Source organism: Electrona antarctica, assembly GCF_951216825.1.
Source record: "Electrona antarctica genome assembly, chromosome: 15".
NCBI lineage: Eukaryota > Metazoa > Chordata > Actinopteri > Myctophiformes > Myctophidae > Electrona > Electrona antarctica.
Genome location: NC_136796.1, coordinates 26,975,366 through 27,047,152, shown reverse-complemented (window position 1 = coordinate 27,047,152; position 71,787 = coordinate 26,975,366). Strand labels below are relative to the sequence as shown.

Here is a 71,787-nt window from a genome sequence, read left to right as displayed (position 1 = left end):
GCTACTAGTCCTACATACTTACACCTAGAAACCCCATTCAAGCCTAGTTTGGTTCATCTTACGGTGGACATGTTTGCCTGAAAAGGAATCTTTGAAATGTTTCATTGTTTTAGAAATATAGTGCTTTTAAATTTGAGAAATTCAGAATGGGGGTCAATGGCAGATTTTGGCAAGTAAAGATTTGAGTGGGGTTTGAAGCCACAATCTCCAGATCATGCAGCCAGTGTGCTTGAGTGGGGTTTGAACCCACAATCTCCAGATCATGCAGCCAGTGTGCTAAGTCACTGATCTACTTGCTACCTGCCACAACACAGTCTGCTGTTCCCTTTGAGTACAACATTGATACAAAAATAAAATACAAAAAATAAAATAACAGGAGATTTGTCTATTGTTTCTTTTGCTGTTGTTTATCTCTAGACGTTCGAATGTTTATGAACCACAATGGAAACAAGTCTCTGGCTCTTCTGTCATTATCTATTCGGCCTTTTGACAAACAGCATGCACAGTGGGTCACTGGGTACAGAGCCTGCCTGGGAATCAGGAGGCTGCAGGTTCAAGTCCTGGCTCTGACATAGTGTCCCAAAATCATGAAAATATGACAAAATATATTATGCCGTCCCAAACCATGGACTATAGTATGTCGTTTTTTCATGATTTTCATCTTTTTTTCAAATCCTCCAAAATCATGAAAAACGACATGCTATAGTATGCCATCCGAAGCCATGAACTATAGTATGTCGTTTTTTCATGATTTTCATCTTTTTTTCAAATAGTCCAAAATCACGAAAAACGACATGCTATAGTATGCCGTCCGAAAAAAATTATAACTTTGGCATGCTACTAGTCCTACATACTTACACCTAGAATCCCCATTCAAACCTATTTAGGTTCATCTTACGGTGGACATGTTTGCCTGAAAAGGAATCTTTGAAATGTTTCATAGTTTTAGAAATATAGTCCTTTCAAATTTGAGAAATTTACAATGGGGCTCAATGGCAGACATTGGCACGTCAATAAATCATTCACCTAGAAACTCCATTCACACTTTTTATAATTCAGCTTTCTGTGGAGACACATGCTGGAACCTTTTACTTTGAAATGTTTTGTAGTTTCTGAGTTATTTAGGTTAAACGCCCAATGCATTCCCAATGGCAATAGCACAAACTTTGGCATGCTACTAGTCCTACATACTTACACCTAGAAACCCCATTCAAACCTATTTAGGTTCATCTTACGGTGGACATGTTTGCCTGAAAAGGAATCTTTGAAATGTTTCATCGTTTTAGAAATATAGTGCTTTTAAATTTGAGACATTTACAATGGGGCTCAATGGCAGACATTGGCACGTCAAAAAAGCACTTTCACCTAGAAACTCCATTCACACTTTTTACTATTCAGCTTACTGTGGAGACACATGCTGGAACTTTTTACTTTGAAATGTTTTGTAGTTTCTGAGTTATTTAACTTAAACGCCCAATGCATTCTCTATGGCAATAGCACAAACTTTGGCATGCTACTAGTCCTACATACTTACACCTAGCAACCCCATTCTAGCCTACTTAGGTTCATCTTACGGTGGACATGTTTGCCTGAAAAGGAATCTTTGAAATGTTTCATAGTTTTAGAAATATAGTCCTTTCAAATTTGAGAAATTTACAATGGGGCTCAATGGCAGACATTGGCACGTCAAAAAAGAACTTTCACCTAGAAACTCCATTCACACTTTTTATTATTCAGCTTACTGTGGAGACACATGCTGGAACTTTTTACTTTGAAATGTTTTGTAGTTTCTGAGTTATTTAACTTAAACGCCCAATGCATTCTCTATGGCAATAGCACAAACTTTGGCATGCTACTAGTCCTACATACTTACACCTAGCAACCCCATTCTAGCCTACTTAGGTTCATCTTACGGTGGACATGTTTGCCTGAAAAGGAATCTTTGAAATGTTTCATAGTTTTAGAAATATAGTCCTTTCAAATTTGAGAAATGTACAATGGGGCTCAATGGCAGACATTGGCACGTCAAAAAAGCACTTTCACCTAGAAACTCCATTCACACTTTTTATTATTCAGCTTACTGTGGAGACACATGCTGGAACTTTTTACTTTTAAATGTTTTGTAGTTTCTGAGTTATTAAACTTAAACGCCCAATGCATTCTCTATGGCAATAGCACAAACTTTGGCATGCTACTAGTCCTACATACTTACACCTAGCAACCCCATTCTAGCTTACTTAGGTTCATCTTACAATGGACATGTTTGCCTGAAAAGGAATCTTTGAAATGTTTCATCGTTTTAGAAATATAGTGCTTTTAAATTTGAGAAATTCAGAATGGGGGTCAATGGCAGATTTTGGCAAGTAAAGATTTGAGTGGGGTTTGAAGCCACAATCTCCAGATCATGCAGCCAGTGTGCTTGAGTGGGGTTTGAACCCACAATCTCCAGATCATGCAGCCAGTGTGCTAAGTCACTGATCTACTTGCTACCTGCCACAACACAGTCTGCTGTTCCCTTTGAGTACAACATTGATACAAAAATAAAATACAAAAAATAAAATAACAGGAGATTTGTCTATTGTTTCTTTTGCTGTTGTTTATCTCTAGACGTTCGAATGTTTATGAACCACAATTGAAACAAGTCTCTGGCTCTTCTGTCATTGTCTATTCGGCCTTTTAAGAACAGCATGCACAGTGGCTCACTGGGTACAGAGCCTGCCTGGGAATCAGGAGGCTGCAGGTTCAAGTCCTGGCTCTGACATAGTGTCCCAAAATCATGAAAATATGACAAAATATATTATGCCGTCCCAAACCATGGACTATAGTATGTCGTTTTTTCATGATTTTCATCTTTTTTTCAAATCCTCCAAAATCATGAAAAACGACATGCTATAGTATGCCATCCGAAGCCATGAACTATAGTATGTCGTTTTTTCATGATTTTCATCTTTTTTTCAAATAGTCCAAAATCAAGAAAAACGACATGCTATAGTATGCCGTCCGAAAAAAATTATAACTTTGGCATGCTACTAGTCCTACATACTTACACCTAGAATCCCCATTCAAACCTATTTAGGTTCATCTTACGGTGGACATGTTTGCCTGAAAAGGAATCTTCTAAATGTTTCATAGTTTTAGAAATATAGTGCTTTTAAATTTGAGACATGTACAATGGGGCTCAATGGCAGACATTGGCACGTCAAAAAAGAACTTTCACCTAGAAACTCCATTCACACTTTTTACTATTCAGCTTACTGTGGAGACACATGCTGGAACTTTTTACTTTGAAATGTTTTGTAGTTTCTGAGTTATTTAACTTAAACGCCCAATGCATTCTCAATGGCAATAGCACAAACTTTGGCATGCTACTAGTCCTACATACTTACACCTAGCAACCCCATTCTAGCCTACTTAGGTTCATCTTACGGTGGACATGTTTGCCTGAAAAGGAATCTTTGAAATGTTTCATAGTTTTAGAAATATAGTCCTTTTAAATTTGAGACATTTACAATGGGGCTCAATGGCAGACATTGGCACGTCAAAAAAACACTTTCACCTAGAAACTCCATTCACACTTTTTACTATTCAGCTTACTGTGGAGACACATGCTGGAACTTTTTACTTTGAAATGTTTTGTAGTTTCTGAGTTATTTAACTTAAACGCCCAATGCATTCTCTATGGCAATAGCACAAACTTTGGCATGCTACTAGTCCTACATACTTACACCTAGCAACCCCATTCTAGCCTACTTAGGTTCATCTTACGGTGGACATGTTTGCCTGAAAAGGAATCTTTGAAATGTTTCATCGTTTTAGAAATATAGTGCTTTTAAATTTGAGACATTTACAATGGGGCTCAATGGCAGACATTGGCACGTCAAAAAAGCACTTTCACCTAGAAACTCCATTCACACTTTTTACTATTCAGCTTACTGTGGAGACACATACTGGAACTTTTTACTTTGAAATGTTTTGTAGTTTCTGAGTTATTTAACTTAAACGCCCAATGCATTCTCTATGGCAATAGCACAAACTTTGGCATGCTACTAGTCCTACATACTTACACCTAGCAACCCCATTCTAGCCTACTTAGGTTCATCTTACGGTGGACATGTTTGCCTGAAAAGGAATCTTTGAAATGTTTCGTAGTTTTAGAAATATAGTCCTTTCAAATTTGAGGAATTTACAATGGGGCTCAATGGCAGACATTGGCACGTCAAAAAAGAACTTTCACCTAGAAACTCCATTCACACTTTTTATTATTCAGCTTACTGTGGAGACACATGCTGGAACTTTTTACTTTGAAATGTTTTGTAGTTTCTGAGTTATTTAACTTAAACGCCCAATGCATTCTCAATGGCAATAGCACAAACTTTGGCATGCTACTAGTCCTACATACTTACACCTAGCAACCCCATTCTAGCCTACTTAGGTTCATCTTACGGTGGACATGTTTGCCTGAAAAGGAATCTTTGAAATGTTTCATAGTTTTAGAAATATAGTCCTTTCAAATTTGAGAAATTTACAATGGGGCTCAATGGCAGACATTGGCACGTCAAAAAAGAACTTTCACCTAGAAACTCCATTCACACTTTTTACTATTCAGCTTACTGTGGAGACACATGCTGGAACTTTTTACTTTGAAATGTTTTGTAGTTTCTGAGTTATTTAACTTAAACGCCCAATGCATTCTCAATGGCAATAGCACAAACTTTGGCATGCTACTAGTCCTACATACTTACACCTAGCAACCCCATTCTAGCCTACTTAGGTTCATCTTACGGTGGACATGTTTGCCTGAAAAGGAATCTTTGAAATGTTTCATAGTTTTAGAAATATAGTCCTTTTAAATTTGAGACATTTACAATGGGGCTCAATGGCAGACATTGGCACGTCAAAAAAACACTTTCACCTAGAAACTCCATTCACACTTTTTACTATTCAGCTTACTGTGGAGACACATGCTGGAACTTTTTACTTTGAAATGTTTTGTAGTTTCTGAGTTATTTAACTTAAACGCCCAATGCATTCTCTATGGCAATAGCACAAACTTTGGCATGCTACTAGTCCTACATACTTACACCTAGCAACCCCATTCTAGCCTACTTAGGTTCATCTTACGGTGGACATGTTTGCCTGAAAAGGAATCTTTGAAATGTTTCATCGTTTTAGAAATATAGTGCTTTTAAATTTGAGACATTTACAATGGGGCTCAATGGCAGACATTGGCACGTCAAAAAAGCACTTTCACCTAGAAACTCCATTCACACTTTTTACTATTCAGCTTACTGTGGAGACACATACTGGAACTTTTTACTTTGAAATGTTTTGTAGTTTCTGAGTTATTTAACTTAAACGCCCAATGCATTCTCTATGGCAATAGCACAAACTTTGGCATGCTACTAGTCCTACATACTTACACCTAGCAACCCCATTCTAGCCTACTTAGGTTCATCTTACGGTGGACATGTTTGCCTGAAAAGGAATCTTTGAAATGTTTCGTAGTTTTAGAAATATAGTCCTTTCAAATTTGAGGAATTTACAATGGGGCTCAATGGCAGACATTGGCACGTCAAAAAAGAACTTTCACCTAGAAACTCCATTCACACTTTTTATTATTCAGCTTACTGTGGAGACACATGCTGGAACTTTTTACTTTGAAATGTTTTGTAGTTTCTGAGTTATTTAACTTAAACGCCCAATGCATTCTCAATGGCAATAGCACAAACTTTGGCATGCTACTAGTCCTACATACTTACACCTAGCAACCCCATTCTAGCCTACTTAGGTTCATCTTACGGTGGACATGTTTGCCTGAAAAGGAATCTTTGAAATGTTTCATAGTTTTAGAAATATAGTCCTTTCAAATTTGAGAAATTTACAATGGGGCTCAATGGCAGACATTGGCACGTCAAAAAAGCACTTTCACCTAGAAACTCCATTCACACTTTTTATTATTCAGCTTACTGTGGAGACACATGCTGGAACTTTTTACTTTGAAATGTTTTGTAGTTTCTGAGTTATTTAACTTAAACGCCCAATGCATTCTCAATGGCAATAGCACAAACTTTGGCATGCTACTAGTCCTACAAACTTACACCTAGAAACCCCATTCAAGCCTAGTTTGGTTCATCTTACGGTGGACATGTTTGCCTGAAAAGGAATCTTTGAAATGTTTCATCGTTTTAGAAATATAGTGCTTTTACATTTGAGAAATTCAGAATGGGGGTCAATGGCAGATTTTGGCAAGTAAAGATTTGAGTGGGGTTTGAACCCACAATCTCCAGATCATGCAGCCAGTGTGCTAAGTCACTGATCTACTTGCTACCTGCCACAACACAGTCTGCTGTTCCCTTTGAGTACAACATTGATACAAAAATAAAATACAAAAAATAAAATAACAGGAGATTTGTCTATTGTTTCTTTTGCTGTTGTTTATCTCTAGACGTTCGAATGTTTATGAACCACAATGGAAACAAGTCTCTGGCTCTTCTGTCATTATCTATTCGGCCTTTTAAGAACAGCATGCACAGTGGCTCACTGGGTACAGAGCCTGCCTGGGAATCAGGAGGCTGCAGGTTCAAGTCCTGGCTCTGACATAGTGTCCCAAAATCATGAAAATATGACAAAATATATTATGCCGTCCCAAACCATGGACTATAGTATGTTGTTTTTTCATGATTTTCATCTTTTTTTCAAATCCTCCAAAATCACGAAAAACGACATGCTATAGTATGCCGTCCGAAAAAAATTATAACTTTGGCATGCTACTAGTCCTACATACTTACACCTAGAATCCCCATTCAAACCTATTTAGGTTCATCTTACGGTGGACATGTTTGCCTGAAAAGGAATCTTTGAAATGTTTCATAGTTTTAGAAATATAGTGCTTTAAATTTGAGAAATTTATAATGGCAGATAGTGGCACGTCAAAAAATCATTCACCTAGAAACTCCATTCACACTTTTTATAATTCAGCTTTCTGTGGAGACACATGCTGGAACGTTTTACTTTGAAATGTTTTGTAGTTTCTGAGTTATTTAAGTTAAACGCCCAATGCATTCCCAATGGCAATAGCACAAACTTTGGCATGCTACTAGTCCTACATACTTACACCTAGAAACCCCATTCAAACCTATTTAGGTTCATCTTACGGTGGACATGTTTGCCTGAAAAGGAATCTTTGAAATGTTTCATCGTTTTAGAAATATAGTGCTTTTAAATTTGAGACATTTACAATGGGGCTCAATGGCAGACATTGGCACGTCAAAAAAGCACTTTCACCTAGAAACTCCATTCACACTTTTTATTATTCAGCTTACTGTGGAGACACATGCTGGAACTTTTTACTTTGAAATGTTTTTTAGTTTCTGAGTTATTTAACTTAAACGCCCAATGCATTCTCTATGGCAATATCACAAACTTTGGCATGCTACTAGTCCTACATACTTACACCTAGCAACCCCATTCTAGCCTACTTAGGTTCATCTTACGGTGGACATGTTTGCCTGAAAAGGAATCTTTGAAATGTTTCATCGTTTTAGAAATATAGTGCTTTTAAATTTGAGACATTTACAATGGGGCTCAATGGCAGACATTGGCACGTCAAAAAAGAACTTTCACCTAGAAACTCCATTCACACTTTTTATTATTCAGCTTACTGTGGAGACACATGCTGGAACTTTTTACTTTGAAATGTTTTGTAGTTTCTGAGTTATTTAACTTAAACGCCCAATGCATTCTCAATGGAAATAGCACAAACTTTGGCATGCTACTAGTCCTACATACTTACACCTAGAAACCCCATTCAAGCCTAGTTTGGTTCATCTTACGGTGGACATGTTTGCCTGAAAAGGAATCTTTGAAATGTTTCATTGTTTTAGAAATATAGTGCTTTTAAATTTGAGAAATTCAGAATGGGGGTCAATGGCAGATTTTGGCAAGTAAAGATTTGAGTGGGGTTTGAAGCCACAATCTCCAGATCATGCAGCCAGTGTGCTTGAGTGGGGTTTGAACCCACAATCTCCAGATCATGCAGCCAGTGTGCTAAGTCACTGATCTACTTGCTACCTGCCACAACACAGTCTGCTGTTCCCTTTGAGTACAACATTGATACAAAAATAAAATACAAAAAATAAAATAACAGGAGATTTGTCTATTGTTTCTTTTGCTGTTGTTTATCTCTAGACGTTCGAATGTTTATGAACCACAATGGAAACAAGTCTCTGGCTCTTCTGTCATTATCTATTCGGCCTTTTAAAAACAGCATGCACAGTGGCTCACTGGGTACAGAGCCTGCCTTGGAATCAGGAGGCTGCAGGTTCAAGTCCTGGCTCTGACATAGTATCCCAAAATCATGAAAATATGACAAAATATATTATGCCGTCCCAAACCATGGACTATAGTATGTCGTTTTTTCATGATTTTCATCTTTTTTTCAAATCCTCCAAAATCATGAAAAACGACATGCTATAGTATGCCATCCGAAGCCATGAACTATAGTATGTCGTTTTTTCATGATTTTCATCTTTTTTTCAAATAGTCCAAAATCACGAAAAACGACATGCTATAGTATGCCGTCCGAAAAAAATTATAACTTTGGCATGCTACTAGTCCTACATACTTACACCTAGAATCCCCATTCAAACCTATTTAGGTTCATCTTACGGTGGACATGTTTGCCTGAAAAGGAATCTTTGAAATGTTTCATAGTTTTAGAAATATAGTCCTTTCAAATTTGAGAAATTTACAATGGGGCTCAATGGCAGACATTGGCACGTCAAAAAATCATTCACCTAGAAACTCCATTCACACTTTTTATAATTCAGCTTTCTGTGGAGACACATGCTGGAACCTTTTACTTTGAAATGTTTTGTAGTTTCTGAGTTATTTAAGTTAAACGCCCAATGCATTCCCAATGGCAATAGCACAAACTTTGGCATGCTACTAGTCCTACATACTTACACCTAGAAACCCCATTCAAACCTATTTAGGTTCATCTTACGGTGGACATGTTTGCCTGAAAAGGAATCTTTGAAATGTTTCATCGTTTTAGAAATATAGTGCTTTTAAATTTGAGACATTTACAATGGGGCTCAATGGCAGACATTGGCACGTCAAAAAGCACTTTCACCTAGAAACTCCATTCACACTTTTTATTATTCAGCTTACTGTGGAGACACATGCTGGAACTTTTTACTTTGAAATGTTTTGTAGTTTCTGAGTTATTTAACTTAAACGCCCAATGCATTCTCAATGGCAATAGCACAAACTTTGGCATGCTACTAGTCCTACATACTTACACCTAGCAACCCCATTCTAGCCTACTTAGGTTCATCTTACGGTGGACATGTTTGCCTGAAAAGGAATCTTTGAAATGTTTCATAGTTTTAGAAATATAGTCCTTTCAAATTTGAGAAATTTACAATGGGGCTCAATGGCAGACATTGGCACGTCAAAAAAGCACTTTCACCTAGAAACTCCATTCACACTTTTTATTATTCAGCTTACTGTGGAGACACATGCTGGAACTTTTTACTTTGAAATGTTTTGTAGTTTCTGAGTTATTTAACTTAAACGCCCAATGCATTCTCAATGGCAATAGCACAAACTTTGGCATGCTACTAGTCCTACAAACTTACACCTAGAAACCCCATTCAAGCCTAGTTTGGTTCATCTTACGGTGGACATGTTTGCCTGAAAAGGAATCTTTGAAATGTTTCATTGTTTTAGAAATATAGTGCTTTTAAATTTGAGAAATTCAGAATGGGGGTCAATGGCAGATTTTGGCAAGTAAAGATTTGAGTGGGGTTTGAAGCCACAATCTCCAGATCATGCAGCCAGTGTGCTTGAGTGGGGTTTGAACCCACAATCTCCAGATCATGCAGCCAGTGTGCTAAGTCACTGATCTACTTGCTACCTGCCACAACACAGTCTGCTGTTTCCTTTGAGTACAACATTGATACAAAAATAAAATACAAAAAATAAAATAACAGGAGATTTGTCTATTGTTTCTTTTGCTGTTGTTTATCTCTAGACGTTCGAATGTTTATGAACCACAATGGAAACAAGTCTCTGGCTCTTCTGTCATTATCTATTCGGCCTTTTGACAAACAGCATGCACAGTGGGTCACTGGGTACAGAGCCTGCCTGGGAATCAGGAGGCTGCAGGTTCAAGTCCTGGCTCTGACATAGTTTCCCAAAATCATGAAAATATGACAAAATATATTATGCCGTCCCAAACCATGGACTATAGTATGTCGTTTTTTCATGATTTTCATCTTTTTTTCAAATCCTCCAAAATCATGAAAAACGACATGCTATAGTATGCCATCCGAAGCCATGAACTATAGTATGTCGTTTTTTCATGATTTTCATCTTTTTTTCAAATAGTCCAAAATCACGAAAAACGACATGCTTTAGTATGCCGTCCGAAAAAAATTATAACTTTGGCATGCTACTAGTCCTACATACTGAATCCCCATTCAAACCTATTTAGGTTCATCTTACGGTGGACATGTTTGCCTGAAAAGGAATCTTTGAAATGTTTCATAGTTTTAGAAATATAGTCCTTTCAAATTTGAGAAATTTACAATGGGGCTCAATGGCAGACATTGGCACGTCAATAAATCATTCACCTAGAAACTCCATTCACACTTTTTATAATTCAGCTTTCTGTGGAGACACATGCTGGAACCTTTTACTTTGAAATGTTTTGTAGTTTCTGAGTTATTTAGGTTAAACGCCCAATGCATTCCCAATGGCAATAGCACAAACTTTGGCATGCTACTAGTCCTACATACTTACACCTAGAAACCCCATTCAAACCTATTTAGGTTCATCTTACGGTGGACATGTTTGCCTGAAAAGGAATCTTTGAAATGTTTCATCGTTTTAGAAATATAGTGCTTTTAAATTTGAGACATTTACAATGGGGCTCAATGGCAGACATTGGCACGTCAAAAAAGCACTTTCACCTAGAAACTCCATTCACACTTTTTACTATTCAGCTTACTGTGGAGACACATGCTGGAACTTTTTACTTTGAAATGTTTTGTAGTTTCTGAGTTATTTAACTTAAACGCCCAATGCATTCTCTATGGCAATAGCACAAACTTTGGCCTTTTAAGAAGACCATGCACAGTGGCTCACTGGGTACAGAGCCTGCCTGGGAATCAGGAGGCTGCAGGTTCAAGTCCTGGCTCTGACATAGTGTCCCAAAATCATGAAAATATGACAAAATACGCCGTCCCAAACCATGGACTATAGTATGTCGTTTTTTCATGATTTTCATCTTTTTTTTCAAATCCTCCAAAATCATGAAAAACGACATGCTATAGTATGCCGTCCGAAGCCATGAACTATAGTATGTCGTTTTTTCATGATTTTCATCTTTTTTTCAAATAGTCCAAAATCACGAAAAACGACATGCTATAGTATGCCGTCCGAAAAAAATTATAACTTTGGCATGCTACTGGTCAGGGGACCTTAGTATAATTGCCTTATTTGAATCTGAATCCAACATATAAAAAACATATTTGTGATTTTTGTTCGTTTAATTTGCTAGTTTTTCCTTTTTTTTGTTCAGAATTGAAAAATGGGAAAACGCTAAACGAAAAATCACAAAAACTGGTCAAGGGACCTTAGTATAAGTATGTTTGTTCAATTTAATCCAGCAAAAAGAAAATTGCTATTTTTTTCCTTTTTTTGTTCAGAATTGAAAAATGGGAAAGCACTAAACGAAAAATCGCAAAAATGGTGGTGCCTTAGTATAATTCTGTTTGAGTCCAGCAAACAGAAATTTGCAATTTTTTTCCTTTTTTTGTTCAGATTTGAAAAATGTGAAAACTCGAAACCAAAAGTCAAAGTCAAAGTTGAGTTTTCAGGAGAAAAAAAGCACGCAAAAAAAGCTGTTCATTCCAAGCTTCAAAACGATACATAGAGATAACATGGGAGCACGAAGCAAGAAGCTGCTTCTAGCTTCCTTGGTGTTAACGCGGCATAAGTCTGATTATGCCTTTGGTTTTTTTGCACTACTGATTGTTACCCGTTTCCTTTCTTGTCAGATAAAATTATCATTCATCATCACTTCCATCTTGTCCATCACCTAACCCTAACCCTAACCCTAACCCTAACCCTAGTTGTCTGGTACCAGATTGGTTACCATATAGTACCAGAACCAAACAAACAAGAAAGCAGTGTGAATTGTCTGGAACCAGTGGCGCAGTTTGTTAGAACGCTGCCACATGATAGGGAGATGGTGAGTTCAAACCCCACTCAAAACTTTACTTTCAAGACCGATTTCAGAAGAAGAAAACCAACGACCTATCAACCAACACATTCAAAGGCATATCAATCCCATTAATCCGTTTTCTTATCAAGTTGAAGGCATCCCGGATTTTGTTGAGGGTGGGTTGGGTGTTTCACGGTTTCTCATCAACTCCATGTTAAATCACCCAATTACCCCCCAACGGACACTAGCCATAACCCTAACCCTAACCCTAACCCTAGTTGTCTGGTACCAGATTGGTTACCATATAGTACCAGAACAAAACAAACAAGAAAGCAGTGTGAATTGTCTGGAACCAGTGGCGCAGTGTGTTGGAACGCTGCCACATGATCGGGAGATGGTGAGTTCAAACACCACTCAAGTCTTTACTTTCAAGACCGATTTCAGAAGAAGAAAACCAACAAAAAAGCAGTGTGAATTGTCTGGAACCAGTTGCGCAGTGTGCTAGAACACTGCCAGATGATCGGGAGATGGTGAGTTCAAACCCCACTCAAGTCTTTACTTTCAAGTCCATGTTAAATCACCCAATTACCCCCCAACGGACACTAGCCATAACCCTAACCCTAACCCTAACCCTAGTTGTCTGGTACCAGATTGGTTACCATATAGTACCAGAACAAAACAAACAAGAAAGCAGAGTGAATTGTCTGGAACCAGTGGCGCAGTGTGTTAGAACGCTGCCACATGATCGGTAGATGGTGAGTTCAAACACCACTCAAGTCTTTACTTTCAAGACCGATTTCAGAAGAAGAAAACCAACATAAAAGCAGTGTGAATTGTCTGGAACCAGTGGCGCAGTGTGATAGAACGCTCCCACATGATCGAGAGATGGTGAGTTCAAACCCCACTCAAGTCTTTACTTTCATGACCGATTTCAGAAGAAGAAAACCAACAAAAAAGCAATGTGAATTGTCTGGAACCAGTGGCGCAGTGTGTTAGGACACTGCCACATGATCAGGAGATGGTGAGTTCAAACCCCACTCAAGTCTTTACTTTCAAGACCGATTTCAGAAGAAGAAAACCAACGACCTATCAAACAACACATTCAAAGGCATATCAATCCCATTAATCCATTTTCTTATCAAGTTGAAGGCATCCCGGATTTTGTTGAGGGTGGGTTGGGTGTTTCACGGTTTCTCATCAACTCCATGTTAAATCACCCAATTACCCCCCAACGGACACTAGCCATAACCCTAACCCTAACCCTAACCCTAACCCTAACCCTAACCCTAACCCTAACCCTAACCATAGTTGTCTGTTACCAGATTGGTTACCATATGGTACCAGAACAAAACAAACAAGAAAGCAGTGTAAATTGTCTGGAACCAGTGGTGCAGTGTGTTAGAACGCTGCCACATGATCGGGAGATGGTGAGTTCAAACCCCACTCAAGTCTTTACTTTATAGGCCGATTTCAGAAGAAGAAAACCAACAAAAAAGCAGTGTGAATTGTCTGGAACCAGTGGCGCAGTGTGTTAGAACGCTCCCACATGACCTGGAGATGGTGAGTTCAAACCCCACTCAAGTCTTTACTTTCAAGACCGATTTCAGAAGAAGAAAACCAACCAAAAAGCAGTTGAATTGTCTGGAACCAGTGGCGCAGTGTGTTAGGACGCTGCCACATGATCGGGAGATGGTGAGTTCAAACCCCACTCAAGTCTTTATTTTCAAGACCGATTTCAGAAGAAGAAAACCAACATAAAAGCAGTGTATATTGTCTGGAACCTGTGGCGCAGTGTGATAGAAAGCTCCCACATGATTGAGAGATGGTGAGTTCAAACCCCACTCAAGTCTTTACTTTCAAGACCGATTTCAGAAGAAGAAAACCAACCAAAAAGCAGTTGAATTGTCTGGAACCAGTGGCGCAGTGTGTTAGGACGCTGCCACATGATCGGGAGATGGTGAGTTCAAACCCCACTCAAGTCTTTATTTTCAAGACCGATTTCAGAAGAAGAAAACCAACATAAAAGCAGTGTATATTGTCTGGAACCTGTGGCGCAGTGTGATAGAACGCTCCCACATGATCGAGAGATGGTGAGTTCAAACCCCACTCAAGTCTTTACTTTCAAGACCGATTTCAGAAGAAGAAAACCAACCAAAAAGCAGTTGAATTTTCTGGAACCAGTGGCGCAGTGTGTTAGGACGCTGCCACATGATCGGGAGATGGTGAGTTCAAACCCCACTCAAGTCTTTATTTTCAAGACCGATTTCAGAAGAAGAAAACCAACATAAAAGCATTGTATATTGTCTGGAACCTGTGGCGCAGTGTGATAGAACGCTCCCACATGATCGAGAGATGGTGAGTTCAAACCCCACTCAAGTCTTTACTTTCAAGACCGATTTCAGAAGAAGAAAACCAACAAAAAAGCAGTGCTAATTGTCTGGACCCAGTGGCTCAGTGTGTTAGGACGCTGCCACATGATCGGGAGATGGTGAGTTCAAACCCCACTCAAGTCTTTATTTTCAAGACCGATTTCAGAAGAAGAAAACCAACATAAAAGCAGTGTATATTGTCTGGAACCTGTGGCGCAGTGTGATAGAACGCTCCCACATGATCGAGAGATGGTGAGTTCAAACCCCACTCAAGTCTTTACTTTCAAGACCGATTTCAGAAGAAGAAAACCAACAAAAAAGCAGTGCTAATTGTCTGGACCCAGTGGCTCAGTGTGTTAGGACGCTGCCACATGATCAGGAGATGTTGGGTTCAAACCCCACTCAAGTTCAAACAAAAAAATTAAGTTCCAGGGTGCAATCCCACCCCAGTATTTACTGTGACACTTTGCTTTCCACACTGACATCAAGTAGCACAGAAAAGCTGTGTTGTAGTAACCATCAGTTAGCTCAGTGTGATGAGAGGCTGTCCTTGGGAGCCACAGGTCCAGGGTTCAAATCCCACATTAGTCATAATCTTGACACTTTGCTTTGCACACTGATTTCCAGAAGGACAACTTTAAAGCAGCCCAGAAATTCACCATGATTGTGTGCCGTTAAGTGGCCCAACGGATAAGTCAGATGATATCCGTAGTATACCTAGTAGAAGTGTGCCGGTTCAAACCCGACGTACTCCTAGTAGGCAGTGATGGTTCAAATCACTGACACCTAGAGTAGGAGTGGCCCAGTGGATAAATCAGATGATATCCGTGGAATACCTAGTAGAAGTATGCCGGCCGACATACTCCTAGTAGGATGGTTCTAGTTCAACACTTACAGTAAGTAGGAGTGTGTGCAGTTAAGTGGCCTTGTGGACAAATCAGATAATATCCATAGAATACATAGTAGAAGTCTGCCGGTTCAAACCCGACATAGGATGGTGCTGGTTCAAATCACCATCACCTAGTAGGTAGTACCGTGTGCCGTTAATTCGCCCGGTGGATAAATCAGATAATATCCGTAGAATACCTTGTGGGATGGTGCTGGTTCAAATCACCATCACCTAGAGTAGGTAGGACCGTGTGCCGTTAATTGGCCCGGTGGATAAATCAGATAATATCCGTAGAATACCTAGTGCTGGTTCAAATCACCATCACCTAGAGTAGGTAGGACCGTGTGCCGTTAATTGGCCCGGTGGATAAGTCAGATAATAGCTGTAGAATACTTAGTAGGTATGTAGTCAGGTAAGAGTATGTAGGGGCAGAGTAGGTTGAGGTGTAGATAGGGGGAGAGTAGGCGAGGGTTGGTCAGTTAGGGGGAGGAGTAGGTGAGGGGGGTAAGGTAGGGGGAGATTAGGCGAGGGGAGGTGGAGAGAAGGCGAGGGGGGTGCCAGGCAGGGGAAGAGTAGGTGAGGGGGTGGCAGGCAGGGGGAGAGTAGGCGAGGGGGGCCAGGCAGGGGGAGAGTAGGAGAAGAGGGAGGCCAGGCAAGGGGGAGTGTAGGCGAGGGGGAGGCCAGGCAGGGGGAGTGTAGGTGAGGGGGAGGCCAGGCAGGGGGAGAGTAGGTGAGGGGTGCCAGGCAGGGGGAGAGTAGGAGAGGGGAAGGCCAGGGAGGGGGAGAGGAGGGAGGCCAGGCAGGGGAAGAGTAGGCGAGGGGGTGGCAGGCAGGGGGAGAGTAGGGGAGTCCAGGGGAGAGTAGGAGAGGAGGGAGGCCAGGCAGGGGGGCTCTCCCTATTTTTTTTTTTTTTTTTTTTTTTATAATTTTAGAAAAAATAAAAAATATATAATACAATATTTATAATATTTTTAATAAAAAAGATTTTTTTTAACTTATTTACTAATTATTTAAAAAAAGTCAAGAAGACCCCTGCCTGGCTTCCCTCCTACTCTCCCCCTGCCTGGCCTTCCCCTCTCCTACTCTCCCCCTGCCTGGCCTCCCTCCTCTCCTACTCTCCCCCTGCCTGGCCTCCCCCTCGCCTACTCTCCCCCTGCCTGGCCTCCCCCTCGCCTACTCTCCCCCTTGCCTGGCCTCCCTCTTCTCCTACTCTCCCCCTGCCTGGCCCCCCTCGCCTACTCTCCCCCTGCCTGCCACCCCCTCACCTACTCTTCCCCTGCCTGGCCCCCCCCTCGCCTACTCTCCACCTCCCCTGCCCCCCCCTCGCCTAATCTCCCCCTCCCCTGCCCCCCCCCTCGCCTAATCTCCCTCTCCCCTGCCCCCCCCCTCGCCTAATCTCCCCCTACCTTACCCCCCTCACCTACTCCTCCCCCTAACTGACCAACCCTCGCCTACTCTCCCCCTATCTACACCTCAACCTGCTCTGCCCCTACATACTCTTACCTGACCACCTACCTACTAAGTATTCTACAGCTATTATCTGACTTATCCACCGGGCCAATTAACGGCACACGGTCCTACCTACTCTAGGTGATGGTGATTTGAACCAGCACTAGGTATTCTACAGATATTATCTGATTTATCCACCGGGCCAATTAACGGCACACGGTCCTACCTACTCTAGGTGATGGTGATTTGAACCAGCACCATCCCACAAGGTATTCTACGGATATTATCTGATTTATCCACCGGGCGAATTAACGGCACACGGTACTACCTACTAGGTGATGGTGATTTGAACCAGCACCATCCTATGTCGGGTTTGAACCGGCAGACTTCTACTATGTATTCTATGGATATTATCTGATTTATCCACAAGGCCACTTAACTGCACACACTCCTACTTACTGTAAGTGTTGGTGATTTGAACTAGAACCATCCTACTAGGAGTATGTCGGCCGGCATACTTCTACTAGGTATTCCACGGATATCATCTGATTTATCCACTGGGCCACTCCTACTCTAGGTGTCAGTGATTTGAACCATCACTGCCTACTAGGAGTATGTCGGGTTTGAACCGGCACACTTCTACTAGGTATACTACGGATATCATCTGACTTATCCGCTGGGCCACTTAACGGCACACAATCATGGTGAATTTCTGGGCTGCTTTAAAGTTGTCCTTCTGGAAATCAGTGTGCAAAGCAAAGTGTCAAGATTATGACTAATGTGGGATTTGAACCCTGGACCTGTGGCTCCCAAGGACAGCCTCTCATCACACTGAGCTAACTGATGGTTACTACAACACAGCTTTTCTGTGCTACTTGATGTCAGTGTGGAAAGCAAAGTGGCACAGTAAATACTGGGGTGGGATTGCACCCTGGATCTTAACTTTTTTTGTTTGAACTTGAGTGGGGTTTGAACCCAACATCTCCTGATCATGTGGCAGCGTCCTAACACACTGAGCCACTGGGTCCAGACAATTAGCACTGCTTTTTTGTTGGTTTTCTTCTTCTGAAATCGGTCTTGAAAGTAAAGACTTGAGTGGGGTTTGAACTCACCATCTCTCGATCATGTGGGAGCGTTCTATCACACTGCGCCACTGGTTCCAGACAATATACACTGCTTTTATGTTGGTTTTCTTCTTCTGAAATCGGTCTTGAAAGTAAAGACTTGAGTGGGGTTTGAACTCACCATCTCCCGATCATGTGGCAGCGTCCTAACACACTGCGCCACTGGTTCCAGACAATTCAACTGCTTTTTTGTTGGTTTTCTTCTTCTGAAATCGGTCTTGAAAGTAAAGACTTGAGTGGGGTTTGAACTCACCATCTCCAGGTCATGTGGGAGCGTTCTAACACACTGCGCCACTGGTTCCAGACAATTCACACTGCTTTTTTGTTGGTTTTCTTCTTCTGAAATCGGCCTATAAAGTAAAGACTTGAGTGGGGTTTGAACTCACCATCTCCCGATCATGTGGCAGCATTCTAACACACTGCGCCACTGGTTCCAGACAATTCACACTGCTTTCTTGTTTGTTTTGTTCTGGTACCATATGGTAACCAATCTGGTAACAGACAACTATGGTTAGGGTTAGGGTTAGGATTAGGGTTAGGGTTAGGGTTAGGGTTAGGGTTAGGGCTAGTGTCCGTTGGGGGGTAATTGTGTGATTTAACATGGAGTTGATGAGAAACCGTGAAACACCCAACCCACCCTCAACAAAATCCGGGATGCCTTCAACTTGATAAGAAAAGGGATTAATGGGATTGATATGCCTTTGAATGTGTTGTTTGATAGGTCGTTGGTTTTCTTCTTCTGAAATCGGTCTTGAAAGTAAAGACTTGAGTGGGGTTTGAACTCACCATCTCCCGATCATGTGGCAGCGTTCTAACACACTGCGCCACTGGTTCCAGACAATTCACATTGCTTTTTTGTTGGTTTTCTTCTTCTGAAATCGGTCTTGAAAGTAAAGACTTGAGTGGGGTTTGAACTCACCATCTCCAGGTCATGTGGGAGCGTTCTAACACACTGCGCCACTGGTTCCAGACAATTCACACTGCTTTTTTGTTGGTTTTCTTCTTCTGAAATCGGCCTCTAAAGTAAAGACTTGAGTGGGGTTTGAACTCACCATCTCCCGATCATGTGGCAGCGTTCTAACACACTGCGCCACTGGTTCCAGACAATTCACACTGCTTTCTTGTTTGTTTTGTTCTGGTACCATATGGTAACCAATCTGGTAACAGACAACTAGGGTTAGGGTTAGGGTTAGGGTTAGGGCTAGTGTCCGTTGGGGGGTAATTGTGTGATTTAACATGGAGTTGATGAGAAACCGTGAAACACCCAACCCACCCTCAACAAAATCCGGGATGCCTTCAACTTGATAAGAAAATGGATTAATGGGATTGATATGCCTTTGAATGTGTTGTTTGATAGGTTGTTGGTTTTCTTCTTCTGAAATCGGTCTTGAAAGTAAAGACTTGAGTGGGGTTTGAACTCACCATCTCCCGATAATGTGGCAGCGTTCTAACACACTGCGCCACTGGTTCCAGACAATTCACATCGCTTTTTTGTTGGTTTTCTTCTTCTGAAATCGGTCTTGAAAGTACAGACTTGAGTGGGGTTTGAACACACCATCTCCAGGTCATGTGGGAGCGTTCTAACACACTGCGCCACTGGTTCCAGACAATTCACACTGCTTTTTTGTTGGTTTTCTTCTTCTGAAATCGGCCTCTAAAGTAAAGACTTGAGTGGGGTTTGAACTCACCATCTCCCTATCATGTGGCAGCGTTCTAACACACTGCGTTATGGTTCCAGACAATTCACAGTGCTTTCTTGTTTGTTTTGTTCTGGTACCATATGGTAACCAATCTGGTAGACAACTAGGGTTAGGGTTAGGGTTAGGGTTAGGGTTAGGGTTAGGGTTAGGGCTAGTGTCCGTTGGGGGGTAATTGTGTGATTTAACATGGAGTTGATGAGAAACCGTGAAACACCCAACCCACCCTCAACAAAATCCGGGATGCCTTCAACTTGATAAGAAAATGGATTAATGGGATTGATATGCCTTTGAATGTGTTGGTTGATAGGTCGTTGGTTTTCTTCTTCTGAAATCGGTCTTGAAAGTAAAGACTTGAGCGGGGTTTGAACTCACCATCTCCTGATCATGTGGCAGCGTCATAACACACTGCGCCACTGGTTCCAGACAACTCAACTGCTTTTGTGTTGGTTTTCTTCTTCTGAAATCGGTCTTGAAAGTAAAAACTTGAGTGGGGTTCGAACTCACCATCTCCCAATCATGTGGCAGTGTCCTAACACACTGCACCACTGGTTCCAGGCAATTCAACTGCTTTTTTGTTGGTTTTCTTCTTCTGAAATCGGTCTTGAAATTAAGGACTTGAGTGGGATTTGAACTCACCATCTCCCGATCATGTGGGAGCGTTCTAACACACTGCACCACTGGTTCCAGACAATTCACACTGCTTTCTTGTTTGTTTTGTTCTGGTACCATATGGTAAACAATCTGGTAACAGACAACTAGGGTTAGGGTTAGGGCTAGTGTCCGTTGGCGGGTAATTGGGTGATTTAACATGGAGTTGATGAGAAACCGTGAAACACCCAACCCACCCTCAACAAAATCTGGGATGCCTTCAACTTGATAAGAAAACGGATAAATGGGATTGATATGCCTTTAAATGTGTTGGTTGATAGGTCGTTGGTTTTCTTCTTCTGAAATCGGTCTTGATAGTAATGACTTGAGTGGGGTTTGAACTCACCATCTCCCGATCATGTGGCAGCGTTCTAACACACTGAGCCACTGGTTCCAGACAATTCACACTGCTTTTTTGTTGGGTTTGTTCTGGTACCATATGGTAACCAATCTGGTACCAGACAACTAGGGTTAGGGTTAGGTTTAGGGTTAGGGTTAGAGTTAGGGTTAGGTGATGGACAAGATGGAAGTGATGATGAATGATAATTTTAACTGACAAGAAAGGAAACGGGTAACAATCAGTAGTGCAAAAAAACCAAAGGCATAATCAAGCAGCTTCTTGCTTCGTGTTCCCATGTTATCTCTATGTATACCAGCTTTTTCGTTTTGAAGCTTGGAATGAACAGCTTTTTTTTTTCTCCTGAAAACTCAACTTTGAGGCAGCTTTTAAAAGCTGGGTTTTGGCTTTGAGTTTTCACATTTTTCAAATCTGAACAAAAAAAGGAAAAAAATAGCAAATTTCTGTTTGCTGGACTCAAACAGAATTATACTAAGGCACCACCATTTTTGTGATTTTTCGGTTAGTGTTTTCCCATTTTTCAATTCTGAACAAAAAAAGGAAAAAAATAGCAATTTTCTTTTTGCTGGATTAAATTGAACAAACATACTTATACTAAGGTCCCTTGAACAGTTTTTGTGATTTTTCGTTTAGCGTTTTCCCATTTTTCAATTCTGAACAAAAAAAAGGAAAAACTAGCAAATTAAACGAACAAAAATCACAAATATGTTTTTTATATGTTGGATTCAGATTCAAATAAGGCAATTATACTAAGGTCCCCTGACGAGCCTGCCTGGGAATCAGGAGGCTGCAGGTTCAAGTCCTGGCTCTGACATGAAAATATGACAAAATATATTATGCCGTCCCAAACCATGGACTATAGTATGTCGTTTTTTCATGATTTTCATCTTTTTTTCAAATCCTCCACAATCATGAAAAACGACATGCTATAGTATGCCATCCGAAGCCATGAACTATAGTATGTCGTTTTTTCATGATTTTCATCTTTTTTTCAAATCCTCCAAAATCACGAAAAACGACATGCTATAGTATGCCGTCCGAAAAAGATTATAACTTTGGCATGCTACTAGTCCTACATACTTACACCTAGAATCCCCATTCAAACCTATTTAGGTTCATCTTACGGTGGACATGTTTGCCTGAAAAGGAATCTTTGAAATGTTTCATAGTTTTAGAAATATAGTGCTTTAAATTTGAGAAATGTATAATGGCAGATAGTGGCACGTCAAAAAAATCCTTCACCTAGAAACTCCATTCACACTTTTTATAATTCAGCTTTCTGTGGAGACACATGCTGGAACTTTTTACTTTGAAATGTTTTGTAGTTTCTGAGTTATTTAAGTTAAACGCCCAATGCATTCCCAATGGCAATAGCACAAACTTTGGCATGCTACTAGTCCTAGTACTGCCATTGACCCCCAAATTCAGAATGGGGGTCAATGGCAGATTTTGGCAAGTAAAGATTTGAGTGGGGTTTGAACCCACAATCTCCAGATCATGCAGCCAGTGTGCTAAGTCACTGATCTACTTGCTACCTGCCACAACACAGTCTGCTGTTCCCTTTGAGTACAACATTGATACAAAAATAAAATACAAAAAATAAAATAACAGGAGATTTGTCTATTGTTTCTTTTGCTGTTGTTTGTTCGAATGTTTATGAACCACAATGAAAACAAGACTCTGGCTCTTCTGTCATTATCTATTCGGCCTTTTAAGAACAGCATGCACAGTGGCTCACTGGGTACAGAGCCTGCCTGGGAATCAGGAGGCTGCAGGTTCAAGTCCTGGCTCTCACATAGTGTCCCAAAATCATGAAAATATGACAAAATATATTATGCCGTCCCAAACCATAGACTATAGTATGTCGTTTTTTCATGATTTTCATCTTTTTTTCAAATCCTCCAAAATCATGAAAAACGACATGCTATAGTATCCCATCCGAAGCCATGAACTATAGTATGTCGTTTTTTCATGATTTTCATCTTTTTTTCAAATAGTCCAAAATCACGAAAAACGACATGCTATAGTATGCCGTCCGAAAAAAAATATAACTTTGGCATGCTACTAGTCCTGCATACTTACACCTAGAATCCCCATTCAAACCTATTTAGGTTCATCTTACGGTGGACATGTTTGCCTGAAAAGGAATCTTTGAAATGTTTCATAGTTTTAGAAATATAGTGCTTTAAATTTGAGAAATTTATAATGGCAGATAGTGGCACGTCAAAAAATCATTCACCTAGAAACTCCATTCACACTTTTTATAATTCAGCTTTCTGTGGAGACACATGCTGGAACCTTTTACTTTGAAATGTTTTGTAGTTTCTGAGTTATTTAAGTTAAACGCCCAATGCATTCCCAATGGCAATAGCACAAACTTTGGCATGCTACTAGTCCTACATACTTACACCTAGAAACCCCATTCAAACCTATTTAGGTTCATCTTACGGTGGACATGTTTGCCTGAAAAGGAATCTTTGAAATGTTTCATCGTTTTAGAAATATAGTGCTTTTAAATTTGAGACATTTACAATGGGGCTCAATGGCAGACATTAGCACGTCAAAAAAGCACTTTCACCTAGAAACTCCATTCACACTTTTTATTATTCAGCTTACTGTGGAGACACATGCTGGAACTTTTTACTTTGACATTTTTTGTAGTTTCTGAGTTATTTAGCTTAAACGCCCAATGCATTCTCTATGGCAATAGCACAAACTTTGGCATGCTACTAGTCCTACATACTTACACCTAGCAACCCCATTCTAGCCTACTTAGGTTCATCTTACGGTGGACATGTTTGCCTGAAAAGGAATCTTTGAAATGTTTCATAGTTTTAGAAAAATATAGTCCTTTCAAATTTGAGAAATTTACAACGGGGCTCAATGGCAGACATTGGCACGTCAAAAAAGCACTTTCACCTAGAAACTCCATTCACACTTTTTATTATTCAGCTTACTGTGGAGACACATGCTGGAACTTTTTACTTTGAAATGTTTTGTAGTTTCTGAGTTATTTAACTTAAACGCCCAATGCATTCTCTATGGCAATAGCACAAACTTTGGCATGCTACTAGTCCTACATACTTACACCTAGAAACCCCATTCTAGCCTATTTAGGTTCATCTTACAATGGACATGTTTGCCTGAAAAGGAATCTTCGAAATGTTTCATAGTTTTAGAAATATAGTGCTTTCAAATTTGAGAAATTTACAATGGGGCTCAATGGCAGACATTGGCACTTCAAAAAAGCACTTTCACCTAGAAACTCCATTCACACTTTTTATTATTCAGCTTACTGTGGAGACACATGCTGGAACTTTTTACTTTGAAATGTTTTGTAGTTTCTGAGTTATTTAACTTAAACGCCCAATGCATTCTCAATGGCAATAGCACAAACTTTGGCATGCTACTAGTCCTACATACTTACACCTAGAAACCCCATTCAAGCCTAGTTTGGTTCATCTTACGGTGGACATGTTTGCCTGAAAAGGAATCTTTGAAATGTTTCATCGTTTTAGAAATATGTTGCTTTTAAATTTGAGAAATTAAGAATGGGGGTCAATGGCAGACATTGGCACGTCAAAAAAGCACTTTCACCTAGAAACTCCATTCACACTTTTTATTATTCAGCTTACTGTGGAGACACATGCTGGAACTTTTTACTTTTAAATGTTTTGTAGTTTCTGAGTTATTTAACTTAAACGCCCAAAGCATTCTCTATGGCAATAGCACAAACTTTGGCATGCTACTAGTCCTACATACTTACACCTAGCAACCCCATTCTAGCTTACTTAGTTTCATCTTACGGTGGACAGGTTTGCCTGAAAAGGAATCTTTGAAATGTTTCATAGTTTTAGAAATATAGTGCTTTCAAATTTGAGACATTTACAATGGGGCTCAATGGCAGACATTGGCACATCAAAAAAGCACTTTCACCTAGAAACTCCATTCACACTTTGTATTATTCAGCTTACTGTGGAGACACATGCTGGAACTTTTTACTTTGAAATGTTTTGTAGTTTCTGAGTTATTTAACTTAAACGCCCAATGCATTCTCTATGGCAATAGCACACACTTTGGCATGCTACTAGTCCTACATACTTACACCTAGCAACCCCATTCTAGCCTACTTAGGTTCATCTTACGGTGGACATGTTTGCCTGAAAAGGAATCTTTTAAATGTTTCATAGTTTTAGAAATATAGTGCTTTCAAATTTGAGACATTTACAATGGGGCTCAATGGCAGACATTGGCACTTCAAAAAAGCACTTTCACCTAGAAACTCCATTCACACTTTGTATTATTCAGCTTACTGTGGAGACACATGCTGGAACTTTTTACTTTGAAATGTTTTATAGGGGGGCACGGTGCCACAGTTGGTAGTGCTGTCGCCTCACAGCTAAAAGGTCCTGGGTTGGATTCCCGCTCGGGACGCTGTGGGTGCTGGCGGCGTGTTTCCTCCTCCGTGTCATCAGTGTTGCCATCAACTGCCATCAATTCAAACTGATTCAAGAAAAATCACACCCATGTGAAATGAGAGGCTCTCTTATCATGATGTAACATCAACAACAACATTTGCTCGTCCACATATGATGTACATTCTCCATTCATTGTCAATGAGAATTTAAAGGGATATTTCATTGTCTACTCAGGCTTATGTGTACACCCCAGACAGTTTTTAAGTTGCTTGATTCAGTATTTATTTAGATATTATTATTTGATATTAATTTTAACCTAACCCTCAACCTTTGGATTGGAAGGCCTCTCCTTTACACCTGCACCACTAGGCTTTTCACACTAATGGAATGTTCTTTTCAAAAGTAATTACTTGCGCAAGCAGAGCGCGCAAGTAATAGTTTTCGTCTAGGACGATGTTTGATGTGCATGCGCCGTTCCAGCACATGACGTAATGACTACTTGTGCCTGATATGGCAGTGGTGCCAGATTACATACATGTATAGATAGGGGCCTTACCTTTACCCGACACTAAAACATATCGTCATTACGTCACCATCGAAAACCAATTACACCCTGGCATTGGGTCCTTTAATCAACATCTTTATTACGTCATCATTGAGAGCTAGTTATACCAGTTATACCCTGACGTCATATGCTGGCACGATACATACGCATCAAACGGGGCGCAAAGTAACCGCTAATCAATTTACAAATTATATATACATATACATAGAGGCATTTCCTTTAATCCACCCGACACTGATCGACATATACGTCACCATCGAAAGCCGTCACTCATGCGTATGAGTAATGACTACTTGTGCTTGATATGGCAGTGGTGCCAGATTACATACATGTATACATAGGGGCATTACCTTTAATCCTCCCGACACTAAAACATATCGTCATTACGTCACCATCGAAAACCAATTACACCCTGGCATTGGGTCCTTTAATCTACATCTTTATTACGTCATCATTGAGAGCTAGTTATACCAGTTATACCCTGACGTCATATGCTGGCATGATACATACGCATCAAACGGGGCGCAAAGTAACCACAGTATAACGCTAATCAACTTACAAATTACATATACATAGAGGCATTTCCTTTAATCCACCCGACACTGATCGACATATACGTCACCATCGAAAGCCGTCTCTTACCATACTTAACAATACTACTTTTTTACCTCCAAAAACTAGGTATGTAGCAAATAGCTAAACCTAATAATTCAATATTTCAAACGTTCTTTCACAGAGAAGCTGAGATTTGACAGTTTGTAGCGGTCGACAGTAGGCCTACTTGCGTGCTCTGCTTGCGCACTAGTAGGCCGTGCAACAAGCAAGTAGGCACTCGACAGAGTGCAGTTCTAGTTATAATTGTAATGTTTAAATATGTGTAAATCTGTGTAAAATGTTTTTTATCAAGCACATTTTCTGTTCTCATTTTACAAATTACGACTATAAAGTTGTCAACTAGTTTATCAGTTTATTTGATTAGCTGAATTTACATTCAGAATATCTATCAAATCAATAATCAATTATAAGCTTAGCCTCATACCTGTGAACTGCATTGTGTTTTGTTTTGAGGTACTCTAGTGGATGGATAATAAATTACGTAAATAGAATCCAACCACATCCATTTTATGTATTTATTGCAACAACCACCAATCAAGAATAAAACACTTGATTTCATTTTTTTCTTGACAGTATCATGATTCAGTATCATATTTTTCCTATAGGTTGTGTCAATGTAGGACGTGAATGAATAACAAGCTAAACTTGCTTTTTTATATGTTGACAGGATTTTTTTACAAACAATTAGATACATAATGAAGGTATAACTGAAGGTGAATTCCCAGTATTGATACAATTCCACTGAGCATTTACTAATCAAGTAAATGGTCTAAACAGTATTTATACGATTGTTGTTTGTTCTAGTGGCTTCATTTAACAGTATGCACCAGCACCATTAACCAAGTAAATCATTCTCAAGACTATTAATCCTGTCCCCCATTCTCATAATCGTATAACTGTTTGAATCCGTGGTGAGATCATGCAATGCTGGTCATTTAGTGACAACTCAGTGCCAGTACCAATATACTTCTTAATCAGTTTTGTTACTATTTGGAACTTGTTGGAAGTTGTTAATATCATTGTAGATATGGATCAGAGCACTCAAGTAGCATCTCATTGTCATTTTGTTTACATGCGAATGATAACATTGCTCGGACAAAAGCACACTTGTTAGATTAGAAATGTGTTGTTTTTAAATAAAACAAAAATGGAAACAGGTGACCCCATACCGTCTCTGAGGGGGGCACAAATTGAGCGGGTCTCATTTTACAAGTACCTAGGGATCTGGCTAGATGAGGATTTTTCTTTCAAAACACACGTAGCAAATCTATCAAAGAAAATTAAACCTAAAATTGGATCCTCTACCATAATAGATCATGCTTTTCTAAAGAAAATAGAAAGAGGATAATTCAAGCAACACTCATGCCAATATATATTGATTATGGAGATATTTTGTATATGCATGCTACTGACAGCATTTTAAAACCCCTGGATGCAATCTATCACAGTGCACTTCGCTTTATCACAGGAGCAAGTTACAGAACCCATCACTGCACGCTATACACATCAGTAGAATGGTCTTCACTGGCACTTAGAAGGAAACAACATGCTACCCTGTTCACTTACAAAGCACTACTTGGCAAACTACCCCTGTATTTGACAAAGCTGCTAGAACCCAATACCTCAAGTTATGGTACCAGATCTCAAGATAGGCTTCTGTTGAAGGTACCAAAAACCTCTTCTAAACTGGGAGATAATGCCTTCAGGGTGCATGCTCCACGTCTATGGAAAACTGACCTCACGGCGTATGCACCTGCTTTTTGTAATATGTGTTTTCTGTTTCTGTTTTCTGGTGTATGTGTTTTTGTATTATATGTTTTTGTGTGTTTATCATGCATGTAAAATTGCTGTAATTGTTCTTTGTTTGTATACAGGGCGCCATTGAAAAAGAGACCTTGGTCTCATTTGGATTCCCCTGAAATAAAGGTTTCAATCAAAAAAAAGCCTTACTGTAGCTCTGTGTTGAGCTTGAGGTGCCAGTATATAAGTAAACTACTCTCCTTTAATGTGCACAGGCACACCATCTCAGCCATGTCATAAAGCGCATTACATAGTCCATAACCTGAGTATGAAAGGGCAAGCCCTACTCAATGAGCCAGCTAGTTTGAACTGCTGACTGGGTTAGTGGGTTTGCAGACTTTGGCGGTACTGCTTTGAAAATTGGCCACTCACACCATGGGGATGGAACACATCCTTAAGAAATGTCAGATCAGAAACCAACTGGTCAGGGAGTGCCTGGCTGAATGCCTTGGTGTCTACATCTTAATTGTGAGTACTTTCTGATATAAGTTGTATATATATTTTTTAAAGGAACTAAAGGAGAGGTGATAATGTGGCTGGTAGATGTCTTTGATCATACGAGTCAGCAGTTTCATCACACAAGTGCGTGTGTGTGTGTGTGTGTGTGTGTGTGTGTGTGTGTGTGTGTGTGTGTGTGTGTGTGTGTGTGTGTGTGTGTGTGTGTGTGGGGTGAACCCGGGTGATATGTTATCTTGTTATCTTGTCAGATTGTCAAAGGAATCAGTGGAAGAGATGTGTTGTCATGTTGATGCCGTTCAACATCTCTTCCACTGATTCCTTAGAATTCCAGTGCTCTGCGATTATCATTTGATTTCAGAGTAAACTTCAATGTTATTCATCCTTAGCGAATTTCTATATAGTTTAGCGTTGTTCGTCATGTAGTGAAATATGTGTCATGTAGTGAAATATTTCTATGATTCTTTCTGAATTGAACGTATACAAACATACACCGCCTCACTGTCTTGTTTTGGCACAATTAGTGGATATTCACAATAGCTAACCAAGGACTTTGATCCCAAACAGCAAGAAATATGGAGACACACAATGAGGGAAGGAGAGTGAATAGGTTAATCATGATCATAATTGAGATAGTCAAATTTCTTTCTTTTCCTTTAGCAATTGTTTTGTCTTTATTGACAATGGAACCTTTAGATTGCTTCCTGGGGCCATTACATAAAGAGTGAATGTATGGTTGGTGCTTTGAGATGTTAGATACAGTATCTTCTTTTCTACTGATGCATCTATTGTCATTGTTCTTTACAATTGTAGCTGTTTGGATGTGGCGCCGTTGCTCAGGTGACAACAAGTCAGGAGAAGAATGGGCAGTACCTGTCAATCAATCTAGGCTTCGCTCTCGGAGTAACATTTGGAATCTTTGTGTCCCGGGGGGTGTCGGGTAAGAAGTAATGTGTTGTAAACAGACCTTTACAAGGGGAGGGGCTATGACATGTGTGTGTGTGTGGGGGGGGGGGGGGGGGGGGGGGTCATTCTATGAGGTCATTCAGTACAGCATGCAGCTGCCAACTTTCAAGTTTCGATATCTTTGTATTTGGGTCCAACAGACAAACATGCAGGGCTGAAATAGGCACCAAGTGGCACCTATGACATCAGTACTATCACAGTACTGTGATGTCAGGCTCCATATTTTGGTAAAGTTTCAGTGCAAGATTCCTTTCCCTTAACTTCCAGTATTGAAATTAATGTTTTAAAGAAGTTAGATATTAAAGTATAAAACATTTCAGAAAGGTGCCTGTGACCTTCCTCGGATCACAACACATAGCTATGGAAAGTTGGCCGATTGAGCGTGGTTAATCACCCGACAAATAGTCAGATATAGACATTAGATTTTAAATAGATATCTATAAGTATATAACAAGGTGCCCATGACCTCAGATAACATTATAGATATAATCAGATAGATCATAACACACAACTATGACCAGTTCCAGCTCATTTTGACCTGTGGTGTTGGCTGGGCGTGATAAAAGATAAGATATAGATTTCAACCAGATTATACCTGCATACTAAAATCTGTCCAGGCTCGACCTATTACCTAAACTGTAATAAAAACGCCTCATCAGACATGACATTTAATTAGTAATTTAACAGTATGATAGTATGAGAATGTAGTATGAGAATGTACAGAATATAATCTAAGAATAATTTAGCAACCATGATATTATACAGAATATACAGTAAGCCTATATACACAATATCTACAATGTAATGGTCAACATTTTCTGCATGTGCTAATACGTTTTTCCATTCTCCTGTCTAGCTTGTTCTTGATCAAGTCTTTGTTAGTTGATTTTTATAATCTTGTGAGATTGTACACCTGAAATGGTTGGTATCTGCATGATTATTTAATCATACAGAAACTGTTATTGTGGGCTGTATTATATACTTTGTAAAAGCAGGTGTTTTTTTAATTCTCTCCAAGGCGCTCATCTGAACCCTGCCGTATCTCTGAGCCTCTGCGTTTTGGGCAGACATCCATGGATAAAGCTGCCCTTCTATGTCTTTTTCCAAATCCTTGGAGCCTTCCTGGCTGCAGCCACCATCGGCCTGCAATACTATGGTGAGCTATCAGGAATGAATAGTTTACCATCTATCTATAAACAGGAATACACCTGGAGAAATAAGACACCAAGTCTGTTGTAGATGTGTACCTCTACATAAAATATACATTTTACTTGACCTTAGTCAAGTAAAACTATATCAGAACCCCGGCCCTCTAACAACACCAGTTTGCATTGTGGACCATAGAGTCCCAACCCAGTGGTTATGTCTGTGCATCATGGGCTTGTGTTTTTGCTTTAACAGATGCCATCCAGTCATACAGTGGCGGTGAGCTGACTGTGAGCGGTCCCAAATCAACAGCTGGCATTTTCTGCACCTACCCTGCTGACTACCTCAGTGTATGGGGAGGCATCATGGACCAGGTCCGAGTGCCTTAATATTATTCCCTTGTCCATTCCGCTTTATAGTTTTTATTTTTTTAACTTTACAATTTAGGCATTTAGCAGACGCTCTAAATCCAGAGCGACTTACTTTAAGCAAGAACAAAAACATGGCGATACGTCATATACATAAAGACAAGTTATCATGAATCATACGTAAGCTAAGAACATAACAGTGGAATATTTCTATATAATTAAACTATGCATATATACTATATAGTGCTATGTCTACATAAAATGCTATCTAAGTTACATAAGTTGGCTTTGCATTCGCCTGTAAGGTCGTTGGGATAGGGCGAGTGCTACAGCAAGTGCTACAGGCCAAGATGGTCTGAAGAGGTGGGTTTTCAGACTACGGTGGAAGATTGGGAGTGAGTCTGCAGTTCTGATTGTAATGGGAAGTGCATTCCATAGTTTTGGAGCCAGAAGGGAGAAGAGTTTGGGACGTGTGGAGCGTTGTCCCGGCATTTTTAGTGAAGATACTTCCAGCTTTAGTGAGAAAGTCAATAATGGAAGGCTGGTTGGGAGACAATGCAAGAGAAACACAGGACATACAACTTTCAAATCCAGGCCAGCAGGGGGCATACGTGGGTCAGAAGTCTCTAGCTTCCCAGCCTCAATGCCTTCTACAGGTAGTGTCTTCTGCATGGATGCTATTCTCTTTTATTAAATACCAGAGGTTAGTCTTAGCCTAGTAGGGGCCAATTTTTACACTCAGTTAAATTAACACAGGATTTTATTGTCTCCACCAGGCCGAAGGCATGGGGAGAGAGTATGTTTTGCCCTCCGTCCGTGTGTCCGTCCGTCCGTCCGTCCTTCCGTCCGTCCGTCCGTTACCAGCTAATCTCCGGCACCGTTAACCCGGTCGATGCCAAACTTTGCACACACACTCCTTGGATGCCAACGATGAACCTCTGCCCCACATTTTCCTGAACGGCCTGTTATAGCGCCACCATGAGGCAGCTTTTCACATTTTTGACCTAAAACTGCACCGATCTGCGTGAAACGTTGCATGCACACTCCCTAGAGGCCAAGGACAAACCTTTGACCTGCATTTTCCGCATCTGCCTTTTATAGCGCCACCAGGAGGCCGACTTTTGTAAAACACATTTTTTTATATTACTCCTCCAGATTCTGTCCAAAAATCTCACAAATTGTTACACAGTATCTCTATGGTCATGTGCTCAAGTCGGATCTGTCCGATATTTCATATTCCATCCTAATTGGCTATAAGCTTTCACAGTTTGCAAGATTGCCCCGTTTTGAACAAAAGCCTCAAATCATGAACGCAGCATGCAATTTACGTGAAATATTTCACACATTTTCTTACTAGGCTGAGGAATATATCCCACCCTTTTCACATTGGCCTGTTATAGCGCCACCAACAGGTTGATTTTTGCAAAACACATTTTTGGAACGATGCTATGATTGATCTGGCTCTGCATTTCCTCAACAAAATGAAGAAAATTGTTGCAAAAAACAAATAAACAACATGTATATATTACTCCTAAACATTTTGCCAAACATCTCACACAGTCCTATCCTCCTGGTGGAGACCTGTGCCCAGAAGGGCACTTTTTCTAGTTGTGTATGTTCTGGTCAGTTTGAACTGGAGAAATATTCAGGATAAATAGAATTGTCTATAACAACATCGCATAGATGCACCTGGGACGTATCCTCAGTGATGTATCCCAAGGTCATCAGGGTTTCGGGTCTCTCAAACATCCTATCTCTCACTCAGGCGACCCAGGTGATCAAGTCTCGACTTATCAGTCCCATTAAGACCAAGGCCACACAATCCGTTGGAACCACTGCAGAACTACTCTGCCGGGGCTGGGAGGTACGCTTCTGGCGCATTGAAGAACTAGGCTCTGTGGGTTGACTCCTGTCCGGGCCCCTCCTAAGTCTCACCAGGTCCACTCCTGCTCTCACCAGACCCAGAACCTGTCTATACCAGTCTATATTCCTCCTAAAACATACTTTTACACAAGTCCTATACAGTAAATGCAGTATATTGGGTAAGTGACTAAATAGGATGGGCAAACATGAAATTTGGATTCAATTTCAAACCCCAATCTCCTCAGTGGTAGGTAGCCTACTTCACCCCTGTGCCACACAGGACTGATTGCTAAGTAGTAATAAGATGTGAACTGTAATTTTCATGCAGGTCATAGGTACCGCTGTTCTGCTGGTGTGTCTCCTGGCTCTGGGGGACCACAACAACTCCCCGTGTCCTCCTGGTCTAGAGCCGGTCCTGGTGGGAGCACTGGTTTTGGCCATCGGGGTCTCTATGGGATCCAACAGTGGCTACGCCATCAACCCTGCCAGGGACCTCGGGCCTCGTGTGTTCACATACATCGCTGGCTGGGGAGTTGACGTGTTTCGGTTAGTGATTATTCTCTTCAATAGTAACACCCTTTGCTTTGACCATGGTGTTGGATAATAGAACCATGGATGACTATGGTTATTGCCAACTAGAAATGCATTTTCAAATTGCAATGTCACAAGACTTGCATTTTGTCCGTCTATTTAACCAATGATTGTAATTTTCATGTATAGTAATAGACTATTCTCTTGCTTTACGTTCAAGATATTGACCCTTTCAATTAAATGTCACTATTACAAAGTGCCCAAAGTATTTAGCCATTAACATGATAAATCCTTCTCATTGTCTTTCGTTCTCTAATCCCAGGAATTAATGACTTTAAAGAATGTAATTTAATTTCTGACCTCACCCGGTCTCAACACCATTTCCAGGGCTGGTGATGGGTGGTGGTGGGTGCCCATTGTGGCCACCTGTATCGGAGCCCTGCTGGGATCACTGGTCTATGAGCTACTGATTGAAGTCCACCATCCACTGAGTTGCTCTGAGCTCCAACCCAGAGTTCAGGAGGCTGTCGAGTGCAAGGAGGTGGCGCTTGAAGGTGCCATTGGACACCGATTTTGAAGAAAACCCAGGGAGACGCAGAAGAACACCATGCAAAACTAGTATTTATAATCTTACTGTATTCCCTAAGGAAATAATGTTGATTGATAGTAAACACTGGGACTATAGAATAACATGGTTTTTGATTGCTGTGAACGCACCACCTCACCTTTTATGTAAACACATTGAGACTGACAAAATAGAACCGGTTTCCTTCTTACTTTCACACCTGTAAACAGGAAAGATCTGAATATTTCTTCCATCAAAATTACCAAATTTCACAGATATTTCCCCTAAGCAAACTGGAAAAGGTTGACTCAAGCACTAGTCTGTTCTTTCACACATTTATTTTGAAACGGCACAAAAGTGTATGGCATTTCAGCAAGCAGACCACAACCATGGAGAAAGAAAATGACATGATCTTCCACTATTTTTGCTATATAAATATGATATTGTGACATATAAAAAGATACAAACGGGAAAAGAAGAAATTCCATCCACAGATCTCCTTCACATGTGGTTATGAAAGTTGTTTGGAATCATACAAAAGAAAAGTGAGTATGGCGAGCGTGATTGTGTTTCTGTAGTTAAAAAAGAACAAATTTATAGAGATAATCGTTCGTATTATTACACATTGTTAAAGACGAAATAACTCCTCCCCCTCACACATACACTCTCCTATCTGCTTTTTAATTACAATGTATAGCTACCTCTGGGGGGGGATGTTTTTTTTTTAATTTTTTTTAGCTTCAAATCATTTTGAGAAAAAAAAGCAGGGGAAACGGTACAAGTACAAATACTATACGTATTCACATTTTCATAGCAAGTAACTAAAACAGTTTTATTCTCCATATTTTTTTAGTGTAATTATATGTATTTACATTGTGACACCCAGTACATTACTACCAGAAGGGAGGCCTTTCCTCTCTCAATCTAGCTTAAATGTTTAACATGGCACGCCATTTACAAAAACACAGGTTACAGTAACAGGAGTAACCTTGTCGTCTCCAGCTGAAATGCCTTCACGTCACGTGTCATCTCTCGTCTACGACCATGTCTATGGGTCTATGGGGCACATTGTCTATGGGACTTATACCTAGTTGTGAGCTGGTGTCACACTGCGTGCGACATTTGCACACAACTACGCATAACTCAGGCTTGAGGAAACCGATGCAAAATTGACTTGCATGAATACAAACAGCAGTAATGTGGTTTGTATAAATAAATATTACAATATCATTAAGAAACCCAAATGTCTTTCAAGACTCCCTTTTTTTCTCTCTATACCTACATATCAGCTTTCTCTTGGGGGTGGAGGCGGAGTAGTACATAATTTAGATGCTGGCTTGAAAACAGTAGAGATCAGCCTTCATACAGAGACACAGGACCAGGTTGATAATACTGAGCCAGCCATGGAGTGCTTCTTCATACAATGGGGGCGGTAGAGGGAGCCAGGACAGTTTGGGACGAGGACTGAACTGTAAGGTACAAATATAGCGACATGGCGGGCATTAAGAGTACAGTAGGAAATGCATTGGAGGAAGTAACATGTTACGTGGGAGCGACAGGCGGGCAGCTAGTTTTTGGGAAGTGAGAGAGTAGTCATGTTAATGTGGGGAGGGTCAAAGACATTATTGTCAACATTAATCGGTTTTCTCCAGGGAGTTGGGTGTTGTTCGTCTTACCGTCAGTGTGTCAGGTTAGACGTGCAGTGATCGATCATCGAACATGCAAACACAAGAGAAGTGTTATAAAGACCAAGCTTATGGTGGCATTAAAATACAAAAAACCAACTAAACTGCAGAAAAGAGCAGCTCTCTGTTGACATTCATCATTCTGAGTGACTCAAGTGTAGAAGAACCCTGACTGTCCCATCTGTCTCCCATAATCCCCCCGCCTCCCCTTTACTCTACTGTGGTTTGTCCGTCTTGTGGGCTGTGATGAAGGCCATGCCATGGGTTCTGAAGTGAGTGTTAAGGTCCGAGGCCTTGTCGAAGCGCCGGCCACACACCTTGCAGTTCAGGTTGCCCTCCCCGTCCTCGCCCCCCTGGGTGGCAGGGGAGGCAGGCGAGCTACCGGGGGAGGTGGGGTTCCCTCCGCCACCACGATCAGCACCGTCGCCCTGGGTGTCGCGCACGCGGTGTGTGATGAAACGGTGGCGGCCGAGCGAGCCAGCTGAAGCGAAGCACACACCGCACTGCAGGCACTGGAAGGAGGCGGTGTCGGCGCGGTGCTGCGGGATGTGCCGCTGGAACTCTGCGCCGTCCTCTGTGGCAAAACCGCATGGCACGCAGCGGAAAGTGTTGTCCTCCTCGTCTGGCTCCGTGGGTGCCGGTGGCGCCAGGGCACCGCGGGTTCTCTTGGCAGGGCCACCACCACCACCACCACCACCACCACCGTCCTCCCCACCGTCCTCCCCGCCGTGCTCCTCTTCCTCTCCACCCGCCCGGCTTCCGGGTGGGCCAGCCTCACCATCATGTTCTGACGAGCTGCCTGGACCATCGCCTCCCGGGGCAGAGCGCTTTCTAGTCTGGGGAGGACCCTGAGGGAGGCAAATAAGGGGCAGGGGCAAATAAGAGGCACACCAAGTCAAAAAGTTTAAAATTTAAAACTGGTATTTTAAGTGAGATGAAAACCAGAATGAGTATAGTTTTAGCTGTGGTTCACGTGCTTTTCAATCTAGAGGACAGTCAACAGACATATAATCTCAGCCTGGGACATTAGCAGTTTATGGCACAACCCAGAACCCACATACCTTCAACATACCAATCAATATTATATTTAATTGATTATCAACAAATTAAATAAATTAGGTTTGCGGGACAATCCAGAAGAAAAATCTGAGTTGCTATTATCATTGAGTAAAAGGAAGGCCCTTTCAGCTGCTCCTGCTTTTATTGACACAAGCGGCAAGTAAAGCTGAAGATTCAATGAGAAACAAGAATTGATGACATCATTTAACACCCCAAACACCCGGGGGTATTTAGGACCATTAAATCAGAGTGTCCAGCAATTTGCAGCTACGGAGCACATTTCAAGATGCACCAGGCGCCATCTTGGATGTAGCTGAAGTAGCTAGATGTAGCCAAAACACCCCCGAGGCGATCGACAACAACGGGAGGTATGATTTGGATGACGTCCCAACCGGAAATGACATCGAATGTTGCCCAACAGGCGCTCCCAGTCTGTGGAGCGATGCGCTCGGTTATGATATCAATAAAGTTCCGTCCTGTGATTAATCTCCATCCTGAGCATCGAGCATTACTATTTGATAGGACGGAGACCTCCGTTTATGCCACTCAGGGTGTTGATTACCAGCTGCTGCCTTATATCTGCAGAATTGTGCTATGAAATGTAAATAACTGTCTATTTGTGTGTGTGTGGAAACAACAACAGGATCTGTCCAGGTGACCAACTGTGAGTGCGCACATGTTTGCTGTCCCATGGCTGAGAGGTCGGCTAGAGGCAAAAAGTGTGTGGTTGCCTAGAGACGAGGCAGCCCATCAGGACGATAGGTTGTCAGTACAGCCAATGAGAAACATAGGTCTCATTGAGAGAACATTGACCAGCTGTGCTTAGTGCTTACAGAGCAGCTGGTAAAAAAGCTACTAGGATAATCAATGATTAAAATATTGTTTGAAAAAAATAAGTTACTATCAAGATTACAACATTACTCTCATTACAATTGTAATCACATCTTGACAGTAACTTTTTCAATCAATATTTATTATTCTAGTACCTTTTTTCTCATGAAATCTTCAGCTTTACTTGCCACTTGTATCAATGAAAGCAGGAGCAGCTGAAAGGGCCTTCCTTTTACTCGTTGGACTCACATTGAGTTACCTTTGCAAACCAACTAAAGTGTATTGTCACACATTACAGTGTATGTTGAAGGCATCCAACTTTTTGTGGTGTTAAAGTAAACAAAGACCTTTTTTGACCCAGACCACAGACAACAGAGTTGTTATTGTTATACACATACAGTACTACATAACTAATCTAAACAACAGAGACCAGCGTCCTCTGCCATTCATTCCAGACAGCTACAATAAAAGCCAGCTGCTGCAAGTTACCAGTTGAGAACCACTGGTTTATATCATAAGATACTTTAACTGACCTGTCCGTCAGTGGTTCTATGATGGAGTCGAATGTGTTTGTCCAATAGGAATCGACTGCTGAAGGTCCGCTTGCCCTCTGTGCAATATCTGTAAAATTACAAAAATATCTGTTAAGCTTGATTGTTAATCACAGGTAGAGTCCTGTACAGGCCCAAAATATGGGCCCTGGCCCAGGTCTGTGGAGTTAAGCCCAGGCCCGGCCCAGCCCGTTTATGCTCAACGATGTGCTGCCTCGCGGATATTAGTCTCCTCCCTCTCAGTATTACATTTATTTGTGTCTGTCAGCAGCATTCTGCTCTTGCGTGCATGATAAAACCAAACCCACAATAAGTCAAGAACACTTACATTTCCTCCACTGTACAAAACCAACTGGCTTGTTTAATTTGGTAATTGTTTCTCCTGCAGTATTTGATCTCCGACTGGTCGGGTCCTGACGGGCTTACAGGGTTCTAATCACAGGTGCCAATAACGTAACGCGTTTATGCAGTAAACAACTATACATAAATCTATGGTTTCTCAGATTTCATGAAGTTTAATGGTAATTAAAGCCCGACTTTTCGAATAAATCCATGCTTTCAACATCATTAAAATGCAATAAGATAAAGTTTATTGTGTTTTACCCATTTCACACACATTTCAAGTCTCAAGTTAAAATGCAAAACACTGGTATGATCCTTTAAAGTTATTTTGATTTGTTGGTACAAATCCATCCATCAATGTTTTTTGATGGATGGTACGACAATTGTTACAACATAGTATATAGCATAATTTACTCTGACAATAGAAAGTTGTGAAGGATTTTTAAGTTGTAAAGAATGTCACTGAGTTTCAGTGTTAAGCTTGATTGTTAATCACAGGTATAATAAGGCACAGGCCATTTATGAGGATATTTCTCACAGAATGGTAGAGATTAGAGAATGGCTACACACGGTCCTATCTGCAATGTCAGATTGTTGTTGGTTACCACGGTAGCCAAAGCAGATATGTAGATGCAGGGCGGCTTTGCGTTGAGTTGTTAAAATCAGTCTGAATGCACAGATCGAATCTGGTCACTTGCAAACGGTAGTGTGAATGACCAAAAGCCAAAAGATCGGATTTGAATCGGATTTGACTTGATGTGACTGCAGTCTAAAACAGGCCTTAGATATGTTGGTATTGAAAAGGTGAATAAGACCCCTAGAGGAGGCAATCAGGAGCGCCGCTTTTGCAAAGAGAAATGTTTTACATACATTATCTCAACACAATGGCTCATCATGGGTTCAACAAGGAATTCGACCTGAAATCATTCTTGTTAACACCTTGAGGGGCCGGGGGACCGGAAGTTGTTGTGAATGTCTGTGTAGCAGCTAACAATAGCCACACCACTCTAGAGTCGATCGACAACAACGGGAGGTAAGAATAAATCTATCGCGACTAGCGACTGGACCGCGGAGCGCCGTCTAACACAGGATATTTTTTCATAATTAGACGGGATGATTTAGATCGCGAGTTATGAACGTTTTAAGATTTTCGTTTTCGTCCGCTAAACAGGCAGGGAACATTTTCAATGACGTGTCACTGTTGTGCAACACCGAGGATTGGGCAACAAGTGCTCCTAGGCTGTGGAGCGATGCGACCGGTTTTGATATCATTAATCTCCGTCCTATTTATCAATCTCCGTCTCGGGCAACTGACCATGAACTTGAACTTGACGGTGATCTCCGTCTGGGGCCTTAAACTGTTAACATGTCTTTATGGCATTTTATTTTATTATTTTTTAATTCATATACTGTATATGTGACTGTGTCTTCTCTATTATGTGACTGGCATTTTGTATGGACAATTTATTTATTTTATATAATAAATGATTTTCATGATGTTTGCTCATGAAAATCATGATTGTTGCTTTTATTTGTCCGCTCCATTATTACTTTGGGAGCTTTTAAAATGGTCTCCTCTTTCCTTTCTCACCTATTTAACCATGGTCGTTGAGAGAAATGCAAAACAAGACAGCAGTCAGACTTGAACCCAGGTCCTCACACTATGAGTCTTTCTGACAATAAACTATGGAACACATAATTCAGTCAATGCCATTTTGACTCACTGGCAATGGAAGACTCTCTTGTTGCCTTCGTGAATGACACGCTCGTGGCGCCTCAGGCTGGACGAAGTGCTGAAGGTACCTCCACAAATACGACATGGGAACTGGATGGTAAAAGCACAAACACAATGGAGAAGAGATACAAAATGTAATGTTATGTATCAAAGGCTTGGACTATAATTAGGATGAGGGATGAACACCAGCCAAATATAACTTGTGACTGTGGTGTGGCATTTTCTATTTATAATTTTGTGTGTGAACATTATCTATATGTGTCTGTGAAGAGTGAAGAACCATGCGACACCTTGCCATGCTCCATCTTGACGTGGCTGAGATAGTCGTCGTTGTCAGTGAAGGTGGTCTGACACTGGGGGCAGGTCCACTCGGAGGCCTTGCTGAGGTGAGTGCTGCCCTCTGCTGAGGCTGGGGCCACATTTCCTGGAGCCTCGTAGTCCTCGTCCGCGTCATCGTCTTCCTCCTCTTCCTCATCGTCGTCGTCTTCATCCTCCTCCTCCTGGTCTCGCCCCCAGTCCTCACCGTCAGAGTTGTCCGTCTTCCCGGTGGGTTTGGACTTGGCCGGGGTGGATGGAGTGGACGGGTTGGCAGGGGTGGGCGCAGAGGCATCCTGCGGAACCTCTGGTTTGAGCGACAGGCCCCTGTGTGCAGTCTGAGCATACGGAGAAATGTGATTTTTATATAAAGATACAGCAGAGCTGCTCAATTTATTGTAGTACGAGCATAATTTGCATGGGCACAAACTAAAGGTCAAGGACAATGAAAAATTGCACAAAAGCAACACATAGGTGGGTGAATGTCATGTCTTGTCAATTGTGTAATAACCATTACATTATGTAAATTCCCTTTATTGAATAAAACATACATTTATGTTCAACTAAATAAAGTATATAGATCAGGTCAGACAGACAACATTGTGTCACAGTATGTATTCTCCAACGTAGAACTCCAAAGACACCTAGTGATAAATAAGGAGCATGGTACCACTATGAAAACACCACAACTACTAGAGACCATAAATGCTAATACCGGTAGTCACTAAAACAATGACATTAACTAATTATTAGCTGTTAATACTCGGTAAGTAACTACCTCGTGAAATCTGCCCTGCCCACAAGCGCAACACAGTAATTAAAATGTAATTTAATTTAATGCCCATCTACAAAATGTTGCGAAATGTTTGTAATGTATGTAGGCATAAACCTTTTTCATACCAACGGTCTGCTCAAGCTTGTGTGCCTGCAGTCTGAACAAAGCCTAATTGTGCCAGTTCTTTATATATAAAAAAAACTAACGTTTTTCAAACAAAACATAAATACGATCACTAGTTATCATCATATACATTTAAAATGTTAAATGTTCACTTTTACATGCTACAGTAATAGCACCAGCTGAAGAAAAAAAAGTTTAGACTTACACCACATAATGACTAATATTGAATACTAAAAGTAGCCTTTAATGATTTTGTCAGTCATGGTGAGTGTTCATTAGAACGACAGTAGCACTTCTGAAGAATCTAAATTGCAACAAAAGATGAACATGACTATTTTGCCTACAAAACCGATGAACTTGACTACTTATTTTTGCTACAAAAACATTTACATCTAACTGGCACTCCATGTAAGCATTTTTAATAATTCCCAGGACCTGTGCAAACTGTTGTTTTTTTACAAACCTTAATGTGCTCCATCATGGAACCTTTCTGAGCATAGAGCTTGGTGCAATCAGGACACTTGAAGACATGAACTTTCTGCTTAGCCAGGTGAGTGTCAAAGTGCATGTACAGCAATGGTTTCTGGGTAAAAACTGTATCACACATAACGCACTTGTAGATCATTCTGCAAAAAGAATACAAGAGTAAATTACCATTTGATAGATTCATTCCATCATGGCCACAATTCTGGATAAATTAACAATTGAGAAGTTTCACTGCGACTTCAATTCAATAAATATATTGTGAAGTGCATCCAAACTACACACAGTACTATAAGAATTCAGGGAAAGCATGTCTATTTGGCCACCAGATATTTACATACTTGGCCTGTCCACCGGTTAGGGTGGGGTGTTGGGTGCTGATGTGGCCTTGGGCACTGGGGGCAGATTTGAAGGCCATGGGGCAGCTGGGGCACTTATGGAAGACCTCACAGTGGGCTGTCTGGATGTGGGATTTGATAGAATTCAGCCCTCCGAACACAACCTGGCAGCTCGAGCATCTGGACAGAGTGCATTAGGAAACGTTTAGTCAAAATACAAACTCCTCTTGGAATCTGACTTCACAAAGCTATACATTCAATGGAATAATACTTTATTGAAAAGAGGATAAACGATCACGTGCACTTTATACCACTTGGCAACAACATGGGCATTATATGACAAGAACAATTGTAGCAACAGCAACACTACATAATATCAATCTGGCACAACTTGAAGCAGAGTGCCAATCTAGCCAGGGTATAATACAATATATCACCACCGCATCACCTGTATTATGCTGCTAGTAGTGATTAGGAACACCTTTAACCACAAATATTATGTTGCTTATCAACATCATACAAGAGAGAATGTCAATGTGTTCCCATGGGGAGTTTAAGTTAAACTGTATATAATAATAATAATAATAATAATAATAATAATAATAATAAATAGATAGATAGATATATAGAAATAATACCACATTTAGTGGCTGCGCAAACCTGTAACCGATGCGGCGGGCAAAGTGCAAACAGGCTTCCTCTAAGTGCGTCTGGAAGCTGGCTTGCCGGGCAATGCCCCCACACTCTGGACAGACATGGGGTGCCCGGTGCTTGTGGATCCTCTGGTGGGCTGACACAGCACATGAGTTTGGCAGCATCATGGGTGGAGAGCACTGAGTACATGTCTGGAATTAAAACAGTAAAAGGTCAAACCACACAAAATGTACAGTGTGGTTAATTTGATGCCTATATTATTGTGCATTAAAAGAGTTTACTCTTACTGTGCTCTTATGATACACATCTACAGAATATGGATTATAACTACACTAGTACTACTGATTTAATTGTCTCCACCAGGCCGAAGGCATGGGGAGAGAGTATGTCTCATCTATGTCTGTCCGATTTGCACTCCGTCCGTGTGTGTGTGTATCCGTCCGTCTGTGTACAGCTAATCTCCGGCACCGTCGATGCCATTTCTTTTTGAAAATTTCACATTTTCAAAACCTCTGCCCCAAATTTTCCAGAACGGCCTGTTATAGCGCCATCAGGAGGCCGACTTTTGAAAAACATTTTTTTTTATATTACTTCTCCAGATTCTGTCCAAAAATCCCGCAAATCGTTACACACTATCTCTATAGTCATGTGTTCAAAACGGATCTGTCCGATATTTCATATTCCATCCTAATTGGCTAACATTGGCTTTCAAAGTTTGCATGATTTGCCCGTTTTGAACAAAAAGCCTCAAATCATGAACTCAGCATGCAATTTACGTGAAATCCTTCACAGACTTTCCTACTAGGCTGAGGAATATATCCCACCCTTTTCACATTGGCCTGTTATAGCGCCACCAACAGGTGGATTTTTGCAAAACACAATGCCTCAAATCATCCAATTGCCATCCAAGGCGTAAGAAAAAATGGCACCCTTTTTCAACATGAATTCAGAGCATCCACTAATATTTGTCAAACAAATAAAGATCAGTAGATACACATACTGTGCTCTCATCACCAAGACTCACTGAGTTGGGGGCAGCTCTGATCTGCTGGAAGTGGGTAACCAGCTCCGCCTTGCCAGAGAACTGGGCTTGGCACTCCGGACATTTAAAGTTGCTGTATTGTAGAACCTCAACCTTCTTGCAGGGCAGGGGCATCAGTGCCTGGGGGCCCTGGGGCGCACGGCGGACCGGTCTGGGCAGGGTTGCCGCTGCTGGAGAGGGGGTCTCCTTCATTGGACTGGAGCTGGAGGAGATCGTGGGAACTCCCGATGTAGTGGAGGGGGAGGAGACTGGAGGAGAGGAGGTTGAAGAGAGCATGCCCACTTTAGAGTAGGAGATGGATGTGAGAAAAGAAAAATATATGGGAGGTGGTCAATGGAGATGAATAATACAATGAATGGAGGATTTTTTTTGTTACAACAGATGTAATGAATAATGAATCATATAACTGTGAAATGTCAGCAGCAAAAGGTCACCATTACCCAAATGATGAAATATGGTCTTTCTTCCACACAACATATGAAAACATGCAATGCAGCCAAAGTTTACTTTCTGTAGGATGAACCACATGGTTATATGCAAACGCATGATATACAAACTCTCTGTATTGCTTCCTTACCACCGATGGACGTTGCGTCCTGTTGTCCGATCATCTGCTCCACGGTGACCGGCCTCATAACCAGGTGAGAGCATTGCATGACCAGGCCGCGCTCCTTATGCTCTCTGGCGTGCAAGAGAAGACTACACTTGTTGAAGAAGGCCAGCCTCTTGGCGCAGTGGTTGCAAGTCACCTCAATGCGGAGCGACCGCCGGTCGTAGTGCCGTGCCAGGCTGCGCTCCAGGGCGAATGCGTCACCGCACTCCAGGCAGCGGTAGCCAGCAGCAGGGAGTGGAAGGCCCCACTCTGGGGGCGGGGGTGCAGAGAGGTCAGGCTTGTAGCTGGGCAGCAGATTCTTGCTGTTGAGGATTTTGTTGAAGGCCTCCACCAAGCTGGACTGGCTGCGGGAGATCACAGCACCTGTGCTGTTGACGATGGAGGCAGGCTTGTTGGACTGGAGGGCACCAGATATGATGGTGCCACTGCTGCCTCCGTTGGCGGTCTTCGTGGCAGTGCGCACGCTTATCCCACTCGCAGCTACAGAAAACTTGGGAGAGGCCGCCACGGGGGGAGTTGCAGGTAGGGCAGCAGATTTGGTAATGCTGACAGCAGTGGCGGAGACTTTAGCCTTGTCAGAAGCAGCCATTTTGTTCTGGACCTTTGTAGCAGCGGCTAGCATTACGCTACTAGCTGCTAATGTAGACACAGGCAGAGCATTTAGAGCCTTTACCTTCTGCTGCTGAGATGTTGCAGTACCTGGAGAAGCATCTATTTTGCGGCCCTTGTTAGCCAAGACTTTGCGTCCCCCAGTTTGTGTTTTTGGGTCAAAACCTTTCCCTGCAGCACCACCTTTAGGCGCTACCCTAGTGACAGTTCTGGTGATTCCCCCTGTGGAGGTTTTTATGGTCTTTATTCGCACTTTCAGTGGCCGGGCTGGAGTCCCAGCAGTGGCTGTTGGGGTGGCACTTCCAGTGCCGCCGCCTCCTCCTCCTTCAGTGGATGGTGGTTTTAGCTTACCATCGTCAATCTCCATCTTTTCCTCCGCTGTTCTCGTGCCTTCTGCCTTCCCTGTGTCTGCTTTGCCATCGACAAGCCGATCTATGCCGTTCCCCACTTCCATCTCCTCTTCCTCCTCTTTGGGCTCCCGTAGGTCTGACGGAGGTGGAGTGGAGGCTACTGCGGGACTAGAGCACCTCTTAGCTGTGACTGGAGCAGCTGATTTGGGCAACTCTGGCTCAGGACTCTCTGGTGAGTCCCTCTCCTCAATAACATGCTCTGTGTGCCTTTCTTCCTGCTGTGGGCTCTCTGTGGAGCCAGACTGCGGGGTGGATGACGTTAGACTGGCACCTGAGGGTGTGTCCCCTGGCTTGGGTTGAGTCGCCACAGAGGACAAGGGCGGGGCGGTAACAGAGTCTGAGCTGGGGGACTTAAAGCGACGGGTCAGCTGTGGTGGTGTGCGGGTGGGAGAGTCAGGACTCTCCTGAATCACCAGAGGACCCCCCAAATCTGGGTCAGAATCATCCTCCTCGGACTCACGGGGTTGAAATCCAGCAGGGGCAGCTTTAGGGGCTCCGTTAAAGGGCTGGGAGGAGTGCAGTGTGTGTGACGAGAGAGCAGAGGGTGCTGTAGAAAGCAGAGGCTTGGGAGGTGGGAAAAAAGGCGAGGCCAGTCCCACAGAGCCACCCGGGGCAAGAGGAGAGGACACGGCCGATAAGGAGGACGAGGAAGGCAACGAGGCTTTCCCCCCATCGGCCCTCTCTTGGCCTGCGTCCTGCTGTTGCTGGTGTTGCTGTTGTAAAAGCTGCATCTTCCTAGCCCGGCCTACAGGGTCTCCTGACCCCTGTGCCATGAGAGGCTTGAGTCTGTTGAAAATGTTGGGTCCCTGCTTGTGAGACTTAGAAGTGCCACCCCCACCGGCTCCACCCTCTGGAGAAGCTTTGTTGGTATTCACTGACCATGGTGCTCCATTTGATTGCGCCTGGCTCATTGGTAAGGGTATGGAGACACCAGACGCTCCAAAACCATTGTGGTTGAGCGCTTCGGATTCAGCTATGCCAGGAGCACAGGCACCAAGCCGCGGACCTACGTCCACCCCAGCTATTACATCTATGGGGTCCTGATCCTCATCCTCATCCTCTCCATCCACAGTCTCAAGGCGTACTTTGTTCTTCACAATGACACTGACAATAGAGGTGTCAGCCTGTGGATCTGGGGGGCTAGGCGGTCTCATGGATGGCCCTACACCCACCCCACTGTCTGGCTTCCCAAGAGGAGCACCGGTGGGTCCATGGGGCCCCTCTGCCTCATCAGGGGCTGACTGGATGGCCTCTTTGGCATCGATGTCAGGGATGTCAAATGCTGCCAACAGGTCGTCAAAATCTGGGGTCTTCATGTCCCCCATACCGGGAGCAAATCCTGCAAAAAACAAACGATAAAATAGGGTAAATTACACTAGTATAATTGCTATCCCATTGTTATTCATCACAAAAGTAAACCACAGTATCACTGGTACCTATCAATCTAGCTTACAATCAATAACATTGCAAAATATGCATAAAATGTGTTAAGACCTGTTCCGGTGCAAATAATGTCTTGCTACATGCTGCTCTCCAGCGACATCTGACAAGATACATACAGGTTAGCATGTTATGTGGCTACCTAGCCAAGCTAACAGTTGAGCCATTACGACAACGTTAGCTAGTCAGCTAGTGTGCTAGCGACGGGTTTACCGTTCTGGCCAGCACAAAACCTCTCTCTGGAAAAAGAGATGTTCAACATCAAATTCCTTCCTGTTATCATTACCCAAATGTATTTCATTGCATTCCAATGACGGTCAGTCTGATTAACAATTCGATCCCGATAGCGTATCCTAGCTACGATCTTTGCTATGTTGTGCTGGTGCTCCTTGACGGTTCTGTCTGGCTAGCTGGCCGCTGAGCTTCAGCCAAGGCATAGAGGGGTCATTTAGCTAACAGGCTAGCGTTCGCCATTAAATGCAACCAGAACGGCCCCGTAAGGCTTAATGTGACAATAATATCAATGAAATGATCGCAGGTTCGACGATGTCACAACAGAGTGTCGGTGGGACGGGGAATTCGATTTATATTACGTGTATTTTGTTTTGTTTACCTGGATACGCGATATCCTACTATCCTAGCTCGCTTTCAGCTGAACGCTGTGCTTCCCGTCACATGACCACACGCCATCCTCACGTCATTATAGCAGAATTTGGTACCGACACGTATGTTTTGGTTTGTTTTACAAAAATCTGTATATTGAATTTGTATTAGGCATCAACATTCTAAATGTACTTAGAAATTAACCACGACAAAAAAAAACATTTTGCTATGGTGCTCCTGCTCCACATAACACACCATGGGAAGGTTATAGGTTGATCATCAGAAACTTCAACTCTGGTAAAGAAATGAGCAAGCCCACAGCAATTTCCATATACCATTTTTATTGCAAAAGAAAACAAAGACATGACAGGATTATGGCAAGTCGTTTCAGAAATATGTCATCACCATACAAACCAATTCTAAAGTCTGTCAGTCAGTCAGTCCACCAGTAATTTATCCAAAAAGGTAGGATAAAGGAAGCAAAAGGCATTTTGAGGATAAGCCAGTTATATCTTACAGTAATAGCCTACCAATGAAACGCATTCAAATGTAATAGGTGGTCAACATTTTCACTGTGAATAATAGTCATTCTTTCATGTTGGTGCTTTTAAATGTCAGTCTGTCAGTATGGTCATGCAGGGACATCAAAAGATAGGTCAATCGCTCTTTTCTTATATTAACATAATTATTAACATAATCCTGCATTAAAGCCTAATTTATGCTCTGTCGCACACAATGGTGTCACAGGCAGAGAGCGACCAAGAATAGCACAACGCGACATGTTGTGAGTTGTAGCCCTGCCATTCTCGCCACACCATTGCACGACAAAGTATGAATCAGGCTTTAGTCAGCCAACTGTCCATGTCACGTCCATGGTCTCAGTCTTGTATGTTGCTGTCCTTGCTTCCTCATTTCTTTTTCTCCTCATCCTTTTTGCCATCTGGCTTGTTTCCTGTCTGGGAGGCCAGGGAGCCCATAGCGTTGCGGATGGCCTCGTTGTTGGGGTCCACACCTGGCAGATTCTCCAAGACACTCTGAAGGAACTCTGGATCCTGCATCACATCATAGTCGTCCTCCTCCTGGCAATTTATAACACCAGACAAGAATAGGACATTAGATAAGTCATGATGATGTATTGTACAGTGTGCATCACCTTGAAGGGGTATATTTTGCAGTGATGACCGATTCACTATGCATTATCTCGCTTGTTACCCACTACCAGCTACTTACAGTATGAACGTCAGTTATTTGACCTGAAATTAGTTTTACAATGTTATTAGTTTCATGGTAAAAATAAATAAATAAAAGAAAATCGCATCGCTTGGATCTCACGATCCACATCCAGCATGGCTCCAATGCAGAACTCAAGACTTGTGGCCAACCTGTGACATCAAGTCGTCTATGACATACTTATGACTCCAAACTTGGAGGCTTCAACCCAATCAGAGAGCCCCTTTGATTACCATTACGGTAAGTTACATTTTCTAAAAGTATAAGATATATGCACACAAATTTTGGCACCGATTGGTCCAGCTGCTGGGATATTAGCTCTTGACACTCACACAGAACCCTCAGAGATATGCTCCTGCAGAGCCATACCGTTAGAAACCCCACCCAGGCCGGCCTAGTGGTCCGGGCACACATGCTGGTAATCAGAGTCCCGATCCAGATAACCGTTGCTGCATGGAGTTGCATCATGATCCATTTTTTTGTCAGGTGGAACCGGACTAATGAAAGCTCCTGAAAACTAGACGACCTAGTCTAGCCCTAGTCATACTGACAGCCTAGCCTGTTCATTTCCATCCACCAGCTGTCTAAAAACCAGGAAGAGACTCCTGTCGAGCGATTCTTTTGTCGCGCCTAGTTGCCTAGGTGTGGGTGTACCGACCGCCGGATCCGTCGCAACGAGTGGACAGCAAATGCCGGACCTACGTGCCATTAACGTTGGTCCGGCTGGTTTCGTTTTGCTAGTTCCACTTCTCTACAATGCCATTCTAGCCTTAAAACCCACTCATTTATATGTTATCCAATATATTACTTTAGCGCAAAATATAGGCTTTTCTAAACCAAGCCCTGTTTCACAAATGGTTAAAGTATGTGCCATGTTAGTGTATTTTCTGTGAATAAACTATAGTCTACAGTTGATTCTCAGGCATTTTAATTTCAAGGACCCCCAAATTAAATTGATAGAAATTAGCCTAGGCCATTTCATTATGATTTTCATCTCTGAACTGGCACCCGAGTCTACATGGCCAAAAGCCAGTGTTCATTTAACTCAGGGTTTAAATATACATGTATGTTACAAATAATAATAATATGGGGGAAAACAAAGACAAGGGGGACAATGGAGACATCGCCTTTCACCTGACACATTATGGCTATGCCATAATTTCCTGTTTTATTGTATGTTCAAGAGTTATAGGCCAAATGATTGGTGGGCTGCGTTATAGCACCACCATGAGGCCAATTTGAAAACACATTGTGGTGGATGTTCTTCCTCGACCTACTGGGGGTGAGCGTGTAAAGTTTAATGCTGGTCGATCAACGGTGCCAGAGATTCGACTGCTATTTCCCTCATCTGGTCCTCTCTTTATTCCAGCATGCAAATGTAAATTATATAATATGCTGAACAATCACTTTTTTATGGTAATATTTAAAAGTTCACAGACTGAGTGTCTGGATGCACTCGTAGGACACGTGATGGCCTGGGCCTGGGCCGTAGGCGAAAGCCACAAAAAAAAAAACATTCAAAGAAAAGGACACGTGATAACCTCCAGGTGAGATGGCTTAAGTTAACCCTTTTGATTCGTCATCTGCCATACAGATTGTGTTTCGATTGCCTCTCCCTGGGAATTGTCTCACTGAAACAGGAGTGATAGGGAAGACAGCAGAACCTCACCCACTTCCTGAATTAAAATTAGGAATTATACTGTGCTTTTAACGCTTTTATTCTGTGAAAATACATTGCTTTAAAATGAACGACTTGGTTGACACTAAAAATGGCTTTTGTCACCAAAAGGCGACAAGTTTGTAGGCATGAGCATGCCTCTCAAATTACAAAAATTGTACAGTACATAAAATCACACCCGTGTGAAATGAGGGGGCGCTCTTATCATCATACATCATCTCATTCTGGCCAATCACAATTTGCGTCCTCACTTTTCTGTCTTCACTTTTCTTCCCTTACTTTTATCTTCAATATGTACTTTGCTCAGCCAATCAAATCATCGCTATGGGGTGATCAGCCAATCACAAGCCACAAACCCGGAAAGCTCTGCACTGTTGCAGTTGCAGTGCAGAACACGATGACCCATGTTGTACCTTGGTAGATTCTGCAGTGTCCATAGGGGCTCCTGTGTCCATGTCTCCATACTCTGATGGCAAATTACAAGTAGGAAGAAAGATATATCATCAATGTATACAAGGGACATATTGTTGGTCTGTAAATGTGTATTGGTTGTGGTTTACCTCCTCCTGCAAGAGACATCTGCATGGCATAGGCTATCTGCTCCTCCTCTGTCATGCTGCTAAAGTCAGGCAGCACTGCAACGCCAGTCTCTGGTTGAGACACAGACATCTTCAACAAGGCCTCCTCTGATTCTGGTAGAAACGATGACAATGACAAAAATGGTTGGAATCACAGACTAAAAACTTTCAGCCCATTTCATTTATCCTTTTACTCCTTGTCATCAATAGATTTGCTTCTAATTTTTGTGCATTCCATTTTTTTCTCAATTCCTACACTCTACCTCTGATAATATACAGATTCATTCATTTCCACAACACTCAACATGATGTAATATTACTATAATAACAGTAGATATGCTTATAATGATTGATGACTCTAAATAGTAAATACCCATCAGGGTCACAAATTAAAAAATGTTGGAAGTATTTAGCTAGTGTCTGGCTTTTGACTTAAAAGCAAAGGTTTTCCTCAGATTTGTTTCAGTGAGATAGATGTCATGCTAAATTATGAATCCCCAACAGTGATTTCTCTTAGAAAACGAAATCATTTTAAACCAAGAAAAGACTTATTATGGTCAGAAACACAACTCACTGCAACCACAGAATTCAATAGGTCACCACTTTAGAACATCAGGACTGAGGAGCACAACCGATTTAAGTAATTATCTCTAGTGTTATTTCTTCAACGTGCAGCCCTGCCCTGCCATCAAAATTATCAAATACAGAAGAGAAGGCTCTCTCTTACACCAAATGCCATTCTTCTGAGCGTGGGAACATCTGATCACAATCTGAACAGGCATAATGTCACACAATCTTACCGTCTGCAGCGGGTGTGGGCACGCCTGCCTCAGCGGCAGAGGCTGCGGCTGCTCTGCGGGCCTCTTCCTCCTGTCTCTGTCTTTGCTCCTCCATAGACACACGTAGGGCCTGAAGGACACAAGCAAAAGTCCAACTGAAGGCAGCGGACAGTTGTTCCGATACCAGTAACGGAAAAGCTGCTGATACGGCCCAAAATGCTGGTATAGGCATCAGTGTATGTCAGTCTATGCCATTGCCATACCACATCATTTATCACCGATACAAATGTTATGAGTATCGCAATCAGTATCAGGAATGACAAAACGGTAACTTTACATCTCTAGTACCCCTAGACAATTTCTCTTCAGTCGTTATATGGACCGAAGCTTGATGATGAACATTTATTTATATATATATATATATATATATATATATATATATATATATATATATATCTGCAGATCTGAGCCCCAAGTACTTTTATGCACATCACCAGTATTTGTGGGGGAATTCCAATTAGATTATATAAATATGTGTGTGCATCCATCTTACCAGGGCCAGCTCTGGATCGGCACTGGGGTCCACACCAAACTCAAAGTCACTGGCACCAAGGCCCATCATTGAGCCTCCCTCACCGGCCAGGATGGGTGACGAGAGCAGGGCATCAGCAAGGCTGGGCCCGGGAGGGACAGTGACCAGGTGGGAGCCTGTGCCCTCTTTGCCATTTAGAGTATTAATGAAGGCAGTAAGCTTTTCTGTGTTCAATTCCTAAATAAGAATTGGGAAAAAGATGGTGAGGATTATGTAATGGTTGGCTAAGATTTAAATACTGGAACAGCCAGAGTTCTCAGAAGCTTTAACTGGGGCTTATGTCAAATTTCACTAAATGTAATCTGGTGTGGTACAAATGTATGATAAATAAAATAATTCTCACCTCTTCTCCAAAGTTGATAATATCCACATTAACCTTCTCTTTTTTCAAGCGCTTTGCCAATTTAACAAGCTGTGTAGGTGGAAGATTGGGACAGAAATAGAGACAAAGAGGTAGAGTGTTAAAATTGTGAGATTTGCAGTCATTGCCATGACAACCTTGGCATTGGGCATTTCTTAATTTGTTCCTAACTGTGCAATATCAACATGAATAGCCAATTCTAATAGAATTATGGTTTGCCAACTGACAGACATGACGCACACTCACATCCTTCTCGTTATCCTCCACAGGGCTTCCCACAAAGGCGATGATTCTCATCTTGTGGTTTTTTCCTTGTCTGTGCTTGAGGGCGAGCTGCACAAAGCAAAAATAATATCAAGCCATTGTGAAGACAGTCTTCTAAAGCCTAATTTATAATGTGTCTTACAACTGTCACTTGCAGAAAATCTGTTATATTTGGCAAGTGACATTGTAAAAAGTGATAAATACTTTTTTGCTTGAAATTGTGAATACAATTAAGCAATTGTCACTTACGTGAGCCACTCTGATGCCTGTGCAAAAGGAGATCTTCCCACGGGGCGTGACAGCGTGTAGTTTGGAGAGAATGCGACCAGTATCTGGAGTCAGTGTGGTCAGGACCTCACAGTTACTGCAGTCCAACATAATAATCAAACAATGTTGCATTAGCAGAGAACAGATATTGTAGATTGCAAACACTGTAATTTCAGATCGTTTTAATTTATTTTTGAATTAATACAAATTGTGAGGTACAGCAGAAAAGCTCACTTTGCCATAGTGATGAGGCCCACATTGTTCTCTGGGTTGCTGCGAGTTTTGGAGTGGCAAACAATGTTGACAGCGTCTTGCTGAGCCTGTAGTCTTGTCGGCAGAAAGTCTCCATTCCTCATATACTCACTGTTGTCCACACTGAAGGCCAAAGAAAAATATGTGAATTTGTTAGGATTCTATGCTAAGCGTCCAGTAGTTAACGTCATTTGGGACAGTTTGTACGAGTCTGTTCACAATAGTTAAATGAGGTCACCCTTATGTCTTATTGCAGTGAATATAGAAGCCATCTGTTCTGATAACGAATGACATTGGACGAACGACAGTAATAGCCTAAAATCTACGAAGAGGAAAATATTTAGACTGTTAATGAAATGCCCAATGTCCTTCCTCAATCTCCAAAGAGAAGGGAAACATTTAATTTTGTATACACCATGTAGCAATTATCTAGCATCAACACCGACAGCTAATGCTAACGGCAAACGTTAGCAAGAGATGACGTTTATGTCAACCAATGTTGGCAGTCTTAACAGGCAAAGCAAAGGAACCGTCAACTGACCATTTAAACAATGGTCCCATCGTAATTAATAGAACCTTATATGCTTGTGATGTTTGATCAGTTCGGTACACAATAGCCGACATATCGTTGTTAGCTACCATGACTCAGCCAGTCCATGGAGCCCAGCTGAAGCGGCTAATCTTCCATGGTCTGTTATCAACCGATCTTAAAGTCTATTTTTTCTGAAAGTAGCCCAATGAACAATTTAACGATGAGGATATTTGATGTCCCGAACATGCCAGAGCTTACTTATCAACAGATACGAAAATAAAAAGCTTTTTTAATATCCTTACCAGACCATAGTACTTTCAAGCCCCATTTTGGAAACTTCTTGTTGCTCTCTGTCGTAATCTTATAACCTCACTGTCTATTGGGCAAGAGAAAAGATCCTTGTTTAACAACACGAGACGTGATTGGTCGGAATTTAACCCTGGAAATCTCTTGGAAAAATATACTGGTAAATGTATAACGTTTTTGGTGTATGATATATAATATATTGATAATCAATTACAATGTTGATTATCAATGCTTGCAGGCAAAACAACAAAATCACCAGCACATTTTTGTCCATTTTCTTTAATAAAATTCAGCAGTATGAACACCTTCCAGTTCCCAAAGATCAAGAAAAAGAACAACTGGCAACTTATATACCCAATAAAAAGGCACTGCTGTGATTCCTATATACACATTTATATCTGTTATATCAAAGAAAAACAAACAAAAACATAAGATATAAAGAAAGTACAGTTAGATTTCATATAACACACAATATCAAATAAAGTTATAAGTTTTAAGTATTAGTGACAGGTCCATCCTTCCAGTCAATGCGATATCCCAATCAAAGTTCTTTCAACCCATACAATATACATTTCTTGTAGACCACACATTTCTTTCTTGACACAATATGGAATATTGAAATATACGACAATAAATATCACTATTTACATACTTGGTTCATACGCTGAGTGTGTTGCATTTGCTTCCGACTTGTGCATTTACAAAATATAGTTTGTTTTCTGCTTGATAAATGGGACAATGCATTGTTTGGCAAGTCTGGTATAAAACCAACAGTATAAAATAACCGCTACATACCATTTACGGCATGTATATTTAACAATTGGGCAACTAAGGCTCATTTCAAATGTTGCCAGGTGAAACTTAAGGCTTTGTTTGAGCAGTTTTAAAAATCATTCACTAAAGCTAATTTATTGCACAGTCCATTAATTAAGACATCATGCGGGAGGTGCAAACTAAGAATTGTATTGCATAAGTAAACATCTCAGTGTTTAAAAGGTCTGGTCCGACTTCGTTTATACAACCTGCCAAGAAAATGGAGTGCATAGGCCTATCTTTTGTGCTTTACAAAATTACAATAGTAGCAGTAATAGATAAGTTACATAAATACAATATTAAAGCTTCAATGTTATATTAACCAATCTGTATGGTAGAGTATGATAATACAATATATCTAGCATATTTAGCAGTTGGGAAATGTAGACCCTGGTGTTGGGTATGACACCTACTGGTTGACAAGTAGTACTGCCTCAAGCTCATGTGCACAATAACCCTCGGATGAGCGATAACATTTTGGTCTTTCATGCGGGAGGCTCAAATCCTGAGTAGGACATAACAGTTATGGAATGCAACTTTAAAGCTACAATCGGAAAGTTTAATGTCCATTCTCTCCCTTCCGATGGACAGAGATAATTGTAACTACAGTACGGTATGTGCAACGTACAATAGAGATGGCGACGCATCTAGTGCCCAATCAATCAACCAGATGGTGTGGTACACACTGGTTCCCAAACACTGGGTTGGGATCCATTTGTGGGTCACAGGCACATTTGTATGGGTCCATTTATTTTTTTGTACATTGTTATTTAAAAAATTAAATTAAAAAATAAATAAATAATTTTATGAACAAAATAAAAATAAATTCCATAAATTTGAAGACAAATGTTTAAGAAAAAGTTAGCTCTGGTCCATAGCTCTAATGCCTTTGCATTAGAGCTATGCTACCCTCGACTTCCTGTGCTCGCATGAAATGCAGACCAGCCTCTCGACTGTAGTGAAAATAAAAAGAACATTTTCGCTACTCACCAATACAAAGACGGCTTGTGTGATTAGAAAATCTACTTTCCGGAGGATGCACTCTGAGCCCCCCACCACATGTATAAAATGCACTTTTTGGTCAGAAAATGATTTTTCTTTTCACCGGAAGAAAATTACTTTGTTACTACACTGCGCCCTCTACCGATTATTGGCAAGAGAAAACCCCACAGACAAGATTTCTCTTTCCGGTGAAAAAAACAAAACCCTTTCTAGCAAAATGTTATACATGTGGTGGGGGGCTCAGAGTGCGTCCACTGCGGAAAGTAGGCTTTGTAGTCACACAAACCGTCTTTGTATTGGTAGCGAAAACGTTATTTTTATTTTCACTACAGTCAAGAGGCTGGTCTGCATTTCATACGAGCGCAGGAAATCGAGAGTAGCATAGCTCTAATGCAAAGGCATTAGAGCTATGGACCAGAGAAGTAGTGAAAATAGGCTCATGTGGCACAAAGCGACGCGTTGTGAGCTTGTAGATGCTACTTTCACTAGTTTTTGGTCCCGAGCAAAGATTTCTCTTTTGGGTCACAAGGATAAATGGTTTGGGAACCACTGTTCTAACAAACACCAGGGTACATTTTCTCAGTGGAAAAGTAGAGACCATCTCTGCCATACAGAATGGTTCAAATAACGTTTATTCATTAAAATAAGTCTATTGTAGTTTTAATTTTAAACAGAGCATGTCTGGGATATGCCTAACTAATGAATGACATGGAATTTTAATCCTAAAAGTTCACACTTTTTGATTGTTTACCCTACAGCTCGCCGCATTGTCTTTCAACCTTTAGGACAAGGCATACCATTACCCATAACCTGTTTTATCTAATAAAAGACAAGGCAATATGTTCAAAATAGTTTTGGATAACAGTAGACTACTATCACCTCCCTTGTGGTCAGCTCTCCAGAGGATGGTTCTTTGGTCACACTTTACTCTAATCAGATCTTACAGTATATAGAAATGAATTACATTTCCATGCACAACCATAGCCTGACTGAGTTGAGAACTAACACTTTTTCTTCACAGTCTCTTTAAAATTAGGAAAAGTACAAAAGTTTTCATTTGGTGCTATACAATGTCTCAAAAATACTTAAGTCTGTAAAATATCAAATGCAAGCTATACATTTTCGGTCTTTCCAGCATTATCGTAAATTAGCATTCACAGTAAGCCCAGAGAAAGGGAAGGCTAATACGATTCCCCCATAGAAATACAAAAGTACAGAATGGATATTTCCATTCATTGCAACCCTGTGCGTGTCACACAGATGAGGGAGTAATCAACCCTCTGTGTCACATTTGTTCAATGATCTGTATATGCCATGAACTGAATGGTATTTGGTATCCATAGCAATAAGTATCTTCGAGTTTCCAAGAAAAGTAGGTATCTGTGAAGGTGTAAGTAGGGCATTTATCTATCTATGGACTGCCAGTAGTGGCAATTTCTCATACAATTTTGTTCAGACAAAGGGTTTCCTGCTCATGTGGAATTGTGTCAAAAGCATAGCAGTATCTGATGATAGTACAAGTTGCATAGGAAGAATACGAATGGAAACGTCACAGGATATGTATAGGCTAGATCCAAAGTCACCTCATGTCTACCCAGGACCACTTGGCTACAATGAAGCAGGCTTGCTTGGTCTGATTTCTCCAATAAAAGAGAAGTCTGCAAACTACATTTACCATTGGGTTCCTTGGGCACTAGGAACTGGTACTATGAGATGAATACTAGTGTTACATAACCACAGCATAAATGTTATTGTCTACTACTAATCAAAGAGTTGTCTAATTGAGTCAGAAAGCAAAGACATCCCCATACTTATTGATAAGTAATCGATCCCATGTTTGGTCATTTCAAATGAGAATACAATTTGGAAACGTGATCCCCAAAACGGCATAATGGAAAATTGGAAATGCTCTCTTGTTCTCTTACAGTATATATGTCTCTTATAATGCTCCGGCATCGACAATCCTTCCATACACAATGCATCAACTTCTGTGACTTTATTTACCATTTTGTCCTCTGAGTCCGCTTCTCTAAATGATCCCTAGACCTGAAAATAAATTCCACAAAGCTGGTCAGATATGTGTTTTGCAATGAACAACAACATAGTAATCATTGCTATAGTGTGTGTTTGCTCAGTAATAGGAGTCTCCCTTACTCTCCAGCTCTTCAATAAACAAAAATACATTTTCGGCTTTCAGACAATCAGGAGATAGATTGTTTTTTATAGTGTTCCAGTTCCAATTTTGTCATCACTTGTTTAGCTGACTTCCGTTAATAGAGCTATTTAACTGTAGGAATATTACTTAATTATCATGAAAATGAAAGAGTTGAAGAAAACTTACATGACATTTGTTTGCGTGAGGAATTATGTCATTGAGTGAGATTACATCAGCACTAAGGCTTTCGAGGTTCCCATCATCAGCACTGAAAGCATGACACAATAACAGTGTGAGTGACTTGAACAAACCCACAAACTGCAACACACTAGAATATGAAGTATATGTCTTGTAAAATCTTTACAATTGTGTAGGTAAATGAGTCCTTTAAAATGACTAAACCACATAAACGCTATACACTTTGTTGGACATTAATAGCGTTTGTAGAGATTGTAGATTTGTATTTGTATTGTATTTTGACAGATTATTTATATCTGATCTACACAATAGAGATGCAATGGCTCATATCCTAACTAAGTACAATTAACTTTGTGCCATTGGTTATTCTGTATGAGAACAGCCCTTCTCACTCTAAATGATGGATAACACATCCCTCTTACCTGGAGGTGGTGCTGTGTTCTGGGTCAGTGATGGATGACATGTGCACATCAACCCCCATTGGCCCGAGAGCATCCAGGGAAAGAGGAGGACTCTGATTTGCTGGGGAATACCCAGAGGTGTTGCTAGTGACATCACTGTGGTCAAATGTCTTAGGAAGGAGGTCAGGGCGACCTGAATGCATGCCTGCGTGGAGAGGAGGGGTAGAAAGAAACCCAGTGAAAAATGGACATATTACACACTGGAACATTTTTTGATACCATTGATGGCAGTCTGGTTTTATTTGTTAGTGTACTCTTTGTGCTTACCACTGTCTCCTTCTGTATCCGTCTCTAGTTCAGTGCTGATGGAGTGCAGTACATACTGCTGACTGCTACTTGTACTTGCTTGGGTTGATAAGAGGGGTCCAGAGTTTACTGCATTGGTCTTCTTCGGACCCACAACGACCCCTGCACGAATCTTTTTAGATGGGGAGGACTTCACTGGAGAGGCAAAAAAAGGTGACTGAGAAATGCCCAAGCAGAGGATATGTATGGATGCTCATGTGCACATTTTTGTACATACTTACATGAGATTTTCTTGAAGACTGTATTGCACATGAACTTCTGAAAGCGCTCTGCATAGAAGCTTGGTCTATGCACTGATACAGAATCCTACAAGAAAAGGGGTGGCAGGTTTACATGAATTTCATGTTACTGATACAGACGTATGACTGACTACAAAAACAGAGTGAAAATACAGACACTGGCCATACCCCATCATGGACGAATGCTTTCCAAGAATGTTCAATCTTCTTCGCCAATCTAAACAGAAAACATGGAGCCTGGGTCACTTACCGGTATGAGTCAAAATATCCAGTTTTTATTTAATGGCAAAAGCAGCCCAATATATATGCAAATTGTTCTTACCTATAGGACTGCAAGATGTCAATGATTCCAATGTACAACAGCAGCCTCTCACCCTTAGCGTTTCTTGCTGGTATACCTCCCATTCTGCACGAATAATAATAATAATACCATTTATAACACAACATAATTAATTGCAAATATAGGTTTTGGAAAACAAAGAAGAAAAAAAGACCACAAAGGAGTGGGGACACAATTAGTACAATTCACACCACAACATAATCAAGTGAAGTGCAATTTTTGTATAAAAATAAATAATAAAACAAATAACGCAATGCACTGAATGCATTTATTCTTTGAGTCATGTCCCTGGTATTGATAAGAACAAATAAGCAATTTCTGCAATATTGCAGTTTCTAAGATGATTATTTAAAATCACTCACTGGTCCTCTGAATCCAGGGATGCCTTGCCCCTGGCCTCGCCCTGGATGGATTCTATGGGTGTAGTGTACAAAGCTTTCTGGCCTTGTGGTCTCCTTTGGTCCGCAGCCCCTGCCACGGCCTCCTCACTGGCTTGTTCACGACAAGCCTGGTCCACATTGTGGATCCCCACCAGCAGGCTGTAGTCCATTATCTTAAAACTCTGCAGCACCTGGATGGAAATAGAAGCACACACACAGCATGATCTCATTTTTCAGGCCAAGGGCAGATTAGTTGAGAGAGAGAGAGATGAAGCAGGGACCCCCACTACATTTTCTTTTCACAAGATTGAATGCCATGCCTTATAATTATTTTTCAATGAGGCGAGCCAGTACGCATGCATACTTGCATAGTGTCACTCACCCTGTTAAAAGACCTTTCTTTAGTGATAGACAATACAATAGCATTTGAGCAACACATGCCGAGTGCCTTCCACAGAAGGAACTCATGCTCGTGGTGACAGTGAATTGTGGCACTTTAGCTTGTACTTATTGGTTAGCTAAGATCAATATAAACAATAGTTTATTAAACATGAAAATTGTGACTTTTTTTGCTTTAGCTTCGTGACAGTTTTCTAAGGAATATAATAATAGAAACCTGCAGAAAGAAAGTATTGTCTATGCAGGCAGACTCATTAATCTCTGGCTCTTACCAAACAGTCTCTTTGTATGGTCTTGCTGAGGGCATTGTATTTGTCAGCTTCCATTAATAGGCCGTCGGGCGTGTCCTGAATGAAGTCCAGGTCCTTGAACGTGGGAATCCTCTTTTCTCTCTCCTTGGCTGAAGCTCTTCGCTTATATGTGGAGCCCTTCAGGTCAAATTTGTGGTGCATTCGTACGGCACGGGGGAGGAGATTGTTCATGACTGCAATTCGAATGTTCTTACCCCCTGCCTGGACACAGTAGAGCCCATAGAACTTTGGTAATAAGTTCCGTTTGTTCTGGTTCAGATTCTAGTGCAGGGAAAAAGGACAGATGGGGGGGGGGGGGGGCACAAGTAAGAAATCACCATAGCAAAAGCAGACTATTTAAGAACAAGGTGGACGACACAATATAAATTCCAAATAACATCCGTTCACACGTTTTGCTTTCAGGCCCATATACCCTCCCGCAAAGTTAAACTTCAGGGGAGACGGATGGTGAGCAGGGCCGTCCGTAAATTCTATGCGTCCGCTGCACTAAGCCTCAGAGCTTAGCTGTACATTTTGTCTGCACAGCACGGATGGCTTCACCCCCCCCTACTGTCTCGCCCTCCGTATTTGCATGAATGAATTTAGGATCTAAAGAGTATCTTAAGTTTAGATGACATTTCTGACCAACTGCTTCCATTAAACTCTTACCATGAAGTAACCAGGAAGCAATTTTTGCAAAAACTCTGCCTCTTTGTGCTGCACAGTCTTAATGATGAACTCGTCATCACTGGTGACGTAGAACACCGATCCACTGGCCCCTGGATTTGACAGCTCTATCAGAGGCTCATGGCAAAGTGAATACTGTAACGAACAGAGACAACACAGTGTGTTAAGAGGTGTTGTTAACAATGGGGATCGCCCACTTTCTTAATAGCTCCGTTTCCATAAGTTCCAAAGTTTTAAATCTGGATCCATGCCAATCAACTATGAGATGAATAATATTGTGACCATAAATTTGATTCGGGGAAAGACTAATAATTGTATAAAAAAAGAAAAAAGAAAGAAAAAGGTAAGTAAGAAGTAGAAAAAAAACAACAAGGACAAGACAACGTACATAATTATTTGCTCCAGTGAACCTTTGCAAAGGATTCCTTTCCGACATCATCAAACTTTACGATAGTTTAGTGTGATAGTGTAGTGTATTTCCCATTTAGTTTCATACTGTGTATATTTACAAAAATCTGTCAGAAAATTAAGATCAGCTGTAAAAGTATCAAATTACCTTAGAGTTCAGTGTTTTTTTTATATAGAGATCAATGGCGTCACTAATAAACCATGTTTTTCTTAAAATGCTATATTCAGTTTTGGATACTCACTTTTGAGCTCTAAAGGCTTGAATAATAACAATGCAATGTGGGTCGGCAGATATGCACTGCAGGTCACACTTTTCACTCGGGTCTAACTGCTAAGTACAATAACAGTAATCTCTATTTCAATCGGTATTGCATAGTTACTGTAGGACACAGTAATCACCCACTTCCTTCACTGCTTTACTGATATATTCTCTTATTTTGTGATGTGTTTATTCTGTTGTGATTCTGTTGTGAATGACCGGCAGAAGGTTGTGTTACCAGGTAGTCATCTGGCCGGATGCCAAACATGTCCCTGAAGTAGCGAAAGGCAATTGGAGCATACGTCTTGAACCTGAAGTCACTGTAGCGGTGGGCTGGTGTCAGGTTACTGCCTTCACTGAAAGGATATGTCAATGTTTAGAGTTGATACACAAATGAGGCACCATGAGGGGATAGTTAAACAAATTACATTAAAATGATAAATGCAGTACTATAAATATAACTGGACACAAATCAAACCTGGCATGGGCATCTTTTTAAGATGCTCGCACGCGCACACACACGCACAGCAAGACCAGTGGGACACACACACGTACAGCAAGACCAGTGGGGGACGGACACACACACACACACACACACACACACACACACACACACACACACACACACACACACACACACACACACACACACACACACACACACACACACACACACACACACACACACACACACACACACACACACACACACACACACACACACACACACACACACACACACACACACACACACACACACACACACACACACAAGTGACAAAGGAATTAAGAGTGCTAGGATAACAAGTTAGCATGGATGGCAGGTTTGAACCTAAATAGTTGACAAGAAGGAAATGCAGACAGAGATATTAAGGAATTCATATTGAACACACACCTGGGGAAAAATATACTCTCCACTACTTCAAAGTCTTGCATCAGTACATCTCTCTCAGGCTTCTGGCTCAAGCTCCCCACTGTGTGAGTTATGCCAAGCTGGATGGCACCTTTCAGAGCAGATGAGGTCGTCTACATGAGAGAGAGGACAATAAGCAGGTGAGGAAAAACCAAACAAAAAACACAATCATGACCACAGAGAATGGAGACAAAGAGTGGGTCAGTTAAATTCCCCCGTTTCAAATTAAGTACTCTGCAATTCCTTGCTGTGCTCTCTGCCAAGGAATGTCAGAATGAATCAGATGACTCGAACCATGACGACACTGTCTAATCAGCAAAACAACCTATAAAGGACACACAGCCCAACAAGACTTATTACAGGCCTGGCCTGTAATGTGTAAATGTTATCTGAGGCAGTACCATATTAACAAACAAATAGCAAGGGAACAGTTAGATCTAGATGGGAAATATCTATCTGCAGAATTTGTATAAATTCCAGGAATCAGGGAATATGTATTCTAACGCTTTCTGTGAATTTTAGGTTTTTGCATTGTATGTCAGTTATGACCTACTTATGGTCATATGCCGCCTGCCGGGCTTGGTTAAAATGTGACTTAACTGGTAAGTTAAGTTGTTCTTGTGTATCAATCTCTGCTCCACTACAAAACGATACATATTACGTTCATTTGTTAATTTTATGAAGATTGCATAGCAATCATTACTCACTTTTTTTCCATGAGAAATGGGCAAGACACGAGTGGCAACATCAACGGATTTATAACAACACACATCTTTTTGGTCAGTGTTTTGTGAAAATAAATGCATAGGTTATCGACTTATCGTGACATGTACATGTAAATTTATAGTGTACCATTGATGCATGCCATGATGTACCTCGTGTGTGTGTGTACGCACGAGGCATATGTTTAGTGCTTCATTTCTTGTTTCAAACATGTTTGTGTATCTATCCATATATAGTGAAGAGCGAGAAAGTTAAATTATGTTATGATGTGAGTTATGTAACGTGCAATTATAACAGAGTGGATTGAGAAGTGTGTGGGACAGACTGGAGCTTGCGGAGTACGCACATCAGGGGTTAACGTTCAATTTGCTGGTGCAGCAGACTACAGCAGCAGCAGTAAGGAGAGACTGGCATGAGGACGGCTCAGCTGTTGTACGGATACAGAATAAAATAATGGTTGAGGATTCTTTCTTTCTTTCTCAAAACCATCGCAGGTTTACCAACCCTGGCATATAATATGTAACCTCACTCCACCAGATGGTGGCAGTAGTGAGTTCCTCCTCCTGCTTCCATCTGGTCTCTACAATGTACTCCGAACCAGTGCTGAATGCTAGAGGCAGGATCAACAAGAGACTGTTGACATATTGAATCTGTGCCACTGCCACAGCGCACATGTAAACACAACCGAACAAGACTACAACTCTACATTATTATGGAGATATCAGATTATTGTCCCGCTGCTTCGGGTTCATCATTTCTGCTTGAGAGAGACCGGGTGCAGGTAGGAGGGAACATGTGAACTCAATACTGCCGCAATCTGGCGGAGTCAGGTTATAGATTATGGCCTTCTTTATCAATACAATGTTACAGTGGTTTTTACTGGTCTCTTTTCCCATTTAAATCTATATATAATCCGTCTTGTGTTTCATGCACAAACTTGAAAACATCGTTTCATATTAATATTTCCACACGTTTTATGGTAAACTGGAAAACAGATGAATCTGCTAGTGCAAAAAAAGGAAATGGCCCTCGGCAGATTTAGTCTGCCCCCTAAATTGTAGGTTCCACACAGAGATTCCAAACTAATAATATCTACACAGTGATATTAGTCTTGCCATACCAGTCTAGTTTTATGGGCCCATAGCTTCCGATAGCACTTTAGGAAGCATAGGGACTCAGTGGGTGCAATCGTGTCCGATTTATGGCTAGTTTATGCTTTGATCAAACACTGATCGACAAAAATTGTGCATTTGTGAACAGGCATAATTTGTTTTTACTGATCAATCGCCAACACTCACCTTCTTGTAGGTGGTTTCCCCTGTGGGATCAATTCCACGATGACCAATTGTCTTTTTCATTGTCTGAGCTGAACTTGAGCCTGGCCCCTGTTGGCAGAAATGAAAGAATCATCGGGGAGACACATACCCAGTGTACATTCATTGCAAAAAGTCATGTTGCAAAGAGGAAGATGTGAGATTGCCATGTCTGATGTTTCATGTAAAAATCCCAGCTTCTCTTTCCTTACCTCCACAGATGTAATCTTTCTCGTTCCTGTAGAGTCTGCAACAAGAATTCAAATGTAAATGAGTGGAAATGTACAAGGTAATAAGAGGAGGTTCACACGGCACGGCAGTGTCCACACCAGAGACAAATCGCAAAACTCACTAAAAGCATAAACTAACATTCAAAATAATAATAATTTCATACAAATCAGACTCTGAAAAGCAATGGTTTCCATAATATCCAAAAGTGAGTGGCAAGTGCAGTTGTGACAATCATACAAGCATGCAGACACAGCACAACCAGTACCTCTGTGAGAAGAGAGTCTCCTCCATAACAGACTTTGTAGGTCTTTACGGTGGCATTGGTGGGATTAGAAAAGTAGCATGTGCTTATTATATTGGACTGAGTTCATACAAGGACATGAATATCCAAATTACTGTGATAATCTACGGGTCTTCAAGGTCCAGTAGATAAATTAGGAGTTAGTCGCCCGTTCCCCTTAAAGGCAAATTAGCTCCTGATCAGAGCAAGAAATAACATTTGTGTTTTGTGCCAAGGTTTTGATTGATTGAATACTGAGTTTCCAACAAAAGAAAGTACACTACAGTATCAGTATACAAAGGAATAACCCAATATGTTTGTTTCCATTGAGGTCCTGTGTATTCAATTCGTCGAGACATTTAAAGACAACCGTTGAGCTTTCCTTTAATGCTTAGTGTAATTTAATGACATTTGATTAGTTTATCTACTCACTACCAATGGAGCTCGGCGGCCCCGGGGACTCTGTTCCAGCTGTGGCCATTCTGAAACCACCCCGACTGGTTTTTCCACTGGTGTCGGTGTCCTGCCCAGGCGCCGGCGGACTCCAGGACACTGTTGCGTTTTACGATGTCACAAACAACGTTACTGGCCGGCCTGTGTGCACAAAAAATGGCTGATTAAACCAGTGTCGTGGCCAGTCAGACAAGATGATTTAATCTGCAGATGCAGCAGAGTTCTGCTGACCACTGCAGCCACGCCGGCTGGATGCTCTGCCCGTTGTTGGAGTTAGCAAAGTTAGCTCGACTCGATTCAAGGCTAATGTAATCTTAGTACAAGTCAGGTTTATAGACAGTGCTATGTCAAACTACATCTTTACATCGGTAAAGTTGTCACTAAGCTCATAACATTGTCAACTACAGCAGCTGTAGTACAGTACCGCTACAATCGTACCCGTTTTGTTTCATTATCCTCTAGTCTAGTTAGCCAAGTTAGCTGCATAGCTAACAACAACAAAACAATCAAGCAGTCAATCGACTCACTAGCAGGCCATCTTCTCATAGTATCATTCAATGATTGGTTCCTAGAGGTTTGTTTCCCGTCTGCGGTATAGTGGTATTCCAGTTGAAAGTGAAACTCTGAAAATTCGTTATTTTTTCCCCTTCTTTTAGTTGTTGTTGCTTCTCTTTCACACAACCTGAAAACACACCACATACGCTAGACCTGAACTGAAAACTCAACACAGACGGGAAGGCGACCGGAAGTAGCTGACACCGTATTGTACATAAGGTATGTTTATTCCTTAAATTGGGCACAAATTATAATAGGTTAATATTATTGTATTGAAATGAAAGCGACACTTAAGTACAGATATGGTTTCTTATGTCTGCTTTAAAGAAAGTATCGTTATATATTCCATTCTGACGCTAAAAAGTAGTGGCTCTAAAATTAAAAAGGGCAAAAGAGTCACCTAAAAAGCAGCTGGTGCTCCTGCGCCGACTCGCTGGCTAATGACCCCTGGTGGATGTATGCGGTGTAGCACTTTGGCATTGGCAAGAACGTTTTATACTGCTTGCTCACCATGTTATTAGCATTGCCCTTTACTTGCCAGTTGCCATTCTCTACCTGTTTGACCTGTCTGTAGGCTGTGTGCCGAAACTGGCCCCCGTAAAATCTGAATCCCCCCCACCCCCCCCCCCCCCCTTTTCCCCTCACTGTATATGTTTCTTTTCCCTTTTTACCTCCATTATGATGAATTCCTGTTCTGTTCTTTGTCTATATAGAAGTGTCTATTTGTACGTCTCTAAATGTTTTGATGAATTGAACATGGTGGACCCTGTTGTAAACAAGTGTAATGCTTAATTGGGTCGTCCACTCACAGTTAACAGCCTTTGTATTGAGTTTGTGCTTGAAATGTACTGTAATTCTGCAAACTGTTAATACAATTTTCAATCAATCAATCAATCAATGCCATATTTTATTGTTGTGTGCTTACACTGCTTAAGATGTCTTTATCATGCTGTGTGCTGACTTTCCCTTTTATCCCCTCCGGCCCTTCCCCCCTAGCCAGGAAGATTATTGATTGATTGATTGATTGATTGATTGATTGATTGATTGATTTATTACATTTTCAAGTGGCATTTCTTCCTCGGCCTAGTGGGAATGTGCGTGCAAAATTCCACGGAAATCACACAATGTATTCATGATTTGCGACATTTTGTTGGAAACGGAGCACTCCTGGGAACTTTGGAAGCCAATCTTAGCCAATCAGGATGGTGTCTGAATAATCTGAAAGGCCCGTTTCGTGTATAGGTTATAGAGCAGGGGTGCCCACACTTTCTAGACTTGAGAGCTACTTTCAAAATGACCAGCTCAACCAGATCTACCCACCAAAAATATATACATATATTATCCCATTGCTGAAAATACAAATGCACTTCTTTTCCTTTTTTCCGTTTGTGCGAACAATAGTTTATTATTTATTTTTAATTGTATATTTTTAGGGGCCATGTCATGTGTTCTACCTGCACAGCCTGTGTGATCTACTGGTAGATCACAATCTACCTTGTGGGCACCCCTGCTATAGAGAGACTGTGTAGTATGTACCACTACCAATTTGCGTGAAGCTTGGACAAAATCTGTATGTGTACTGTCAAAAAATGTGTTTAGCAAAAAGCGGCCTCCTGGTGGCGCTATAACAGGCCAATGGGAAAAACTTGGGGCAGAGGTGCAGCTCTGGCATCCAGGGAGTGTGTGCAGAGTGTGGCTGCGATCAAGGCAACGGTGCCAGAGATTAGCTGTCCACAGACGGATGGACGGACGGACTGCATGACAGACTTTAGGAGTGAAAGTGAACAAGTGGAGAAACACTTTCTGAATGCCGCGACGGCCACATTCCCGGAAACGCTTGCAGCAGTCAGAGCTTAATTTCCATCCACCAGCTGTCTAAAAACCCGGAAGAGACGCTGGCCAACAGCAGAAAACGGCCGCACCTGTCTGGTAGGTCTGGCAACAGCTTGTCAGGGAGTGAAATAAAAACTTCTGGGTTTCCGAGGCTAGTCAGGGAGTGATCAACCCTGACTGGCTGTCGGACTAGTGTGGGAGTGCCCCTGATCATGACTCTCCCTGCTCACCTACTATATCAGTCAGTCTGTTCCTGGAAGGCGGTGGGGAGCCAGGATCCTCTCTCTCCCAGCCGCCAAACTGTGGACTTCTGTGTAAAGCCAACCTTTTGATTACTTTGATACTTTAGTTTTGTACTTTACAAAGCAAAAGGGAGGAAAGGGGCTGAGGCTTACTAGGAACCAGGCTAATTGGCCGAGGGCAGAGTCACCCCATGCACAAGCTACGCAGCAACCAACCACAGACCACGGCCTGTTATCTCAGAAGAGTTTATTTTCATTCTCCTTTCTAAAAGAAAATAAGTCAGCATTCTCAACAACACTGACACAGATGAAAGTGTTGATGGATAATTCACAACATTGTGTGTGATGTGCTCACATAACATAAGCCACCTTACTTTCAACTGATAAATGGGTAGACGTGCATGTCGCATGGACACATTTTGCAGATGAAAATATGTTGTTTTTGCTGAGAAACATGTCAGGGTTTAGACTTTCTTTTTCACAGAGCCAAGTAGGCCTACCGTTATTGGTTTCTAGTCATCAAACTGATTGTGTGAACAATGTGTGGTTCTTTGACATAATGGACTTTCCGTAGAGCAGGTCGTCCAATGATCCATGGGTCGGCGGTTCGAATCCCGGGTCCTCCTGTCTACATGTCGAAGTGTCCTTGGGCAAGACACTGAACCCCAAATTGCTCCCGATGTGCTGGTTGGTACAGTACCTTGCATGGCTTCCGCCGCAATCGGTGTATGAATGTGTGTGTGAATGGGTGAATGTAATGCACAATCTATGTAAAGCGCCTTGGATAAAGGCGCTATATAAATGCACCATTTGGATGGATGGATGGATGGATGGATGGATTTTATTTTATCATTGAACACTGTTTACACACATGTACAACGAAATTGATCTGTTGGCATCACTCCAATGCAGTACAAAAGTAATCATAATGTGTTAGTAGTAGCACCCAGTAGGTACCAGTAATAAAAAGCAGTAAGAAATAAACAGTGTATGTGCAGTCAGTGAAGAGTTCACATTTTTGAACCGGGTGGGGGGGGGGGGGGGGGGGGGGGGTGAGGGGGGGGGGACTCTATCTCTTGGTCAGAGAGTTCAAGAGGACAATGACTGAGGGGAAGAAGCTGTTTCTGGATCTGGTGGTTGAAGTCTTGAGGCATCTGTAGCCCTTTCTCCTCTGTGAATGGTAGGGGTGGAACAGTCTGTTTACCATTTACCATAACAAATGATGCACCCAGTAAAACGTCAAAAAACGTCCCTCCCTGAAGTTCAAACAATACAAACAAAAGTATTGTACAGAGTGAGATTGTGATTGATAACAGGTTCCGTTTAGATATTCATCTATGTTCCCTATAAAATTGTGATTCATAATAAGAACAATAATAGGCCATCAATCTATTCATGAGTGTTTTTTTGTTTTAGTTAGGGTGTAATTCAAGATACAGTTCTACACCACCCAAAACTCTATGTTATCACAAATTCATCTCCAACTGATAAGCAGTGAGTCATGTTTGAATGGTCAAATATCCAGACCGGAAAGTTTGCCATGTAACAGATGTCAGGTGATATGTATATTCTATGTTAGCTGGCAGCCTCACGTGAGACCTGTGCCCTGATTGGCCTCCATCCTGTCACCAAACCAAATAAAAGGCTATCAATCTACAAGTCCCTTGTTCAGATTCCTGGTTTCCTTGCTCAGGTAAGTTTAATTCACGAATGTTACAGATAAGTGTAAACCATAGTCTTTTTACGTTCCTGAATTTTTGGCAGATATTTCCAAGAATGCATTTAAAAAGGCTTTAATAATGTTTAACAGTGTAACAATAATTAAATGGAACAGCCATTAATGGAAAAAGTACTCAAGCCCAGTGCTTGAGTCAAAGTAGTTTATTTAGATTTTTTTTTAAATTACAATAGAATAGAATACTGGTCAAATATTATTCAGCTATAAGTGATATGCTTTAAAAATATATAATAAAAGTACAATTTACATACATTTATTTTTAATATCAATGTATTGCTGTATTGACATTTAGACATTTTCCTCAAAAATTCAACGATTTTCCAGAAAGTAAAAAATATATATGAATAATAGTGAAAATAGCAGATCTACAAGCTAAAATGCATCACAATGTGTTGTAGATGTGCTATTTTCACTATGTTTGAAATAGGGTGGTTAATTCCTAATGTACTTTTTACCCCCCTAGAGTCAATTCAAAATGTTCCTTTGTTCTAATTTACACAGCAGTTAATTATACTTTGAGAGTCACCTGTGCCTGTTAATCCCTGAAACAAAAGATGTATATAAACTATTGGCCTGAATATACGTTTTTTTTCCAATGGAAATATCCTAAAAAACAGGGTCGTATTATAATCGGGGACTAGACTATTTGACATTCAATGTTCTTTTCCCACAAATGAGTCTTGAAAAATGGGGGTCGTCTTATAATCAGAGTTGTCTTATATTCGGGACAATACGGATGTATATCCCTGCTCTTAAATGGTTGTCTGCTGATGTGCTGAGCAGGCAGTAATGTATTATAGCATAGCCTGAATGCCACAATAAAATATAATATTCACACTTGTACATTCATTATAAATAAAATGTTCTCAAGCTAGTATTAGAATCAATCTAGTTGTGAGTTATCTGACTGAACTACCGTTGGTGTGACTGTGCATTACCGTTCCTGCTATAGGATAATTAATTAGGTATACCATGAAGTTAACTCAGATCGTATGGATTATAATATGCTATTATCGTCTTTGTTGTAGGGGTGATGATGACAGGACCAGTACACTGTTTT

General features: G+C 41.3%; 4 protein-coding genes across 12 annotated transcripts; 1 reads left to right on the top strand and 3 right to left on the bottom strand.

The window, feature by feature from the left end:
* Positions 1-28,548: 28,548 nt before the first annotated feature.
* On the top strand, positions 28,549-34,074 carry aqp10b (aquaporin 10b; the record flags this gene model as incomplete). Its single annotated transcript, XM_079522045.1, has 6 exons — positions 28,549-28,635; positions 29,437-29,563; positions 30,608-30,745; positions 30,991-31,109; positions 33,295-33,512; positions 33,885-34,074. The coding sequence occupies 6 exons, from the start codon at positions 28,549-28,551 to the stop codon at positions 34,072-34,074; spliced, it is 879 nt and encodes a 292-aa protein (XP_079378171.1).
* Positions 34,075-34,383: 309 nt separating this feature from the next.
* Positions 34,384-47,769, bottom strand: znf687b (zinc finger protein 687b). Of its 4 annotated transcripts, XM_079523396.1 has the most exons (11): positions 47,681-47,696; positions 47,122-47,170; positions 44,573-46,966; positions 43,978-44,276; positions 42,960-43,144; positions 42,303-42,479; positions 41,942-42,104; positions 40,556-40,918; positions 40,255-40,355; positions 38,171-38,258; positions 34,384-36,595 (listed from the first exon to the last, which is right to left on the bottom strand). In XM_079523396.1, exons 3-11 carry the CDS (start codon positions 46,950-46,952, stop codon positions 35,963-35,965), a joined length of 4,389 nt encoding a protein of 1,462 aa, XP_079379522.1. In that variant the 5' UTR covers positions 46,953-46,966; positions 47,122-47,170; positions 47,681-47,696; the 3' UTR covers positions 34,384-35,962. The 4 variants fall into 4 exon arrangements, with proteins under 4 accessions (XP_079379522.1, XP_079379520.1, XP_079379523.1 ...); XM_079523394.1 differs by lacking the exon at positions 47,122-47,170 and having other exon boundaries at positions 47,681-47,769; XM_079523397.1 differs by lacking the exon at positions 47,122-47,170 and having other exon boundaries at positions 43,978-44,243; positions 47,681-47,769.
* A 222-nt stretch (positions 47,770-47,991) lies between these two features.
* LOC306939054 (26S proteasome non-ATPase regulatory subunit 4) lies at positions 47,992-54,619 on the bottom strand. 3 transcript variants are annotated; one of them, XM_079523515.1, is made up of 10 exons: positions 54,506-54,619; positions 53,654-53,794; positions 53,402-53,516; positions 53,129-53,221; positions 52,871-52,939; positions 52,489-52,704; positions 51,957-52,065; positions 51,139-51,270; positions 50,992-51,044; positions 47,992-48,749 (listed from the first exon to the last, which is right to left on the bottom strand). In XM_079523515.1, the coding sequence occupies exons 1-10, from the start codon at positions 54,529-54,531 to the stop codon at positions 48,579-48,581; spliced, it is 1,125 nt and encodes a 374-aa protein (XP_079379641.1). In that variant the 5' UTR covers positions 54,532-54,619; the 3' UTR covers positions 47,992-48,578. The 3 variants fall into 3 exon arrangements, with proteins under 3 accessions (XP_079379641.1, XP_079379642.1, XP_079379643.1); XM_079523516.1 differs by having other exon boundaries at positions 53,135-53,221; XM_079523517.1 differs by lacking the exon at positions 54,506-54,619 and adding an exon at positions 54,311-54,449.
* Positions 54,620-54,778: 159 nt separating this feature from the next.
* On the bottom strand, positions 54,779-67,077 carry LOC306937864 (phosphatidylinositol 4-phosphate 5-kinase type-1 alpha-like). 4 transcript variants are annotated; one of them, XM_079521870.1, is made up of 18 exons: positions 66,887-67,077; positions 66,339-66,500; positions 65,892-65,933; positions 65,608-65,642; positions 65,381-65,467; positions 63,342-63,472; positions 62,685-62,802; positions 61,762-61,914; positions 61,075-61,374; positions 60,386-60,594; positions 60,006-60,089; positions 59,852-59,900; positions 59,666-59,750; positions 59,406-59,579; positions 59,100-59,283; positions 58,666-58,747; positions 58,329-58,370; positions 54,779-57,704 (listed from the first exon to the last, which is right to left on the bottom strand). In XM_079521870.1, exons 2-17 carry the CDS (start codon positions 66,385-66,387, stop codon positions 58,365-58,367), a joined length of 1,788 nt encoding a protein of 595 aa, XP_079377996.1. In that variant the 5' UTR covers positions 66,388-66,500; positions 66,887-67,077; the 3' UTR covers positions 54,779-57,704; positions 58,329-58,364. The 4 variants fall into 4 exon arrangements, with proteins under 4 accessions (XP_079377996.1, XP_079377997.1, XP_079377995.1 ...); XM_079521871.1 differs by having other exon boundaries at positions 54,779-55,531; XM_079521869.1 differs by having other exon boundaries at positions 54,779-58,370.
* Between the last annotated feature and the right edge of the window lie 4,710 nt (positions 67,078-71,787).

Coding starts and splice junctions, on each gene's coding strand:
- znf687b (XM_079523394.1), bottom strand. CDS start 46,952: ATGGGGGACATGAAGACCCCAGATTTTGACGACCTGTTGGCAGCATTT. Junction 44,277..44,572: donor GGACGCAACGTCCATCGGTG/GTAAGGAAGCAA, acceptor CCTACTCTAAAG/TGGGCATGCTCTCTTCAACC. Junction 38,259..40,254: donor AAGAGAGTCTTCCATTGCCA/GTGAGTCAAAAT, acceptor GTAATTTTACAG/ATATTGCACAGAGGGCAAGC.
- LOC306939054 (XM_079523515.1), bottom strand. CDS start 54,531: ATGGGGCTTGAAAGTACTATGGTCTG. Junction 53,795..54,505: donor CTTGAAAGTACTATGGTCTG/GTAAGGATATTA, acceptor TTTGGCCTTCAG/TGTGGACAACAGTGAGTATA. Junction 48,750..50,991: donor ACACTGCAGAATCTACCAAG/GTACAACATGGG, acceptor ATAAATTGCCAG/GAGGAGGACGACTATGATGT.
- LOC306937864 (XM_079521869.1), bottom strand. CDS start 66,387: ATGGCCACAGCTGGAACAGAGTCCCCGGGGCCGCCGAGCTCCATTGGT. Junction 60,090..60,385: donor TCCCTGGATTCAGAGGACCA/GTGAGTGATTTT, acceptor TTATTCGTGCAG/AATGGGAGGTATACCAGCAA. Junction 58,748..59,099: donor GAACACAGCACCACCTCCAG/GTAAGAGGGATG, acceptor TCATGCTTTCAG/TGCTGATGATGGGAACCTCG.